Genomic DNA, 60,276 nt, shown 5'->3' on the forward strand with positions numbered 1-60,276 from the left:
CTTCAGTTATGTAAACTTGTTTTTCTAAAAATAAGTCGAATATATGATACACAAATGCTGATGCGTTGTTCTTATGTATTTTGTGATTTTCTGTATTATCGACTATCTCAGTGTATGTTAAGGGTAAACTCAAAGCTCATGCGATTTCGTAAAAAAACATCATACAGGGAGGGAAAAGTATAATTCGACATTATTTCTGATTTGGGAGTGTTGTGGAATGTAATTCTCCACAAGAATTTCGTTAAACAAATGAAAATCTAGATTTTTATTTCCTAAATTTTTGTTAGGAGCGCGCTCGCAACAAAGGAAATACTTAAATAAAAGATCAATAAAAGACCAATTTTGTGTAGAATCATTTACTAACCACAACAACATTTCGAATTTCACTTTTATGCCCAAGTTGAAAATTCACGAAGTCGCGACAAGCATATTTATATTACTTAATCTTTGTATGACTTCGACGGTGTTTTTGTCGATTGTTTTTGTGTAAAGGAAAAATTCAACTCCACGCTGGAGCCTGTTAACTTTTTTAAGAACACACACGGAATTTTTAGCCCCGTACGAAGTACTGGGGGCTTATAAGATTAATATGCCGTTTGTAACACGTCGAATTGGAAGCAGACAGTAAGGGCAAAGCATTTGGTTGTGTTCATAGATGACGAATCCGCAATAAAAACAAGGCATCAGAACAGTCGGAGCGTTTGCTGCGACTTAGCCCCGTACAACCCGTAATCCTATTTCGTCCGCAACCATAATACGTCCGTAGCCCTAATAAGCCCGGAACCCTAATACGTCTACAACCCTCTAATGCGTCTGTTACCAAAATGCAAGTCAAGTTGGGCATTGTCAAATTTACTGAAACTGTTCATTTTTAAAATTGCGCATAGCGCAATTACGAAAGCCCGTACGAAGTACCTTTCAAATAAAACCAACAATTTACGACACTATTTTAGAAACCCAAAATTTTTTGCCAACTTTCCATTGGGTATTCAATTACCTCTCAAATGAAACAAAAACTAGCAAAATCGGTTGAGATTTACTCGATTTATGTGCAAAGAGCACTTAGGGCCGAGTCGCGGCCTTAGTGCAAGGGCTAAAATTTGAAACTTTTTTTTGCCATCATTCTATTCGGCATTCAATTATCTCTCAAATGAAACAAAAAATAGCAAAATCGGATGAGATTTACTCGATTTATGTGCAAAAAACACTTAGGGCCGAGTAGCGGCCTTAGTCCAAGGGCCCAAATTTGAAACTTTTTTCGCCATCATTCTATTCGGCATTCAATTATCTCTCAAATGAAACAAAAACTAGCAAAATCGGATGAGATTTACTCGGTTTATGTGCAAAAAACACTTAGGGCCGAGTAGCGGCCTTAGTCTAAGGGCCCTAATTTGAAACTTTTTTCGTCACGTTCTTTTCGGTATTCAATTCCCTTCCATAAAAAACTAAATCTAGCAAAATCGAATGAGATTTACTCGATTTATGTGCAAAAAACACTTAGGGCCGAGTAACGACCTTTGAGCCCTCGCAACAAGCCCACGTTGCATCTTACCCAAAAACAATGTTCAGCAACTTTGTTCTACTCGTCAATACCTTTCATTTGATATATCACAAGCAGCTATTGATTGCGTATTTCGGTAGATATCGTCGAAAGACTGAAAAACACCTATATGGCCCTAGCTCTGGAGGGGCCGACCCTACCATGCCCATTTTCGAACTTGACCTTACTTTTGTCCATACCAATCGGGGAAAAAAAGAATTTTGGAAAAAGGTTGTGATTTACTCAAGCTAGAGGGGTCACGGACGGACGGACGGACGGACGGACGGACATTTTTTTTATTGCGGATTCGTCATCTATGAACATAACCAAATGCTTTGCCCTTACTGTCTGCTTCCAATTCGACGTGTTACAAACGGCATATTAATCTTATTAATTAATATTATTATACGGGGCTAAAAATGTCCGTCCGTCCGTCCGTCCGTCTGTGACCCCTCTAGCTTGAGCAAATCACAACCTTTTTTCAAAATTCTTTTTTTCCCCGATTGGTATCGACAAAAGTAAGGTCAAGTTCGAAAATGGGCATGGTAGGGTCGGCCCTTCCAGAGCTAGGGCCCTATAGGTGTTTTTCAGTCTTTCGACGATATCTACCGAAATACGCACGCAATAGCTGCTTGTGATATATCAAATGAAAGGTATTGACGAGTAGAACAAAGTTGCTGAACATTGTTTTTGGGTAAGATGTAACGTGGGCTTGTTGGGAGGGCTCAAAGGTCGTTACTCGGCCCTAAGTGTTTTTTGCACATAAATCGAGTAAATCTCATCCGATTTTGCTAGATTTTGTTTTATTTGAGAGATAATTGAATACCGAATAGAATGATGGCAAAAAAAGTTTCAAATTTGGGCCCTTGGACTAAGGCCGCTACTCGGCCCTAAGTGTTTTTTGTACATAAATCGAGTAAATCTCATCCGATTTTGCTAGATTTTGTTTTATTTGAGAGATAATTGAATACCGAATAGAATGATGGCAAAAAATGTTTCAAATTTGGGCCCTTGGACTAAGGCCGCTACTCGGCCCTAAGTGTTTTTTGTACATAAATCGAGTAAATCTCATCCGATTTTGCTAGATTTTGTTTCATTTGAGAGATAATTGAATACCGAAAAGAACTTGGCAAAAAAAGTTTCAAATTTGGGACCTTGGACTAGGGCCGCTACTCGGCCCTAAGTGTTTTTTGCACATAAATCGAGTAAATCTCATCCGATTTTGCTAAATTTAGTTTTTTATGGAAGGTAATTGAATACCGAAAATAACGTGGCGAAAAAAGTTTCAAATTTGGGCCCTTGGACTAAGGCCGCTACTCGGCCCTAAGTGTTTTTTGCACATAAATCGAGTAAATCTCATCCGATTTTGCTAGTTTTTGTTTCATTTGAGAGGTAATTGAATACCCAATGGAAAGTTGGTAAAAAATTTTGGGTTTATAAATTAATGTCGTAAATTGTTGGTTTTATTTGAGAGGTACTTCGTACGGGCTTTCGTAATTGCGCTATGCGCAATTTTAAAAATGAACAGTTTCAGTAAATTTGGCAATGCCCAACTTGACTTACATTTTGGTAACAGACACATTAGAGGGTTGTAGACGTATTAGGGTTACGGGCGTATTACGGCTACGGACGTATTATGGTTACGGACGAAATAGGATTACGGGTTGTACGGGGCTAAGTCGCAGCAAACGCTCCGACTGTTCTGATGCCTTGTTTTTGAGGGTGTTAACTGTGCAGAACCAGAACTATTTTACAGGACAGCTGTATATTACGTTCCGCAACCTAATTGCAGCTAAGATGTATTTTGTACTGCTATTTTAACAAATGTACTTGTTTCGAATTTGTACAGTGTAGCAAGCAATACATTTTTCGTGGAAGTTGAACAATACTATTGTCTATTGAGCTACACTAAGTACAAGATAGATGAGAATGATGGCTTGCTCAACTGAATAGTAATGCATTTTAGTTGTAAGTCTATACTGCTACGTTACATATTTGTACTTGTCCCGCTTTAAAAAAAAGTGTTCAGCTGTGCTGAATATAATTTTTTTGGGAGCGCACTGTAAAATAAACTTTTTCCCAAAATTAACTTTTTGATTATTCGAAAGGCTTGAAATCATTACATATTGGTCGCATGTAACAATACCACAATTTCAGTACAAATTACACAGCACCTGCAATACCACTACCGCATTTAATTAATACCGCGGATGGGTGGGCAGGCCACCGTGGGCTTTTGAATTCTGTTTATATTTTCGAATTTGGTTTTCTTGGAAATTTCAATTAGCTCAAAGAGCTCAAACACTGATACAAAAATCTAATTTTGTGCTCTTAAATTTTCCACCGCAATAAACGAGCTATTCACTGACCCGATTTTTTCACGTCTTTTAACACTTATGTATCGTTTAAAATGCTGAAAATTGAACGAAATGCTGTCTATGTGACGCTATTTAAAAAAAAGCCGAACAGACGAATAAAACTTTCTTTTCTTTGCCAGATTGAAAGTGCTCCAAACGACAAAATTTCATCTTTTCAACATGTATACCTATATATTGAATTGTAGGTGTGCGATACTCCTTGTCATTTTTATGCAAAGAGGAATTGCTTTGTCGGGAAAAACAAGATATTTGAAACGATTTCAGACACGAACTCAAACAGAAGTGGGATATTTATTTGAAAATTCGAATCAAATCAATTTACTTTCGATGCAATAAAGGGTCAGATTTCAATTCGAGTTTTGTTTTATCGTCGTTTACAAAGGATAGCTGATATAGACAGATTTTTCGCGAACATTTATCATTTCTATTGTTGATTATAACATCATTACTTGTCAAGATATGCTAAGAGTGTTGTTTGCATCGTCGTTTCTTAAATTGTACAACTGTAGGTTCTGTGTAATTTGATTCCTAGAATTGTGTTTAATGACACTCTCAGATCGATGTTTTAGGATTTTTTTTTAATTAATGTGAAAGATCAGATAAATGTCGGTTACGTGAAGACTTTTACCAGTTTAATACGAGAGAACAAATGACCAACATTGTCAGGGAAAATTGTCATCATACCTCTATGAATGGTGGTAAATTTACCCCTTTGTAATTACTCCAGAGCTGACACTTTATTCACTAGAAAACTTTCTGCTAGTTGAGTCAGTCAGCAATTAAATATTACAGATGACCACATCATCAAAATTGGTGTGATAAATATTTATATATAAGAATTGTCTAGGGTATTCCTATCTTGGATATGATTTTAAGAGATATTGTCTACTATGTGTAACATGCAAATATGGTCATGATCGTAGTTAATTTATTTAACACAGATACCAAATGTCATGTGGAATGCGTGGAACGCGAGTGCTTAAAAAAACAGCGACTGCTACGCAATTGACATCTGATTGTTTTTTTTGTTGATTTGTTGGTTTTGTCGAGTGCTTTTCAATTTTAACATTTTCTTTCGCTTTGGTGTAACAAGGACTGAAACTGCTTTGTGTTTGAGTGATTTGTTTCCGTACAGAACTCATTCTGTTCTTTTCTTTTTTTAAAGAAAAATTTAATTAATTTGATAATACAGTAGGCAAAGTATCTAAATTGATAATTTTCCATTAATTCGTCACAACTTTTAATTCATAATTCAATCCTGAAAATTCGTCAATCTAAAAGTACACTGCTCGTCCGCATTCACATCCGCAATCAACAAACGTCAAACGGTTTTCATTGTCTCATTAGATTTTTTTGTGAAAATGTTTTTTGCCTACCTATTAAACCAGAGCTCTCAATATTTCCGAAATTGTTTCATTTCGAATAAGGAAAGTGCTCTTAAAATCAACAAATCGAAAACAAAAAACAATGTTTTTTATTCTTGGAGTTATTTTCAGAAAAGTTATGCTCCGCAAGTGTCGGATATCGATTTTTTTTTAAATAAAACTTAGATTTATTGATCAAAAACAGTTAAAGAACTTATATAAATTGTTCTTCGCTTGTTCGATACTGTTTTTAATTCATTCTCATTTAAAATGTGTTTTGACTACTTATCTACTCGAAAATAAAGAAATATCAGGAATTCCTAATAAGTTGCAGATGTTTTCGATTCAAAAGTTTTTTTCCTCTATTTCAATGGATCTTTATTTTAATATTGAATAATAGGAGGGTTCTGTTAGCCGGGCTCACTGAATATCTTTGAATTTTGACCTAATCTCTCTTTAAGTATCTACAGAAATTCTTATCAAGTCACTTTGGAGGAATTATTTCAGCAACCCCTTCTTAATAAGATTTAAAAAATCCATTAGTCGAAAAGATAAATCTGATAAATTTATTGCACTGTTAGCGCTGGTTTTTGTATTGAACTTCCTGAAATAAGTACGTTACTTCAGTTAATTCATTCTTTATTTGGTTTTTCGTTGCTTTTTTTAGAAAAATACCTTGCAGTGCTGCTTGATAATTTATTAATACAGTGGGGAATAATATCCCTCACCTATGGCATTATGTAATAAATCTCATATTTCTATCTCCGAAATGCTGCGTAAATGTCGAACATTAACAAATTTGGACAATTGAAAAATATCAGAAAATATGAGTGTAGAAAATGGCTGGACTACTACACCTCGTAGGCTTATCTCAAATCTTAATAAAGTTCTAAGCTCTAACCGTAGCTCAACTTTTTTTCGTTAAATATATTCTTTGGTTTTTCTGTCAGAAGGATGTGCTATGTGACAATAAACTAAAGTTGGTTGATTTCTTGGACTATAGCGGTGGTTTGTAAATAAAAGACGTTAGTTTACGCAATATTTCGAGCTTTGGCTTTGCTCTTCATCAGGCTCTTTTGACTACTAATTACATTACTGAAAATCAACAAAAATATGAAGCTAAGACTACTAACTCCTCTCCACATGCATATTACAAATGTTTTGTAGCTTTGACTTTAATTTAGCCAACGGCGAAGAAACAAAATCCAACATGTGTCAATAAACATCAGACGCATCTTCATTGTATTTTCGTTAGTAATTTGAAGGACACCACGAGTACAATCGAAAATCATTGAAATAGGAATAGCCTGAAACCTGATATGATCTGGATCAGATCTGATAGATTTTGACTTGACCTGATTTGAGTTGAACCTGAAAATACAGACACTGACCTGAAGTGAATTGTATCAGACCTATTTCGCAAATTATTTTAACAATATCTTGAGAAATTTGTTACTTCTATTATGCAAATATCCTCCGTGAAACTACTAAACGAAAATTACGATATTAGAACTCCGCGGCAAAGGAAACTAACAAGAAATATGCAAATGAATCAGGTCAATCCTGGTTATTTCAGGTTAAATTTAAAACATGTCAGGTCAGATCAGGTTTTTGATTTTCATGTCAAAAACCTACCTATTCCGAGGCATAAGTGGTTTGTAGTGTGGCTAAGCTAATTCACTGACCGAAAACAGCATGGTTGCCTCACCTTTTTAAGTACAATCTTCAAAACAACCTTCAAAAGAAATCTTTTCCTATTTGATTTTCCACATAAACTACAGTGTGTTCATCTTTAGAAAGAACAATTTCAGATTTATCAGAGTTTTAAAAGTCGTCGAGGTTCCCAGTCAATTAAGTTCTTCCCGGTCTATGATATTTTGGCGCGAAATTTGAATTCGCTATGGGATTTTCAAATTTTGTGCCAAAATATCATAACCTGGAAACGCTTTATTGACTGGGAACATCGATGACTTTTAGAACTCTCAAAAATTTCAAATATGTTCCGAACTAAAATGAACCCACTGTACATAGTTTTCTGAAACTTTGCCTAAATCTTTTGCCGATCCCAAAATGCATTCCAATTTGCTGTAAAGATCTTCGCATCATCAATTAAATACAACAGTCGATTGAATTGACGATTCAAAGGCTTGCGTAGCATAAATTTCCTGAAAATAACTCCAAGAATAAAAACATTGTTTTTTGTTTTCGATTTGTTGATTTTAAGAGCACTTTCCTTATTCGAAATTTATAAAAATTATCAATTGAATCATCTTGTAAACAATTTATTGACTCGAATAAATGAAACAATTTCGGAAATATTGAGAGCTCTGGTTTAGTAGGTAGGCAAAAAACATTTTCACAAAAAAATGTAATGAGACAATGAAAACCGTTTGACGTTTGTTGATTGCGGATGTGAATGCGGACGAGCAGTGTATTTTTAGATTGACGAATTTTCAGGATTGAATTATGAATTAAAAGTTGTGACGAATTAATGGAAAATTATCAATTTAGATACTTTGCCTACTGTATTATCAAATTAATTAAATTTATCTTTTAAAAAAGAAAAGAACAGAATGAGTTCTGTACGGAAACAAATCACTCAAACACAAAGCAAAATTCACGATTTAACGGCCTAATTAGGGCTTATTATATACGAACACATCTGAAACCTATAAAATTTAGAAGACTTTGAAACAATTTTAACACAAAACTAGAAGCTGTTTCAGTCCTTGTTACACCAAAGCGAAAGAAAATGTTAAAATTGAAAAGCACTCGACAAAACCAACAAATCAACAAAAAAACAATCAGATGTCAATTGCGTAGCAGTCGCTGTTTCTCCAAGCACTCGCGTTCCACGCATTCCACATGACATTTGGTATCTGTGTTAAATAAATTAACTACGATCATGACCATATTTGCATGTTACACATAGTACTACATCCACGAAATATATTACTTCTGTTTGTTAATTTACTTACTAGTGTTCCGCGTACTATCTTTTACTTCATTATGTGTAGCATCAACGCACTGTCTAGCACCGAAGCTGACTTTGCTGTCACTCAAATAGAGGACTGAACCGATCAAAGTTGGCTATTCTTTTTCATACAATGACTATCAAAATTTGTTCACAAAATAGTCAACAGGTGTGCTTTTGGCCTTCTAATTGAGTTATGTCAAAGGCAGCTTCGGTGCTTGACAGTGCTTTGGTAGCATTCGTTTTATTGAAAGCGCTATCACTTGCCAGAGCTCATTGATTTTATGATATGTGGCTCCGAACAATTAAACTACTCTCCGTTTATAGAAGCTTTTGACTGATAAAGCTTCCTAACTAACTTGAAAAAAATTTCTTTTCTTTTTCAAAAAGTTGATTGATTTAGACGGTACTTCCATCCAAATCGCCAACATATGTAAGCTAATTAGGGATTTACACCGAAACAATCTATTCGTCTGCGCTTTAGACGAAAGCGTCAGTCATTTACTCATTAAAATTTAAGAAGACGATCTACCCTAATCATAAAAAATGAAGCTGTTTCGCTTTAATGGAAGGTTTTTCTGTATAAAGTCCGTGAATTATTAATGATTTTTTAAGAAAACGAATTTGGAAGTGCTAAAAAAGCAATTTGCAGAAACGAACGAAAAAAAAACTTCGCCTCGCAACTTTCGTTCACAACCATCGTTTTTCACACAATATGAAATGAAGATGAACGTAAAACCCCATCGAAATTAAACTTCGGTTAATTTGAGTTTTTACTTCAATGAACATTCACAAAGTTTAACACAACAATAACAAATGAGAAAATCATCCAATAAAGTCCTTAAAAGAACATAAAAACGCGCCGAATAAAAAAAAACCCTCGTTCCCATCGATGCAATCCCTAAGCTAATTTAGTTTTCCGTTTTATTGTTTTTATTTTGCGAATAGCATTGAAACATCACTCTGTTTCAATGTTCTTGGCAGATTATATTACCAACACAATATAATCAGCAAGAGCATTCGACTATGAGACTATAATACCACCCCGATTATTCTATTCAACCCAATCCAAACGAAAAAAAAACGACAGAACTTTCCACCCGCAGCTCAGTTCGCTTGTTACATACATCAAACGAAATTCAATATTTTGGCGGTGTCAATAAAAGCTTCCTCGTTGGTATTCAATAAACATTCAGATGTAATGGCTGCCTTGGGGCTGATTTATATAAGAAAAAGAAACCGACAGAAATGTACTTTTTCGAATAAATTAATGGATTGGTACAGCTATCGATGTGGTTTGGCTATACATACATAATATAGCGTACTACGTATATAGTGTACGTTCCACTTTGCTTAGACAATAACACTCTTGTGGCGAATTCCGTTAAAATGGATTTAGAAGATATGTGTCAATTTTAAAGTAATTGCTCTACATTTACGTTCACAATGAGGAAAAATATTAGTTTTAGCGAATATAAATCGTTTTAAGTGATATACAATGGCATGCATGGTGTTCGAACGCGTTCGAAGCAATTAGAATAAATTACCAATACGCGCACCAGTCATTGTATTTATAACAAAAATGTCGAGATTTTAATTAACTTGCCATAAATAGCCATTCATATGCTGTGGCTAAAGATTGCCGTTATGTCGAGTAAATGCATTACAAATTGCCAATTTCCAGTTAATATCGAAAACACAAAATGGGACAGCCGGGTGCACGTTGTTAATTAGGCCACACTTTAGCACTGAAAATCGGTATAGATACGGAGAATACATATTATACAAATAAAAGTATCGTTGGTTTTAGGATGTGAATGACATTTTTCCGTTATATGCTCAGATCGTTATAATTATTAGCTGGCGTTTGATCGAAAATCTTTTACTTCATTACTTTTAACACACGCTTATAACGCGATAACAGCGGTGCAGAAGTGGGTAACATTTCACAGATCCAAAAAATACCATGGCTAAGACTCGAAACCGGTCAGGCGTACCTAAACCTGACTTGGACCTTACCTGAAACTTGTTATAACCTGAATCCAAAAATTATGACCTGAATTGAATTGACCTGAAATCTGAAATAGTGATCAGGTCACACCTGTATATCAGTATATCTGAAAATGTGTATGAAAATTGCAGGTCAACCTGAAGTGATAGATTTCAGAATTTTAGGTTCAGATAAAGTCAGATTTCTTCAAAAATAAAAACCTGACCTGACCTGAAGTTTCAGGTGGAGACATTTTTTGACCTCGGTCGACCGATTCTTAGCCTTAATCATGACGCTCTTAAAAATCTAATTTAGAAAACATTTTACCTCTTTCTCCCTTCTTCAAAACCTTGATTTTCCCTCAAGAAATCGCAGGCTGGGTATTATTAACATAAATGCAATGCGCACGCAAGGCTGTATACTTTGGGGAGGTCACGCAGATCGTCATTTTATTAGATACGCGGGAACTCACCTTTTCCATACAAACAAATTCACCAAAATTGAATTGACTTCGTACGGAACGGTTCATTATTTTTTGTACACATTTAGTCCGTTTTGTACACAACAAAAACTGAATTTGTACATAAAAATTCAGCTTTTGTACACAAAAATTCAGCTTTTGTACACAAAAAATCAGATTTTGTACACAAAAATTCAGCTGTTGTACACAAAAAATCAGATTTTGTACACAGAGTAATGAAAGTGCGTACAGAGCTTTGAGATAAAAAAAGGCCATTTCCATCGTCTGACAACGGTCCAAGGAGTATTTGAAGGATAAATCAGATTATTCACTGATTTAGGAGTCATTCATAAATTATGCACTTCTTACATTTTGATTATTGCGGTGAAAGGAGGCTTGAGACGCCATAGCAATAATCACGGCCTGCGGCGCAGCTTTCATTAGTATAATATCATACATTTTACTACACCATTGCGTCAATATTTCCCTTTCTCATTACTAAACTTAAATTTTATCACTACAACATTCATCTTATTCCTGTGTACAAATTCAAATTTTTTGTGTAATAATTCTGAATTTTTGTGTACAAAAGCTAAATATGTGTGTACAAAAGCTGAATTTTTGTGTACAAATTCAGTTTTTGTTGTGTACAAAACGGACTTAATGTGTACAAAACAGCCTCTTTGTGTACAAAACGGACTTATTGTGTACAAAAAAAATTAAACCGTACGGAACTACAAATTTTATTACCGCAGAGACTATTCTACAAGATGTACCCGAAGAAGACTTCAAAAACATCATTTTTCTGCTGAAATTCTACTTATTGACAATTAAAATTAATATTGAAGCTTTTTAACCTTAATTTCAACAGTTCATTAGTTGCTACCCTTTCTTACAAATTGAAACTGTGATAGAGCGCAATATATCACATGACTAACCAAGAATTACTCACTAACATATTGTTGTAAAGTGATGTATCGAAAATACATAAATTTAATTGGCAATTCGCCAGCACACATCAAAAGTTATAAACGTAGTGTAGATGGTACATGTCCCTCCAAACAATATCTAATATATTTGAACCCAGTCACTTAGCGTTCCAATAATATAAACATTTTGATACAACAATTTCCTTTACATGAACAACAAACTTGTCGTCGATTTTCAAATTTCATTATTGACTGGGCTGTTTGTATTGTGCTCGTCTCTCGACTCACCGAAACTTTTCCGGAAGGTATACTTATTCAGATTATTATGGCTTTTGAAATTGTGGAAATTGGTATCATTAACGGTATATAACGTACAAGTTGGCATGTACTCGAAATAGTTATCGTACATATAATGTACCTCATGTCGGCTACTATCTACTACTCAAACTACTTCAATGTATCGAGAATGTGGTTTTGTACAAAGTCGGGATACACACAACTGTAATGAAGGAATCTACTGCTTGCACACACACATTACACTTTATTAAGGTTTTGCTATTACAACATATAAATAGAGATACGGCTTGAATGGTACGTTATATATACAAATTTGAATGTTTGAATTGCCTTAGTTCCATTTTAAATGCCCTACGATGTGAAGATACAATGGAAAATTATTATAATGCTCAAGTTTTCATAAACCATAGGAAAAAGTTAAATTATATTGTTCAGTGAGTGTGTGCGGCTGTGGAATGTAAACTATGCACATTTCACCATATCAATTTTCCCAGACTGAACTTTTGAGAACCTGTATGACCGAGAGTAGCAAAGAGCAGAAGTAATTCACGAAATGAATTAATAATCTCGTTTTAGTAAAACAGAAAGCTTTTCGGTATATAAAATACTTCACAACGTTGGAATAAGATATTTTGGTTATATGTTCTCGGGTTGTTTAATGGATTTCTAAGATCATTTTGTGGATATTAAATTTTCAATGAACTTTGTGTACTTTAGGATATGGGGGGCAAAAAAGAAGGTATGTGCTGTGTATAGCCCTTTTTCAGTATTGTTCACATTTGACTGTAGACGAAATTACATTCGGAAATTGAGATAATTGAAATTTAGAAGATAATGTTCGTGACGACTGACTGTTTTGATTCAAAATAATGTATCAAAAAAGGAATTTGTAATTCATGTGAAGATTGGGTATAGAGATCTACTTACGAGTAATTAACGACAACGTCGTCGGCCCCAGGCAAAACAAAATTGAAGCTATATGCAAGGTCGTACCATTTAAACATTAGAATATTGGAAACACCATTCGCCTTATTACTCAAAACTCATTAGTTCGGCAGACAGCAACTAGAGTCATGGTATCGTCTTGAAGATGTTTTTGTTAATTTTCCCTCGATATATGTACACGACTAGCAAAAATTGTAACAAAGAATTGAACGAAAATTGGGTTCAAATGCAATTTAAGCAGATTTAAGTGACTTTTCGGTGGGTGGTATGACCAATGTTGGATAGCTAGTAGTCTTCTTTTAACGTAACTGAAGATCTTTCACCGACCCCCCAAAATAGTCAGTAACAACATTCCATATACGTGCACGAGTAGCAAAAATTGTAACAAAGAATTGAACGAAAATTGGGTTCAAATGCAATTTAAGCAGATTTAAGTCACGCTTCGATGGGTGGTATGACCAATGTTGGATAGCTAGTAGAGTCTTCTTTTAACGTGTAACTGAAGATATTTCACCGACCACCCCAAAATAGTCAGTTACAACCAGTTGGTGGTATGAGCAATGTTGCAAAGCTACTAGAGTCTACTTTTAACGTAACTGAAGATATTTCACCGAACCCCCCAAAATAGTCAGTTACAACATTCGATATATGGGTCAAATGCAATTTAAGCATATTTAAGTGACTTTTCGGTGGGTGGTATGATCAATGTTAGATAGCTAGTAGAGTCTTCTTTTAACGTAACTGAAGATATTTCTCCGACCCTCCCAAAATAGTCAGTTACAACACACGATATACGTACACGACTAGCAAAAATTGTAACAAAGAATTGAACGAAAATTGGGTTCAAATGCAATTTAAGCAGATTTAAGTGACTTTTCGGTGGGTGGTATGAGCAATGTTATATAGCTAGTAGAATCTTCTTTTAACGTAACTGAAGATATTTCACCGACCCCCCCAAAATAGTCAGTTACAACACTAGATATACGTACACGACTAGCAAAAATTGTAACAAACAATTGAACGAAAATTGTGTTCAAATGCAATTTAAGCAGATTTAAATGACTTTTCGGTGGGTGGTATGAGCAATGTTGGAGAGCTAGTAGAGTCTTCTTTAAACGTAACTGAAGATATTTCACCGACCCTCCCAAAATAGTCAGTTACAACACCCGATATACGTGCACGAGTAGCAAAAATTGTAACAAAAAATTGAACGAAAATTGGGTTCAAATGCAATTTAAGCAGATTTAAGTGACTTTTCGGGTGGTGGTATGAGCAATGTTAGATAGCTAGTAGAGTCTTCTTTTAACGTAACTGAAGATATTTCACCGACCTCCCAAAATAGTCAGTTACGACACTCGATATACGTGCATCAGTAGCAAAAATTATAACAAAGAATTGAACGAAAATTGGGTTCAAATGCAATTTAAGCAGTCTTAAGTGACTTTCCAGTGAATGGTATGAGCAATGTTGCAAAGCTACTAGAGTCTTCTTTTAACGTAACTGAAGATATTTCACCGAACCCCCCAAAATAGTCAGTTACAACACTCGATATACGTGCACGAGTAGCAAAAATTGTAACAAACAATTGAACGAAAATTGGGTTCAAATGCAATTTAAGCAGATTTAAATAACTTTTCGGTGGGTGGTATGGGCAATGTTAGAGAGCTAGTAGAGTCTTCTTTAAACGTAACTGAAGATATTTCTCCGACCCTCCCAAAATAGTCAGTTACAACACCCGATATACGTAAACAGCCTCGATGAAGCGGGTAACAGTGGCAGAGAAAGAAATATGCGACATGAGAAAATGCGACAAAGTGGTTCTGTCGTAAAGTTTGCATTTTCTTAGCGCGACATTTTTGAATTTGAATATTTAAGAATTCGATTTTAATTGACTGAACACAATAAATAATCAAAATTTTCCTAATTAATGCTCGCTACAGCTCAAACCTGGCCTGAAACGAGAAAATCTAATTTAAATCAGGTTGGGTTTATGCTTTGAATTGATTGATCACAGGAACTGAATCAGCGAAAATATCATCATCACATAAACTGATTCAGAAAAAATCTCACTTCGTTCGGCCTACAATCCGCGAAATTGCCTTAAATCAATCGTCCAAAACAGGTACACAAACGACTCTGCCACTGTTACCCGCTTCATCGAGGCTGTTTAGATATACGTGCACGAGCAGCAAAAATTGTAACAAAGAATTGAACGAAAATTGGGTTCAAATGCAATTTAAGCACAATTTAAGCAGATTTAAGTGATTTTTCGGTGGGTGCTATGATCAATGTTGTTGGATAGCTAGTAGAGTCTACTTTTAACGTAACTGAAGATATTTCACCAAAATTAGTGGAGAAATACTATTGGAACCGCTGTATGATGTGTTACGGAGGTCCTTGGCACTTGTAACTGACTATTTTGGGGCGGGGTTCGGTGAAATATCTCAGGTACGTTAAAAGAAAAGACTCTACTGGCTATCCAACATTGCTCATACCATCCACGGAAAAGTCACTTAAATCTGCTAAAATTGCATTTGAACCCAATTTTCGTTCAATTCTTTGTTACAATTTTTGCTACCGCCCTCGGACACTTTTACTCACCTGGATACGAGATAACTCGTTACTTCCCAGTTATAGTTATCTACTATTATTTAAAAAATGTTATATTTTATGAACAATCCTAACGTCAGACTGAAAACTAGTTGAGAAATACTCGATTCTAAAAACTTTCAGAGTGCCCCTCGTAGTCTGACGATGTTAATAGAAGTTCTTCGATACTCTAAAAGAAAACACGTATTAGAAATGAAATTTCGCTTTTCTTATAATTCCCTAATTAGAAATATCCCTTTTTTGCATTTAATTATTCAGTTAGTCCAATGTTTATCCCCGAATTTTAAATAAAAAATTGTCATAAAACATTCAATTGGTCTTACAATATAAAAGTATGTAAACGCGAGTGCAATTTGTAACCATGTAAAGTCTAATGAATGATGAAAAAACGGTGCCGTTTATTTATCAAATGGAAAAACACGCTTTTTTATCTACAATTCAAATACGATGCCAGTTCGACGGAATAGATGCATATACGTGATGCTGTGTGGATTTGACCGTTTAAAATATGCATTTAGATTTTCATGTAATTAAAATCTTTTAATCTTATTCGACCAAAATAAAAAGCACATTGAAGCAATTAGTTTCGCCAAAAACCAATTCAAATCAATCCCTTTGATTTATCATTCAATAAAATGGGAATGTGATAAATCACAGGTATTTTTTTCGGAATTTCATTCAGAATTTAAAACAGATCCGAATTAGCCTATGGGTTAAGTGTACGTGCAAAAAGAGCAGTTTTCCATGGCATTGAATGAGAAGTGTGCTGAATGGAGTGTATAAGGATTTTCTCGTGTCAAACGTTTAAGGAAATTGTCTCCTCAGAAATGACAACAATTTGGTTTTAACCTGTTAGGGAGGGCTATCATCTGTTATCGAAAAAAACTTCAGGAATGAACGACAAGCTGTGGCCAATGCGATGTTATACGGAAAAACAAATTTTTCAAAAAACGAAGTGAAATAATTGAAACTTAGGTCAAATGAAGTAATAGATTCGAGATTAAAAATGCTGACATATCAGTGAAAGATTAAACTTTAATCGTCTTTTATTATATTATTATCTTATTTACTCTGTCTGTGACCACATGAAATCTAATTTGCAAACTACAAAGTAGACAATCAAGGCTACTTTTCAGCTCAATCTACTGTTCCTACTTCAGAGACTAAACGTAAAATTATTCTTCGCCTCATAAATAAGTTACTTAATCCGCCACTGCACTGAGGTAAATCGAACGGCGTTAAAATAATTTGGCAAGCTCACTTGCATTTTTTAGTATGTTGAATGGTGTGATAAAAGTAAACATTTGAAGCGTGAAATGTTTTGCACATGATTTGTCATTCAAAAGGCTGTTTTATAGAATTAAAGCGCAGCCAGGCAGTTTTCAAGTATCGCATTTAGGACTGGATGCTATTAATTCCTTTCATCAATTCGACAAGCTACTTGAACAAATAATTTATCTTAGCCATCAAGGATATCACCGTGAAATTAAAGTTTTTGAAATGCTGTAAAATGTCGATTTTAACGTAGAATGTCTGAGGTCTGAATAACATGAAAGTTTTTATGCGATTTAGATCAAAGCAAATGAAAAGGGACACTCATCGAATGTCTGAATGTTATACTTACAACAATACAACGTGATCAAATATACAAATGTATAATCACATTTATACTGGCACGATATCTATGCATACCCCCATGAACAGAAGACACTGTAGACTGTTATTAATCCGAGGTTTAAAAAAACCAGCAACCGTTCCCATTCACTTTTTTCAGTTCGTATATTTTGCAAGAAAAAAAGGCAAAGCAAGAAAAATAAATAAGAAAATACAAAAAAAAACTTAAAAAAAATAACTTTTCATGGTGTGATGAAGTGGGGAGAAGGGTTGAAGATGTGTGCTTTTTGGTTTGAAGTTTCTTTTCGAAACAATACGTTCGGGTTAAATTGAATTTAGAGGTTTGTATAGGAACAGAGATCCTTGTCACGGGTAAATAAGTTTGTTGTTGAGCGAAAGTAAACTTTTCTGCATTATGGTTGCTATATGGTTGGTATTATAAATTTCGAAAAAAAAGCAAGAAAGAATCCTTCTCACTGCCATATCGATGAAAGTTTACACAGGAATGTTTCGATTCTCTTATATCCACATCTTGTTTTTCATTAAATTAAGTTTCTTTTTTGTTTCAAAGTCAAACTTTACTTTTTGCACATTGAAGGGTAGAATTTTTTTTCTTAGAAATATTAAACAAAGTACAATGCCTTTCTACTGCTTGCTTGTGGGAACTTTAATAAAAAGATATTAAAATCTTACATTATTTCCGAAATTTGAATATACGCTAAATATGCCGATTATTTCAACTTTAAAAATTTTAATTCTCAAAGAGATCATTATTAAATATAGCATCTATATCGGTAAAGGAAGAAAGTCATTTTGTCCCGAGCGACGCTTTGGGTATTTCGTCTGATTAATTTAGAAAAACTGTTCCGTACAGAGAAATGATAACAGATGGCGTTAATTCCGCGTCACAGGGCACATGTGTGGGTCGGAAGCAACTACGTCTTGATTTTGTAAATCCAATCTTCTATTGCTACAAATGAAATTTTAAAATTGTTTGCTTTTGATTAAGAACCTTTCACAGAGGGCGAGCATACACAAAGCGGAATTGTCTAATCTATTACTTTCCTTTGGTCTAAGAGAATCAGAAAGACGTCTGAATGTATTAAGTAGTTCCAACAGGATGGATAGCAAAAGTAGCGAACAGCTTCTATATCAAAGATTTTTCCGATCTGTGAGATGATATTACGATCTTCCGATGCTTTGCATTTTATAATGCTTTTCAAAAATACAATCCCCTTTTTAATTACCAAGCTTACCGCCGTGATTACATCTAAACTTAAATGCATTCATGGAGAGGAATTAGAATATTACTTTGAATGTTTGTTCTCCAAATCCTCAATGTTTCCGTCACTACAATCATCAAGGATTCGACTTCTAATGAAATCCGAATTCAACGTTTCCAGGCTGAACTTTTCAACAGCAGTGAATCTTGTCACAAGAGTCGTGAGATTTAAGTAATATTAGCAATAGTTGTCAAATGGTGTCCAATTATCAAATTCAAGTAGATGAGCTTTCATGTCAACGATTCCATCGTATACCATCAAATCTACTACTTCTTTTTGTCTAAATGATTTCCACAGATTGATAGAAAATCTTCTAACATTCGTGATATAAAATGAACACCGTCACCGATATCATTGCTCATTTATGTTATCATTTATGTTATCATTTATGACAAATAGGTCGAAGTTAATACTGTCTTATTCAACATGGAAGTCAGAAGGGTAGAAAAGAGCAAATCTCCGTCCGTGAAGAAAGTAAATTCCGATAATATTGTTGAGTAACGATACACTTTGTGGTAGATTATCGAATAAGCATTATCGGATGCGCTGTATATGAAACTATAAACTTTCATAAACATAGTAAAATGACATATCAGATCTCCGTAATGATAAACTGAATCATCATCACACAAATCCAAGTTATCATTTTGCAATTTCGTGTATCACCATCTAAGTTATTATCTGTACAATGACTCTATGAACTGGAACAATCTTCAATCGTTTTTGATATCATTAGCATCAAGATTGTAGTCAAGGTCTTAGGTATCTCTGTAGATTTACGACATCCACAGAATCTAAACCGCATCCTCTAGAAAAATGCTTCTACATAAATTTTAATTAAAGCTAGAAGGTTAACGAACGTACACTTGATTGGAGTTTCAGCTTCACTCGCAAAAAAACCACCTTTTATTCAGAATATATGCATCAGGTTATGTATGTCGATAGATCTCAATAGATAGGAATGTAGGTAGATGTAGGTATGCATCATTCCATCAGTGATGAGTTCATTGTGTTTCGTTTTCAGAGTATGAAAAATGGAATTGTTTGAAAAAAGGTAATGCTTCATTGGTGAGTGAGTCGTACGTCTTATTGAGAGAATTCATGGTAGCATAAAGTTTCATAATTTTTAGCCCCGTACGAAGTACAATAAGGGGCTAATAGTTTTCCGAAGATATCTGCGGCCATTCAAAGGCTAAACATGTAAGTGATACGTCAAATAAAAGGAATTTACAATACCGATCGACAAAAAAAAAAGTTTATGGAAATCAGATGATCGACTCGTTAGTTAGACCCCTTGGAGTGAACTAGGTACAGGGTGGCAAGCCGTTTTTGCTTGTAGGTTGGCCAAATTTGAACGGATTTCGATGGATTTTGCTTTATTAGATAGGTATTGACCGTACCAATCAGGGAAAAAAAAAGTTCGGCCGTACAGTGAACGTGGTGTTTTTTGTTAATATATCGAGTAAACTTTGACCGAATTTCATGAATTTTTTTTTGTTTGAAAGGTATTATTGAATGTAAAGTAGCTGTACTAATTTTTACCTCCTAACAAAATGGCCGTCGGCCGCCATTTTGGATTTTTGTAAAAACAATAGAAATCGGTGAAAATGATACTTACAAAGTTACTGATCAGTGGGAAGTGATTGGTTATGTGTGTGGGGTGTTTCAAGCATCCCAAATATGGATATCTATTTATAAATATATACAGCTATATTGAGCTATATAACGGTGTAGATAGTTCTTTTGAGCTATATACTAGCATATTTATTAGTAAAATGTTTATTTATAGGTAAATATAGGTTAATATAAATTGTTGCAAAAAATTTTTAAGTTTGGGTTACAGTTGAAAGGAACGTCGTACGGGGCTTCGTAATTGCGCTATGCGCAATTTTTAAGACGTGCACATTTCATAAGAATTTTAGGTTAGTAGGTTTAGGGTAAGAGTAGGGCGACCGACGAACTAGGGTCGCGTACGCAATAGATGTACGGGTTTGTACGGGGCTCAGTCGCAGCGAACGCTCCGACTGTTCTGACGGCTCGTTTTCTATGTGGTACGAGCATGTGACATGACACACCGTAAAAGTGATTTGTAAAATACTATTACTTGATGAAGAGAACATTATTGAAAAATATATCGATTCAGAGTAGGTTTCAAAATGATATTTCACAGAGGAGTTAAAAATACCGATTATTTTTGAAACACTTCCTGTGATATCATCTCCCAATCTATGCCTTCGCATGTACAGTTCTATTTTACAAAAGTCTCTTACTTTATTCCAGATGATGAACGATTGACGGTGCTTGTATCGTTTTTGTCGCTTGTATCGAAAACAGGCTAAATAGTGAGGACACTCATATTAAGTCTTCATACTTTTCATATTTTATTTGGCTTTAATAGAAGGGAACGTAAATAAAACGTTTTTTAAGAACAAACTTTACTCTATTTTTGAGTTGCTCGTCTTCACGACAATTTTCAAGTCAACAAAGTAATTTTTCTCACATGAAATGCATTGAGTGGGGTATCGTTAGAAAGGTATGATCTCTGACTATAAGATACAAATTAACTTCGATCAAAGTATGACCACTCACCGAACTTTTGTGACAAAACGATTTCGAAGGGGTGCATGAAATTTCATGAAATGAAAAATTTTGTATGGGGAAGGAACCAACGGTGTTGAATCGCAAAAGTTTTCTACAAAGGTCCAATCAAATATGATCCAACGAACACCGTTAAAGGCAACCGAAGGTTTTATGGATATTACTTATCTGCCACTGTACTATCAGAATGTCCGAAGTATTCCAGCGAGAACAGACCTGAGGAACAGAATCAAATATTCGAACTACAAAGGCTTGTGCTTTACAGAAACCCGTTTGTGCAAGGAACATGACAGTGAATGCTACTTTCCGAGAAACTTCAACGTATATAGGCGTGACAGAAATGCACTAGGTGGTGGTGTAGCAATGTTAGTGCATGAAGACTATAAATGTTTTCAAATCGAATATGTCAATGATCCTGACTGTGAGAGTGTTTGCGTTAAAATTGAACTTCAACCATGCCCGCTAGTGATATATTTAGCATATGTGAATGATCCAGCGAAGCCGAACCTCTTGCTTAAACATTATGACTTGATCCGCCAGGTTATAGTAAAGGAAACCGATAGCAGAGTGGTTGTGATAGGGGATTTCAATCTACACGACATTGAATGGAATTTCGATGATACCGACACGTTTTTACTACCGCAAAACATAGCATCTCACACCGAATCAGTATATTTTCAAGCAGCATCAGAATTCCTACAGAAAGTTCACGACTTGCCGATGTTTCAGTTGTCGAATCTGAAGAATATTTCAATGAACGTTCTCGATCTAGTGTTTGTAAACGGGACCGGTGATATGCATGTGTCCAAGGCTCCTGTTTCAGTCACATTAAACACGGAAATAGACCATTTTCATGTACCAATAGAGTTGGCATTCGAATATATAACGGTAGAAGAGGTTCGATCGACAGACGATTTCATCGAAGTATTTTCATATAAATCGGCAAACTATGAACGTATATTGCAACAATTGGAGTCAATAAATTTTGCAGCAATCTTCGATCGAATGGACGTGGAAGAAGCCTTTGACTATTTCTTCGAGCTGCTGAATCGTATGATAATCGAAAATGTTCCAAAAGTGCGTATAAAAAGAAACAGCCACAGACCGAAGTGGTGGACTCGAGAGTGGCAGCAGAAAAAGAACAAAAGAGACAAAACATTTAAGAGAAAACCAAAGAATGCAATGACGTCCGAGTATGCAGAAGCACTGATTGAGTTTAATGAATTGAATGAAAGGTTGAACAAAGACTACATTAACCAGGTGCAACAAAATATCATAGAGGATCCTTCAGAATTCTGGTCGTATGCAAAGTTTAAAAAGAAAAGTTCATCGTATCCAAGAGAAATGTTGTTTAATGCAAGAAAGTCGGATCAACCAGAAGAAATTGTGGAAATGTTTGCTGATTTCTTCGAAGGACTGTATGACAAAGACGAACTTCCAGTCGTATTCGACGAAGTGTATGGAGAAGAATCTGATGACGTATGGGATGTTGATTTAACGATGTCCGATATTGACAAAGCTATCCGTGAATTAGATGCCAAAAGTGGTGCTGGTCCTGACGATATTTCGCCAATCTTCATAAAGAGCTGTGTGGATGGCTTAGTGTGGCCATTGTGGATATTGCATAGAAAACAAATGGAACTGGGAAATATCTCATCAAAACTGAAAATTTCAAAAGTGGTTCCTGTGTATAAGAAGAAAGGAAAGAAAAATGACGTGAAAAACTATCGCATTACCGCAATCAGCTCGATTGTATTGAAAATCTACGAGAGAGCAATTCAACCAAAGCTTTTAGGAGGCATTAGTCCCTATATCACGAACGCTCAACATGGCTTCAGACCGAGACGTTCGGTTGAGACGAATTTACTCAACCTGTCAGTAGCAGCACATGGCGCATTTTCCAAGAAACAACAGCTCGACGTTTATTATGGTGATTTCGAAAATGCATTCGACAAAGTCTGGCATCGGAAGTTGATAAGAAAGATGAAATTGTTTCGTATTGGAAAGAAAACAGCGAGATGGCTATTCGAATTTGTTCACAATCGGAAGTTTTTCGTTAAAATTGGTAACACCACTTCCAGAACATATACAGCAACGTCAGGGGTCCCTGCAGGAAGTGTTATCGGTCCAACGTTGTTTCTGATTTTCATAAACGACATTGTGGAATGTGTCCAGTACTCACTTCCGCTGTTGTTTGCGGACGATATAAAATTGGCATTGGAAATAGGTTCGACAGCTGATTCAAGACTTTTTCAAACCGAAATCAATAATGTCCTGAGCTGGAGCAAAAGGAACAGGCTTCCATTTAATTTGGGTAAATGCGAAGTTATCACCATTGCACGAATAAACGATCCATTCTACGTCACGTATTTCATGGGCGATCACGTCATCGAACGAAAGCAAGAAGTTCGAGATCTTGGAATTCCAGTCGACCCACAGTTTTCACTCATTGCGCATATGGAACGGTGTATAACCAGGGCTAGACAATCAATGGGATACATTAAAACAATTTCGAAAGGACAATTTGGTACGAGTGCGTTGGTGGTTCTGTACAAATCATACGTTCGGTCAAAGTTAGAGTTTGCATCGGTGATCTGGGATCCTTATCAACAAAACTACAGTGATGATATCGAATCAGTGCAAAAACAGTTTGTTATGCATGCGCTTGGAGACACGAATCGTATTCCACCTTTTCGACTGGCACCTTACACAGAGCGATGCGAGAAACTTGGGTTGCAAAAGTTATCAATTCGAAGGAAAATTACAACAGCAGTGATGGCGTACGATTTGTTTCACAAAAGAATAAATGATTCGAATATTGAAGCGAGACTAATCAGAAGGACACAGCATCGCTTGTTGCGAAATGAAAGGCCTCTAGCTGAAGCGATTTATGGAAACAACTATGGACACAATCAACCTTTGGCGAAAATCATCAGATCGGTAAACGAATTCAGTGATATATTATGGATGGACAGGAGTGATTTTAAGGCGGAATTAAAACAAAGACTGAAAGAAGATAGAATTGTTGATCAGTGAAAGTTTTGATATTTTGATTCTTATGATTAACGTAACTGAATGTGATATTTTGTGACTGATAGTTGGTTTAAGATTTATGTATTTTACTTTTATGTTATCTTGTATGCAGCCAATTTTTTGGCGGTGAATAAATAAATTAAATTGACCGTACCAATCAGGGAAAAAAAAAGTTCGGCCGTACAGTGAACGTGGTGTTTTTTGTTAATATATCGAGTAAACTTTGACCGAATTTCATGAATTTTTTTTTTGTTTGAAAGGTATTATTGAATGTAAAGTAGCTGTACTAATTTTTACCTCCTAACAAAATGGCCGTCGGCCGCCATTTTGGATTTTTGTAAAAACAATAGAAATCGGTGAAAATGATACTTACAAAGTTACTGATCAGTGGGAAGTGATTGGTTATGTGTGTGGGGTGTTTCAAGCATCCCAAATATGGATATCTATTTATAAATATATACAGCTATATTGAGCTATATAACGGTGTAGATAGTTCTTTTGAGCTATATACTAGCATATTTATTAGTAAAATGTTTATTTATAGGTAAATATAGGTTAATATAAATTGTTGCAAAAAATTTTTAAGTTTGGGTTACAGTTGAAAGGAACGTCGTACGGGGCTTCGTAATTGCGCTATGCGCAATTTTTAAGACGTGCACATTTCATAAGAATTTTAGGTTAGTAGGTTTAGGGTAAGAGTAGGGCGACCGACGAACTAGGGTCGCGTACGCAATAGATGTACGGGTTTGTACGGGGCTCAGTCGCAGCGAACGCTCCGACTGTTCTGACGGCTCGTTTTCTATGTGGTACGAGCATGTGACATGACACACCGTAAAAGTGATTTGTAAAATACTATTACTTGATGAAGAGAACATTATTGAAAAATATATCGATTCAGAGTAGGTTTCAAAATGATATTTCACAGAGGAGTTAAAAATACCGATTATTTTTGAAACACTTCCTGTGATATCATCTCCCAATCTATGCCTTCGCATGTACAGTTCTATTTTACAAAAGTCTCTTACTTTATTCCAGATGATGAACGATTGACGGTGCTTGTATCGTTTTTGTCGCTTGTATCGAAAACAGGCTAAATAGTGAGGACACTCATATTAAGTCTTCATACTTTTCATATTTTATTTGGCTTTAATAGAAGGGAACGTAAATAAAACGTTTTTTAAGAACAAACTTTACTCTATTTTTGAGTTGCTCGTCTTCACGACAATTTTCAAGTCAACAAAGTAATTTTTCTCACATGAAATGCATTGAGTGGGGTATCGTTAGAAAGGTATGATCTCTGACTATAAGATACAAATTAACTTCGATCAAAGTATGACCACTCACCGAACTTTTGTGACAAAACGATTTCGAAGGGGTGCATGAAATTTCATGAAATGAAAAATTTTGTATGGGGAAGGAACTGGTCTGCTTTTACTGAATGCTGTTCTGAGCTCCAAAAAGCTCCCTGAATCGATGTGCGTTCTTAGTTTTTTGGGTGAATTGCGGAAAAACTTCTGTTTTGTTGAGGAGGGGCGTGCGGAATTCACATTGAGACACGTATTGGACTGCAAAATATTACAGTTTGGACCTTTTATCACCAAATTGCATAAAAAAATGTTTAAAATATTTTATGAATCGAATGTGAATTCCGTTCAATAATGATTACACAAATTGTGGTTTATTTTATACAAAAGACGCTGTTTACATGAAGCTCTCAATACGTGATGACGTATGATGTAGCAAGACCCACTAGACCAAAAGATGTAATAGATTCGATGCGGATGATATCTGTGATAGGGTAAGCAAAATTCCATAGAATTCCATCTCATTCAAATGAATGAATTAACGAAACATTTAACGAAACTTGAGGTTATGTCTGAAAGTACCGTATCTTGAAGATGATCTATACTCCCTCTTGAAGAGAGAGGCAGGATCCGACAAAAACAGTCGTACATTTCCGATAATTTGTCTAAAAAAAAAGTCGGTCTAGGTTCGCTAAAAACCTAAACAAAACATTAGCACAATTTTCCGTTACATGCTTCAAATCTCCCTTTTCTTCTATGTTTCTATTTATTACACCGGAAAATATTGCTTCAGCTTTTTTATCTCAACAATCTTCTCATGGAAATCCATTATTATTTTTTGGTTATTTAATTAAAATTAATCATCTAGCCAATGTTAGCACAAGACTACTCTAAATATCGACTTGCAATAAAATCCGCTTCTACCATAGCATTTTAGTGGACCGCACAAAATGATTCGATATGATTTTTCGGAAAACCTTTCACATTTAATCTGATAATCTCAACGGCAAAGAAATAAAAGTCCGCAAATATTTCAAAGTCACGATCCACCCTTCAATTAAAATCCATCATAATCCCATTCACTATGTGAATTTTAACAAAGTTTTCGCAATGATGCCCTCTCAAATAACCATTTCGATGACATTTTACTGTTGTAGATATTATACCCGTACACTAGCCAGATTAGAGATTTTTGTACTTTAGTGTGGCTGTATATTTACTGTGTATATAAGTAACGTATATCGAATAAAATATATAGTCGGGACATTCATGTCTTCAATAAAGCCAACTATAACATCCAGGATAATATCAATAAAATGTCGTTGCGGAGCTTTTAAGCTTCTAGAGTGGCGTATATATGCATGTAAGTTCTATACGTCATATGTGTATAATCAAACACAATGAGTGAGGCATAGGGAAAAAAAATCTCTACTTACAACTGACGTGATGTTTCTATTGACACAAGATTAATTGAAGGGATATAGCCTTAAGTGGATCGGAAATAAACAGAGTTTGCTATCGCTATTTATTTAGGTCCAAGCATATGTCAATAATAAATCCATAGAGAGATATTTACCTTCTGTCAAATATAGGGAAAAGCAATAAATCTGTGGAAGGAGGAGACTGTATTATTGTGCGTTTGAATACACACACTACACACAGATCCACATATAGATCTAGGGATATTATACATATCCAAACAAATTAAATAAGTTATTTTGCTTTGGTGTTAATTTATTATTTTTGTTAAAGCGGAGAGAAGGCTGCTGTGGTCAAAGTAGTTTTTCCTTCCTCGAAAGAGAAAAACAAATGAGCAAATGAATGTAATGCTTACTTTCATTAATAACAATCTTCTGGGGGGAGGTTAAATCAGTTGATTATAGCCTGTGCGGCTTTGTATGTGGTGGCGATGTTGGAAACATATCCCTTCGCGAGTGTGTGGATGGAAGGTTTTGTGGTCTTGGAATCAAATTTCATATACGATTGCTCTTAAATGTTAGAAATGAAAATTCTGCAAATGTTTCGTGGTTGCGGGAAAGTAGACTTAATAGAGCGAACAAGCTTAAAACGAGGAATTTGAAAATTCCGCTGGTAGACAAGCTTTTGGCTTTCACTAACGCCACCATTTTGCACAATGCTGTACTCGCAGTGCCGCCACCGCCACCACTTACATTTTTGGTGCCATCAGCAATTTCATATTTTACATCCTCTTGACAGCAAAAACATTTTTAAGTCTCTGAGGATTGTTGTGCAAGCAATCCTAAACAGAGATAATGTCTTTAGCAGGAAATGCTGTACTAGAGTTGCTGACTATGATGTTTACTATAATGTTAGTAGATATTCATCGTTGATTATGTGATTATGCAATGCATAATTTGCTTACCACGTATCGTAAGAAGGTATTTTATTGAACACGATATCTTGTCACTCTTTAACTTAGCCTCGGGTTGGTAATCTGAGGAATAGTGCGATGAAATTCTGTTACACGACACTTGGTAGAAAACTAACTATGCGTTACGGTGAGGTCTTTGATATCTCTCCGTTTCGTTTTCCCAGTGGATCCAAAATCTTTTACTTTATTAGCTTCAAAGTATCATTTCGCTATGTAAGAAAACACCAGCTATAGCTCACGGCTTATGGTTATTGTCTTGTCGTTCTCAATAACAGATGACAAATTGTTTCACGTTTCACGACTATCGATTGTAATCTGATTTGTAATAAACGTTACACAATTGACAATGCATCATAATTGTGTGTTCTCGGCTGAAGACATCAATGAGAACTTACTTATTGAAACAACTTATAAATGGGTTGGGTATATGCAAATTCGTTTTACTTCATACAAAGAAATTGTCCCATAATACCAATGAACTGACAGGTTTTTTGCAGATTTACAGTGGATTTTCTTTAGTTCTGAATATTTTTCAGATTTTTTTTAGAATTTTTAAAGTCATCGATGCTTCCAGTCAATAAAGTTTTTCCAGGATAGTTCACTTTTTGGCCTACACATTCCTAAAATCGATGAAAATGTAGAAGACAGAGTGATCTAACGGCTTCACCGTTAAAAATCGATTTAAAGAATGTATAGGCCAAAAAGTGACATTTAAGTCGTAACGTTCTTTGAAAATCCCTTAATTGACTGAGAACATCGATGGATTTTAAAACTGTGATAAATCTAAAATTGTGTTTTCTAAAGGTGAGCAGACTGTAGCTTAATATATTTGCAATTCTATTTCACAATCATTGACATCGGATTTCACGTATTCAAAATCCCAACAAAATCTCTACGAGAAAAGTGTGACGCAGTCTTTGTAGTACAATTTCTGAAATGAATGATATCGCTAGAGTTGACGCTTTCAGCTTCGTTACGCAAAAATTAAATTGTAAACCCAATTAATAGAATTCAATTTTATCGGAATTGCTCAACTTTATTAATGATTCACCAAATATTTCGTTCACCTTTCGTGAACATTATCAATGGTGGTAGCTGGAATCAACATAAAAATCACAGTTACAATCGTTAATCTAAACTTATTCGACTAACATCACCTACCCTATTTGCTTGTCAATTACATAATTATCAACTCCGTTCGTCTAATTCTCAATTTCATGTACATCATTTCCATACTCTAGAAATACAAATTCATTCAAAAAACGATTCAATTTAACGTTCACATCAAAATCTCGCCATTGAACTAACTTGTCTTTGGTGTTAGATTACACTACGTCAATAAGTTAATTAGCCGGACGATTGAAAATATCGAAAAAATATAAAACTTCAACCGATCAAAAACAAAACACAACTTTTTTTACACGTCTTGTCCTCTACATCCATCAATGATTACGTAACACTACTACCTAAACGCATCTCTTTCTCTTTCAAAATATGATTGTACGTGTTCGACAGAAACTTGCATTCGGTTTGTTTATTCATTGCATTAGGTGTAGTCTTAATGTGAATCATTTCCATGATGTCTCTTTTTTGTTGGTGATTTTCTGTGTGGAGAATCGTCACATTGTCCCAATCAACAATATGTTGCGTACCAGGTTCTTGATTAACGACATGATCACATAGAGCACTATGTTTGCTATCCTTAATCCTTATGTGGTATTGATGATCTGACATCCGTTTTTGCAAAAATTGTAAAGTTTGACCAACGTAAACAAGTCCACAAGAACACGTCACTCGATATATTACGTTTGATCGGTGTATAATCGGTACAGCATCTTTGATTTTCGAGAACAAATGTTTTTTCAAATTGTTGTCTCCTTTGCCAACAACTTTGATGTCATATTTGCCAAACAATGATTGAATTTTTTCAAAAGCTCCATTAACATATGGCACAGATACAAATTTGGTCTTTGTCTCATTGTTCGTGGCGTACTTGACTTTTCTCTTCGTACTATTTATCGTCGTATGAATTAGCCTTTCCGGGTAGCCGTTCTTTTTCAATGTGTCAGTTAATAACTGAAAATTCGCTGAATGGAACTCTGGATCTGCTAATTTCAGTATTTTGTCAGTTAGTAAAGATATTGTGTTCTTTTTATAACTGAACGGTAGACTCGAGAAAAAATTCAAATACCGACCAGACCAAGTCTTCTTGTGATACCAATCCGTTTTTACCAAACCGTTTTCTTGTCTTATGAGTAGTGTATCCAGAAATGGTAGTTTTCGGTCATTCTCTACTTCGATAGTGAATTGGATGTCACTGCTGTATGAGTTGAATACATCTTTTAATTCATCAATTTTGTTGTCTGGACATGAAGTGGTAACATCATCGACAAATCTCGAAAAGAACGGTAGTTTAAACTTGACGAATATTGAAGTTCCGAGAGACGTTCAGAATGTCATTGGTCTAGGACAGAAGTTCAACATGCCAACCGAAAATAAAAAGACACCGAACAATGAAATAATTGCAAGCTTAGAGCCAACTATTCAAAAACTGGAAAACACGATACAAAGGAGTGAATTGAGGAACAAATTGTGCAACATCCTGACCAACCATGCTAGGATGAGAGTGAAAAAATCAACGAGTGAAGTGATTTTCAAAAAACAATTTCAACAAACGAAGACGTTCCTGAAAGAAAATCCAGACGTATTGGTAATCAATGCTGATAAGGGTAATACAACCGTCCTAATTAAGAAAGAAGATTACATGGCAAAAATGCAATCTTTACTTAACGACAGTAAAACGTACAAAATATTACCCCAAGACCCAACGAAGAAAATTGAAGCTAAGTGCAACAGGCTTATTGGAAATTGGGTGAAAGATAATTATATCAATAAGTGGACAGCACGTAAACTTAGAAGGTATAATTCGGTGATTGCCAAAATGTATGGAACAATTAAAATTCATAAAGAAGGTGATCGATAAATTCACCGACTTATAACCTTTCAAAAATGTTCTCCGACATTCTGAAGAATGTCACAGGCAACACCAGAAGGTCGATAAAAAATGCGTTGGATTTTAAAGAAAAACTGAACAACGTAAGAATACCAGATGGATATGTGTTGGTTTCGTTAGACGTGATTTCGTTATTTACAAACATCCCAAATGAAATGGTCTACACAGCAATTAACGACAAATGGTTCCAAATCAAAAAATTCACCACTCTACCGAAAAGTGAATTTCTAAAAGGCATCAAAATGGTAATGGAAAATTGCACTTTTAGTTTTAATGGTACCATATACGAACAAATTTTTGGCTCACCGATGGGCTCTCCAATGAGTCCAGTTATCGCCGACTTAGTAATGGAGAAACTAGAAGAAATATCAATCAGTAAGCTGAAGTTTAAACTACCGTTCTTTTCGAGATTTGTCGATGATGTTACCACTTCATGTCCAGACAACAAAATTGATGAATTAAAAGATGTATTCAACTCATACAGCAGTGACATCCAATTCACTATCGAAGTAGAGAATGACCGAAAACTACCATTTCTGGATACACTACTCATAAGACAAGAAAACGGTTTGGTAAAAACGGATTGGTATCACAAGAAGACTTGGTCTGGTCGGTATTTGAATTTTTTCTCGAGTCTACCGTTCAGTTATAAAAAGAACACAATATCTTTACTAACTGACAAAATACTGAAATTAGCAGATCCAGAGTTCCATTCAGCGAATTTTCAGTTATTAACTGACACATTGAAAAAGAACGGCTACCCGGAAAGGCTAATTCATACGACGATAAATAGTACGAAGAGAAAAGTCAAGTACGCCACGAACAATGAGACAAAGACCAAATTTGTATCTGTGCCATATGTTAATGGAGCTTTTGAAAAAATTCAATCATTGTTTGGCAAATATGACATCAAAGTTGTTGGCAAAGGAGACAACAATTTGAAAAAACATTTGTTCTCGAAAATCAAAGATGCTGTACCGATTATACACCGATCAAACGTAATATATCGAGTGACGTGTTCTTGTGGACTTGTTTACGTTGGTCAAACTTTACAATTTTTGCAAAAACGGATGTCAGATCATCAATACCACATAAGGATTAAGGATAGCAAACATAGTGCTCTATGTGATCATGTCGTTAATCAAGAACCTGGTACGCAACATATTGTTGATTGGGACAATGTGACGATTCTCCACACAGAAAATCACCAACAAAAAAGAGACATCATGGAAATGATTCACATTAAGACTACACCTAATGCAATGAATAAACAAACCGAATGCAAGTTTCTGTCGAACACGTACAATCATATTTTGAAAGAGAAAGAGATGCGTTTAGGTAGTAGTGTTACGTAATCATTGATGGATGTAGAGGACAAGACGTGTAAAAAAAGTTGTGTTTTGTTTTTGATCGGTTGAAGTTTTATATTTTTTCGATATTTTCAATCGTCCGGCTAATTAATTTATTGACGTAGTGTAATCTAACACCAAAGACAAGTTAGTTCAATGGTGAGATTTTGATGTGATCGTTTTTTGAATGAATTTGTATTTCTAGAGTATGGAAATGATGTACATGAAATTGAGAATTAGACGAACGGAATTGATAATTATGTAATTGACAAGCAAATAGGGTAGGTGATGTTAGTCGAATAAGTTTAGATTAACGATTGTAACTGTGATTTTTATGTTGATTCCAGCTACCACCATTGATAATGTTCACGAAAGGTGAACGAAATATTTGGTGAATCATTAATAAAGTTGAGCAATTCCGATAAAATTGAATTCTATTTATATTTTATGCTCATTAAAATAAGCTTAATTCTTCGACATGACTGACTCGGATAAACCCAATTAGTTCCAACAAGCTGGCTTTGGTTTTCCCATCATCTGCCAAATAATTTGTACCAAAAAAAAATTTGACTGAAAACCACGAAAAAAAAAATCTGCGTCGCATGTGGCAGATACTTGTAAGTCTGTTCCTGAACATCTGCCACTTTGCGACACAGATTTTTTTGATAAAATTTTCGTGGTGAGGGGCCGTTCATAAAATACGTAACGCAAAAAATGACATTTTCAAGACCCCTCCCCCTCCTGTAACGCCAGTGTAACGCAAGCACATTTTAATTTATTTTAAATGAAAATGTTTTAATTCCCCCCTGTAACGCTGTGTAACACTAGACTGATACCCCCTCCCCCCTATTTTGCGTTACGTAATTTATGAACGGCCCCTGATGGAATGGTGGAATAGGTTTTGTAGTGATAAATACCAAAGGGTAGATACTGAAATGTTCGGCTATACATACTTCGTTCTTTTTTTGGGGATTAGACTGCGTCAAGTCCTCCGCTATCGCTCTGGAAATGATTTTAATATTTCATCAAAATATACCAATATTACCAGCACATGAACCAATAAAGAGTGCCCTTCCAATCACCAATTTCATCATCGTCTCATTCAAATTTATATATTTAAAGTCTTCACAATGTTAATAGGAGAAAGATATAGCAAAATACGAGGTAAACATTTCAACCGAAAAATAATCCAGACTTCTTAAGTGCAGTACATAATGCCTAATAACCACTCTGTCAGTGCTGACCATTTCTCGAGAGCATTAAACACACACTTTCGAAAGATAAATCACCATAAATTTTGTATCAAGTTTCTAATTGAAATGTCATTTTTTGTTCTTCCACTCCAACCGCATATAAGCACAGAACTTGAGCAGCATCTATCCTACACCATACCCAGCCTTTTCTTAACACAAAGAATTTAATATGAATAGAGTGTGTAAAATGTTTGCTTATAGCCGTAGATTGTGTCTACTCCTAGAATTGTATGAATGCGGTTCGGGTTTAAAGTCAAGAGATTTCTCTTTTGTGTTGCGAAATGACACAGTGCCGCATATCAAAAGGTTTTCCACATCCACACTTCTACCGCAATAATACACATACCCAAAGCCTTGAAAACTTTCCTTTTAAGCCAACGGGTGTTACACCCAGCACAAGAAATGAAAAAAAAGAAGAAAATTCTTCGTTTTGAAAATATCTTTTGGCATTGTTGGGACGAAAGGGTTAAATCTTGTATTATTATGCAATTTGAAATAATATCTTTTGAAGGGAAATACTATTTCGTATTGAAACGAAAGAGAAAACTTTCAAATGGCTGATGTCTTGTTTGTAAATATCGGCATTTCGGCAAATAATATTAACCAACAACGGGGGCTTTCACTGAACTTCACATACTCACTCACATACGACAGTTGTAAGCTTGGCTTTCTTCAAGTAGCATTTCATTTAGATAACTTGAACATTCTTTAAACTAAATGAAATCAAATCGATGTATTGTGACTATGCGGTCATTTCACACATGAATGTTTGGAACTCATCGGAGAATTTGTTAAGTGAAACGGCAGCTCATTTATCTTTCATGCAGCCCTTTTTCCACCCATTCACAAAATAACAAAGAAACAAAGCTCAACATATAAACGAAAATTCCTCGGAACGAGCTGATACGCTACAATTCTTTATCCCAAAATTATTATTCAATGACAATGTGATAAATGTTCGCATCCCAAAAGGACCTAAAGAACCGATATACAATCACCATATATACACATTTCGGTGTTGATGATATGGTTGTTTTTATCCCCTCCGAGTGGAAGATCAAAAAGTCAAAAATCACTTCCTAATTGAAATGTCGGATGTATATACCCTTTCATCAATGCGCGATTGTATCAGTTTTCGATTTTTCCAGCATTAGTCTTCTTGAGTGTAAAGAGATCGTATTGGACTATGATGCATGTGGCACCCATTTCCACTAAATGGATGAGATCTAACTTTTGTAACAATAGAATATTTCAGGCACGAAATGTTTCCGAATTGATTGTGAGAAAGGATGAGGTTGCATGTTATGCAAATGTGTACGTATTCAACGCATTTTATTCCTTCTTCACAACATATTATTGCAGGTACACGGGGAATCTGTTTATATTTTCACTTTTTTACTCGATTTTTGATTGTGGAGTAAGAGTTCTTGCAACACTAGTTCAGGAAGAAGAGGAATATGGGTTCTTGGAGGTGGACTCCCTTATTGCAACTAAACACTTTCATATGAAACTTGTTGTGAGTAGCCGAGACAAAAAAGGAACACTAGTGTCACAGTCGCATGGCAACAGATTGATGATGTACAGACTATGAAAAATTATTCGATTACAAGCGTCGAACGTATCTCAACAAAGTAACGAAATCTTTTACTTCATTTGAGTAACGTATCTTCTAATGTTAATTCAAAATCTACTACTTCAATGTTTTTGTCAAACGTTTCTCTAATTAGGAAAATACTAGCCAGAGTTCATGGCTTACTCTTGTAGACCTTGTCGATTGCAGATTTCGTGAAAACACGGTTCCAGTATGTCAGTGGGAGCTCAAATATCAGGTACTTACTGAATTTATAAGGCTTCGTGTGACGGGCTTCTATAGCATCTACTTCCCTTATATCACATTCGGTACGTTTATGGTACAACATACCAAATCAAATTACGGCATATCACAACCATATACGATGCAGATACACCATACCTCTATGAATATTTATAAAACAATCCTATTCTGAAATGAGCTAAAATATAAATAAACACTAAAATGGAATAGGCTAAACGACAAATGGAACTTTAAGCTAAAATCGATACCACTCTAGAATTCATTTACCCTCTCACACTCCATGGGCCCATTAAATAAATTAGTGGTAAAGAATTATGTTTATCATTCATTCTGTTCCTTTAGAAAAAAAAGAAGTTTTTGCTGTCTTCGATGATAGACAATTTGAGATTCAGAAATTGTACATAAACAATATCGTTAAACCAAAACTCTATGATTAACATTCGAAAAGACGGAAATTCTAAAACTTTAAAAGGTACAGAAATCATCAATCATTGGGATACATCACAATAAGCACTTGTTTTCATCTTATTTCGAGTATAACACACAATTTATTCCTTTCTCTCTCCATCTCTCTCTACTCCACTTTTCGAAATTATATACGTCCGTAAGGCTACACGGTTCGCCTGGTGGACCGGTTTCTCTGTGTTCGTACTGTATGCTGTAAAATAATATGCTTGACATAATTGGAAACGATTAATGAAGGGTACTAATTTACCATATTAAGGTCCCTTGAGGCTGGACTATTGTTATTCGTGTCATCGTCATGGTGGGATAAACTCAATGGTTTTCAACACAAACAACGATGTATAACCATAGATTTCCATTTGCCCAGTATTTTTGAACTTATATATAGTGCATTGAATTTTGGAGACAATAAATTGTGTGAGCAATTGTTGTGTTGAATGTCGGACGTCCACTGAATGGGGGTAGCGTATTGTTTGTAAGTAGAGTAGGCATTTATTTGCATTTCAGGGAAATGTGCCTATGGAGTAATTTGGAAGATATGAAAACGATTTCATTTCGAATATGAGTTCACCGAAAGTGGATCACCAAAAGTGGATCCTATGCCCAAAGGTGCAAGAATTCGATAGCAAATCCAAATTAGGTGCTGGACAAGGAAACTACAGGAGGTTACAAATAGAGTACAATAAATCAAAGAACAAAGGAGATTACATCATCACAACAGTAGCAAATATAATAGAACGAAAACGAGCTTTTTGTAGTGAAACGAGGTGTGAACAGAAAGACGAGCTTTTTGCGTATAAACGAAAGCTTTTTGTGCAAAAATTCAAATTTTTTGTTCAAAAGTTCCTGATGTGCGGAGAAAAAGTTTTTTTTTATATTAGACTCAAAATTTTACACAATTGCCCTTCATTATTCACAAAACTTAAATGTCACGATATGTCTTATCTCTCCCCCAGTAAAAACCAAAATTTCTCCAGTAAAAACGTCAAAGTTTTATGCCTATTAGCGACACACAAGCAATATAACCAAAAACATGTTACGTAACGATACGTTCCAATAATCATATCCAGCCGCAACAAATCCTTTTTCCACATTCACAATGAAATCCTCAAATCTTATACGAATTATATATTTTCATAAACTTTGTCGTCTCCATCCTTCGTACAACAAAATAATTTGCACATCATTAATTATATTATTCAATAGGATTTTACTATCTCATTTGCTTAGGCCCATTGCATTTGTATACGTACCAATATATATAAAATACCAGAGACGATGAGATGGGGTGTTACACAGGGTTTTGGTTTATCGTAATTTATAAGCAATTTATTTTAGGCAGTTAAGCTCTGCTCCATTCTATAATATCGACTGATTAAATCGATTAGTTTCTTTATTATTAAAGGTTTGTTGGGGTTGAAAATCTTTTCATTTTGAGAATTTCCCATTTAATTAGGTTTTTGGATTTCCCTTTTTTTCGCCTCTTTAAGAGTTGATGAGAAAACATGGGACGAAGATTATTGATTGTGTTTAAACAGGGTTGTTAAGTGTTTGGCATTTTTTTTGTTTCTCTTTAAGAACTGCGACATAAAAAATATTCCGGGTGCCAAATTAATTGTTTCGCCTTTATGCCTTTCAAATTATTTAGCCTGCCACAGTGTGATGCCTATACATACACTCTCAAGATTTCTTTTTAACAATCGCCGTTGCGTCGTTTCTTCTTTTTTATATTACTGTGGAAAAATTGTTGATTTAGTGTTCGAGAAATGTAGCATAATGAATTGATGTAACTTGCGTATTTATTAAGTAATCGTCAAACTTAGTCGACGAATTTACAATATACTTTAACGCAGGAGTTGGATCATAAAAACAGTATTAATTGGAAAAGTTTTCTATTGAATCAACAACATTATATGAGTTCGTAATGTTAAGGATACTTATGTTTCCATTAATAACTAAAAGCTTTTCGTTCTGACGTTGCATGAGTAGATATCAAATAAATCTTTCGCTTTCGAAAATTCATTATAAATCATCCACACATAGGATGAAAGTTTCTGCGGAATGCTCTTAACCAACATAGCCAATAAGGCGAAAGTGTATTATATTTAAACATCATAGAAAATGTCTAACACGTGTGTGTGTAAGAGCATAGTCATTTTAAATGCAGCTGTTGAACAGAGTTCGCTCTGATAAAGATATGAAATTACTTTGGGATAAGTGCAGGTCAAGCAGATAATTTACATGGTGGTATGAAAGAGCAAACAGACAAGTGAAAACGTTATTGGCTGAACCAATTTACTGGCTTACAATGCCACAATATCTGAATTTAATTGAACTAGCTTCGATTTCATAATAATTCGTTTTTCTCGATCGGGATTACTTACTGCCACGCTCAACCAGCTGATATTAACTCATATGATAATGTTAATTGCATTGGATTCTTCAACGAGGAATATTCTTATATCGATGGAGAATAACAAAATGCCACCACAATGATGGTAAGTGTATTTTCATCATGTTTTTTTACCCCTTTGTGTTTTCCCTGCCACCTGTTCTCTCATCGGTTGTATTGTTGGTTTTGTGGAGGAGAAAAATTGAATTGACGTGAAGTTTCCTTGGTGCAGTTTGTAGAAAGAGCAAATTTCAATTTCAAACCTGGTCGTGTGGTGTGTCGAATGTGACGATGTGTGGTCAATCTCGTTTCGCATCGGGTTCACAATTTTCATATCTTTTCCCTTTAGGAAAATAGTTATTGGCTCGCTGCCCGCTGCAGTACATACGTAAGGTAGTAGCTATGAGATTCATACAACGTTTTTCTCAATAAAGGCAGCAAATGTTTTATTTTTCGCCACTGAGTTGTGAAATAGCTATTTTCCTAAATTTTGCACAAAAGTTTCGTCTCATGTTGAAAACACATCAGTTAAGGAACATGGGACAAGTAAATTCTCTATTCTACGAACGAAACTTTTACTCACTAGTGCGTAAATGGGTTTTTATGACATCGAGATAATATATATTTTGCCGTAGTCGGTTGACTGTAGGTGGGGCAAAGTATCACTGACTATTCGCTTCCAAGAACACTTCGATAACGAAGTCTTCGATAAACAATAAAATGTGTCTGTTTGTCGATCAAATTCTTCATTTAAAAAAATCTTTTAACTTTCTTCATCTGCTTCTATTCTCTGATTGTGTGCCATTAGCTGTTTTTCGTTCGAATTAATTAAATTTTGAAATTAAATTATTTCCCGTTATCTAAATAATTCATTTAATTGATAATTTAAAGTAAACAGAATCAAATTCTGTACATCTGGTCTCATCATTATCAATGATTACAGGCAATCCCTTACGTAGCGCACTCGATAAATTTAGATAACATTTTCTACAGAAAAATAAGACGGAGAAAAGAAGAATCCAGGAAAAAGTTTAAGTGAAACCAATTATTCCTTTTATCTAAACTGAAAATCACACAACTGATTTAATTTAACGACAAATTCCAATGTAATAAAATTCAATTTCAGCTTTGTTTCTCTGCAAAACTTTTATTATAAATTTGAGAAGCGTAAAGGAAAATACGATATCCTTTCTTGTTTAGAAGAAAACGGTTCTCTATTATTTCAGCAAATGGGGAAAACGTAAAGTTATGTGTTTTTCTCTGTACATTCGTTACTCGGGTAAATTCATGTGAAGATATTTATATGTGACTGTGTTTATTTATGCAAAGTCTTTTGTTTCGTCATGAAGTTTCATTAAAATATCTTCCTTACAGTTCTAGGATACAGTCAATCTACAAGAGACTAGTGAACGTACCGCTGGCTGTTGATTGTTTTATGTTATTTTTATAGCAAACGACCTTAGTAGTTTCATCATTATTTTCTTGTAAATTACATTTCAAGTATTTTAGGAATTTGATACAACTGATGTGATAACATGATTTTTATTGCGCTTCACATCTTATACTCAAATGCAGCCTTATAAAAACTGGCATTGGTAATAACGAAGAAAGCAACGCACTCCGATTAGTGCTCACATATATATCGAAAGGAATGTTCAAAGTTCAAACTAATGAAGTAAAAGATTTTGCATCGAGTCTGAGACGGCAACAAACGAAATAACATATTCATTTTTTTATATGGCTTGTCGTATTTTAAAGGTCAGCCGCTGCAGTTTCCATTCCTTAAGTCGAAACCTTTTACGTCATTTGTTTTAACATCTGACAAATATGTAAGGACTATCAGAGTCTGAAATTCAGACCCCATTTTTGTCACTATCAAAACTCAAGTTATCGAGTATAACTCCCGAGACATCTACAGTGTCATCTATTTATTACCTATTGCAATAATTTTTCATGCAACCGAGTTAAGACCGACAGTCGTTGTTGTACTCTAGATGAGTAGATTCAGATTAAAAGTTCACAGACAATAAGCCGAATTCAATGAATCGATACCATAGAAAAATACAACGAGGCCAATAATTGTATTTACTATAATTTCAATACCTGACCACGATAACTGTAAGATCTACCCTTCGAATCATTCCAAATTAAATAAGGATCTTATAAAAACGGTAACTACGCAAACATTTGATTCCTTCCAATAAATCCATTCCTCTCATAAAATATAACTAAACGACAGAATTATGTCGCATATAACCATTATTTATACTTTGATGCATACAAGAAGTACACCATCGTCTCGGTATACATACACAATCTATACGCGACTGAAACGTGTACATCTAAATACAGAGCACATAGAACACACAAAGCACACAAAGAGTAAGGAGGAAAAGCCTTTAAGATATTCATGTAGCGCACTCCAAATATCAGTCATTTTCCGTAAAATACATTAAATTTTGTATTCTATCAATATGCAAATATTGTTTGCTTGCAGCAACATAATTCAAGTTTTTCGAAAGATTTTCTGATGTTGAATATAAATGTAGTATGATTGGAATATATATATATATTCGAACATTCGCGAATGGTGTACAACACACAGCTAAATGTCTCTTCGATATGTTGGTTATTGGCTGTAATGGGTGGTTCGGTTTGGTTTATATGATATAATTGGGGTCGTCAGCATTTTCGCCAATAACAGTAAATTCCACCGATAACAGTAACACTAACAGTAATGACCGTCACCAAAAAATCGTCAATTGTGAATGCATCTGAATGGTTGAATGAATTTTCTATTTATTTTGTGATAATTATTTAAAGAATGGGGTTGGACCACTATTTTATTATTGCAACATGTAGAACCGATCATTGGGAAACTAGCGACATTGAGCTGGAAAAAATCAATTCAGTATATAACGAAAGATTGAGCGACCAACATCCATCATTGCACAACAAACACATGGTTAACCTGCAAATTGAACATTACAAATTTATTTTGTGATTAATGCTCTGAAAACTGGATCGGATCAATATTTTAATCATGAAATTCGTCAATCTCGTTTTTAGGAAGCTAGCGACATTGAGCTGGACAAGCTCTCAACACTTTAGAATGCGATATTTTTTGATTAAAAAAAACATTTTCCAACTGCGGTTCAAAAACATCGACGTATTTTTGGGGTGATATTTGTTGTTAAATATCGCATTTTAAAGTGTTGAGAACTTGTCCAGCTCAATGTCGCTAGCTTCCTAAAAACGAGATTGACGAATTTCATGATTAAAATATTGATCCGATCCAGTTTTCAGAGCATTATTCACAAAATAAATTTGTAATGTTCAATTTGCAGGTTAACCATGTGTTTGTTGTGCAATGATGGATGTTGGTCGCTCAATCTTTCGTTATATACTGAATTGATTTTTTCCAGCTCAATGTCGCTAGTTTCCCAATGATCAGTTCTACATGTTGCAATAATAAAATAGTGGTCCAACCCCATTCTTTAAATAATTATCACAAAATAAATAGAAAATTCATTCAACCATTCAGATGCATTCACAATTGACGATTTTTTGGTGACGGTCATTACTGTTAGTGTTACTGTTATCGGTGGAATTTACTGTTATTGGCGAAAATGCTGACGACCCCAAATATCACAAGGATATAGTGTACTTTCATATAGAAATGACACACATTGGTTGGTTTTGGTATTTTATGCTTTTATATACGTAACATTTATGCGATTTTATCATGTTTTTCCTTCTTTTTGACTGAATTTTTCATTTTTTTTAAATGTTTTTTTTTTGGCTCTAGTCAAATCCATGACGATAATTGGATATGCTTTTTTATGACGATATATAACGCTAATGTTAACGATTTATAGAATCTTTCATCGATATAAATGCTAACGGAAGTTTATGACCTACACTCAAAAAATGGACCGAGATCGTTTCCGAACAAAATGATACACCAACCCGCAGTCCCAGTATAAATTATTTCGTCCACGACATTTTGTTTAACAGCGGCACCTCATAGTTAATATGTCATGAATACATGCATCTTGTTGACATCGCATTTATTGTTTGCTATTTTATCCCTAAATAATGTTGAAATTATCTAGTTAGAAATTGAACGGAAATCAGTACCGGTATGACGGTCAACGAATTGCGAAAATGCAGCTATTGAATAGTGAGCAGATCTGTCTATGGGAAACTTTGATAAAAAACTGGTAGAAAGGTGTGGCCGACACACCGACGAACAAAAATTCTCACGGCAGTCAAACAAGTACCAGTTATCAGTTCACAATCGAAGCCAAAAACAGCGCCCACAAATATAACCATCCGATTCGTAAAAACCAGGAAAGAGCAAAAGAATGATTAAGGCAACTTTTCTCGCATCCAGCACAAAGATCTGTATCGCGCGACAAAAATGTCGGGAAAATTTGGCCACTGCGATTAGATGGGCTCGATGGGCCTGGTTCAGATTAGATTGGCCAGTCCGGTGGAATTCGCACGCGTTTATTGCTTCATAAAAATATATTATTTTTGCGCATCAATTCAGTCTACAATTTAGCGCAGTGATCTTAACTGAGTTTAAAGTTAACGATAAAGATTTCAAAACCAATTCAAATAATTTTTTCGGTGGTCGATTATTTTTATTACAATATAATGTTTGTTTTGTTTGAGGCCTTGGAGGCTGCACCGTAAACATGATGTTGAATCTTGAATAGAGTCATATTTGCTTGGAAATGCAACCAACGATAAATGCATACCAAAAATTGCACCTGATTCTACAAGTTTCGCTTAAAGTGTCGCGTTTCGAGCCTTATTGTTAATCATAATTCAATGCAAATGAAAACGCAGATTAGAACATGAAACTCTTAATACCAATGAAAGTAAATAGATAGGTATGGCCAAACGTTCAAATTTGTTCTAGCCGGAGCACATACGGATTTGCATGGTGCCACCTCAAACGAACTCATTTCTAGTGCAAATTTCCACTAGAAATGAGTTCGTTTGAGGTGGCGCCATGCAAATTCGTATGTGCTCCGACTTGTATGGACTGGCCATACCTACTTATCTACTTTCATTGCTTAATACAAATACGAATAATGCGAATACGAAAATAATCAAATTATATTCGAATTGATTTTTAGCACAGGAAAACAATTCAAACATATTCACCTTCCGCTTTGAACTGAATTTGTTGAAGAAGCAAAGAGCTTGGTCGCCTTTCGTACATTTTTCATTGAAAGAGAATATTATTTAAGAGTCTACCAGTTTAGCATAAAGTGCCGCATTCCGAGCCTTATTATTAATAATAATTTAATGCAAATGATATCTAAAATTAGAACATGAAACTCTCAATTGCGCGAATATGAAAATAATCAAATTATATTCGAATTGATTTTTAGCACAGGAAATCAATTCAAACATATTCACCTCCGCATAGAACTAAATTGGTGAAAAAGCAACTTTTCGTTCAGATTTCATTGAAAGAGAATTTTACTTAAATATTTTCCGTGAAAGGTTGCGTCGTGATTGTCTCAAATATATTTAATAAAAATTGTCGCGCTAACTGAACTAAAAACTACAATAAAACTACAAAGTTGTTGTGCCTGAAAAACAAGAAGAATAACATTCTGTTACGGAAAATGGAGGGCGTAAGTTTCTAGAATTGTACGATCTGAATAAAATCGAATCGGTTTTGTAGAGGGCTCGAATATAATTTGTCGTAAAACTTATCTATTTATTTGGGAAAGAATATTTTGAATCGATAGTCGATCTGTAGTGTTGGCATAAGGTTTACGTTGTTCATGGAATTGTATGGTTCGGTTGGAACGCGACGATTTTACTGATTTTAAGAGTCCCGGGCCTAAACTGGGGTGGGTCTCATTTAAACTTTTTTCTTCTTTCTTACCCAAGGTTGTTACGCAGATTTCAAGACCTGATCCGCACGTAAATTTGCAATTTTTGTTCGAATTATCATGGTCGGAAAAGTGAGCAAAGCTACCCTGCTCGAATGAAGTTTTCGATCTCTAAAACGTTAGTGCCATTAGGCTAAGACTTTCGTTATATTGGTTTCATCTATCTCACACGTGTCAGAGAACTCAACTACAACGAAAATCAAAATCCTGTCTGCGCCGTTGGAATTTTTTGAAGGTTTTTCTAATCAATTCTATGGACCATTCTGCGTACAACCTTGGGTAAGGAGTTTCGAAAGAAAAAAAGAAAAGTTTAAATGCGATTCTTGGTGGACGATTCGCTTCACATCGGTGCTGCTCTGTCGAAACCAGGTCCCAGTTATACTGGAAACGTTTCGTCATACCAAATTGATTAGTTCTCCAATTTCATAGCATTACACTGAAGAAAACCGATTGTTCTGCAACTGCGAAAATTTCGTACAAACGTTGACATTACCTATTGTTGCAATGGAATTACCTTTATAAAACTGTCTAGATTTTCTTCAGACTTTCAGTAAATTTTTGCACAATAGCTAACCGATCTTGAAGTTCACATTTCGGTCCTTGAACAGGAATATCTATGGCACCGTCGGACAATTCTTGTTTCACTGTTTGACGATCGGTCGCAGAAGAAAGAAACTCTTCTTCAGCGAACGCCTTAATTTTCGCTATGTGACATTCATCGCCGGATATCTCTGTCGTTTCCCATGCCCTACTGTTGATACACATAGCAACGCGAGTTTCACATAAAATTATTTTGTCTGGTTTTAGTTTTCTAATGACACCAAACATGAATGGGCAGTGTATCAATGAATGTAGCTTTGAAGTTTAAATTATAATATTAATTATAGCACTACAGACTGACTCAAATTCGTATTATATTGGAAAATCTCTGTGTCTGCCATTACTGTTATGAATGTCGGCGCCCTTGATAGGCGAAATTTGAGTGAAAAATAATATCTTGGCGGTGTGAAGCTGATATTTCGGTTGTTTGTTTATTTTGATACACTTACTGTGGATTTACATAGCAACGTAAAAGTGACAGATGCAAAAATTTTCTCATAAACGAATTTTTGTGTCTATTTTAATAGTATTTTTCTTGTTATGTGACTTTGTCTTGTACAAAACCGAATAAACAGAACAAAAAGTAACGAGCCGCAATTCACACGAGTTTAAGTTTTATTGAAGACTATTTCTTAGATTGGTCATTTTATAAACAATAACACTCTAATGTGAGAATAAAGCCAGACCCAGTGTGAAGAAGAAAATGTAATTATGATACCAAAACTAGGTACCGATTTATAACGTTTCGAAAATTTTCAGTGAAACTAAACAGAATTAATTATTAAAGCCAGGTTATGCCCGCTTATATCTTTGCGATATATGCGACCATAACCTGACCTTAATGAGATATTAAGACTGTTTCATTTGTTCGTCTTTTCGTTTCAATCAAAATAACATTTTATTGAAATAAATACAAAAACATTTGAGAAGTTCAGTCAGCCAAGGGATCTGATCCATCCAACAGGTAGGACCTAGTTAATAAGAAGAGAAAAAAATACATTGGGGACAGGTAGCCGAATTTCCTATGTTATATGCATGTTATACGTATGTATAGTATGTATACCTAAGTAGTCCTTTGCATTTGAGTCTTATAAATCAAGAAACACTTTTCATTGAAGTGCAAGCCGAAGTTACAATGCGTAAGTTTCGTCCTGTGAGGTTTCTGGTTGACCTTAAAGCCGCAAGTGTCCCAGTAATCTGGATAATAAAAACGGAAAATGGGTACAAGTGCTATTGGCCCCTTTACGGACTTAACAAGAAAATTCGAAATTGCGCTCCTCCACCATTAGAGGTGGATACGGTCCAATTAAGGGAATGGAAACTTTTGGACTGTGTCCTACTCAGTAGAAAAGGTATATTTTGAGAGGTGTGAAGAAGCCTGTAAATCCCAATTCTAAACATAAGTAACTTCTAGAATACTACACTTACGAAGACGCCGATAAAGCGATAAGTCTTGCAAGTGAGTTCGATAATGGACTTATGACAGTGGGAGAATCCACTAGATTAAATGCACTCTCATTAGAATCGGTTGAAAGCGCCACAGGTGAATCGATTTAAAATTTTATTCTAGTTTCGAGTCTTATGTAATGTATTAGCGACAGGTATCACAGACAAACGGAGCCACAGTACGGCTGATAATGATGAAATAGAAGCACTTGAAAATTACGCGGCAGAAATGAATCTCGGGGCATGTGGTACCGAAGTAGAAGTGATCACAGACAAACGGACCCACAGTACGGCTGATAAGGAAGAAATAGAAGCACTTAAAAATGACGCGGCAGAAATGAATCTCGGGGCATGTGGTACCGAAGTAGAAGTGATTGAAGTTAGAGGTATAGGTATAGGTTGCCTTTCGATACGTAGGACTGTGCCTTTCAAACGTTTTCATCGTAGACATAGCGATTCAAGTAAATTTGGAAGATATAGATGGGGAAGAAAAGATGATAGAATTACTCAAAATCGAAGAGGACGAACAAGTTGAGACATTGCAAGAATCTCTTAAAAACGGGAGAAATTATTGTGCTTTGGTAAACGAAATGTAAATTTGAAAGTGGTAAACTTCAGTTTACGATTTTAGATTGCTGTTTATACAAAGATGTACGCAGAAAATCCAGAAGATTGGATGAAACAAGTGTTTTGCCGGACCTTCGAATATAATATACGAATCAAAATCGTGTTTCGGCCCTATGAAAATCGAATTGATGTAAAAGGAACACCATTGCTGAACTGTTGGATAGGTCAGTTTACAATTCTTTTAAGAGGGATTTTTTTGAAAGTGGATCAGACTCCGTTGGAGCTATTTTTAGTGACGCTTTGTTTACATGCCCAGATAGCCCTTGGCCCTAATAGTCAAAAACCGCAGTCGTTTAATTTTAACATTATTTTATTGGCTAGTAAACTTCCACCAAAAGTCGAAAATGAGTGTTCTTTGTACGTGATTTACTGCCTATACATGCTATGGACATACATGCGTGGGGTTCATTGGATAGGTATTGTCCAGGAGATACGGGAGTACAGATATCTTATATGTCCTGCACCATTGTTCAAAAATGATAAAAGTAATGTTTCAGTCTAGGGCTGCAAATTTTGATCTGGACATGTAAACAAAGCGTCGCTAAAAATGGCTCCGACGCCAGACTCCGTCACTTTCAAAAAATCCCTCTAAATATAAATGAAAAAAGAAATAATAGAGTTTTTCAGATTCACTCCGCCAAAAATACGGGATGGATGACAACGAGGCAATGTCGATCGTAACGAGTATGTCCCTCAAGATAAGAAAAGCTAAGGCGCAGAGTAAGTTTCGATCGAACAAGAAACAACGTTCTACATAATTATTGTATAGAGTCTGCGTACAGTGTCTAAATTCGAAGTTAAATAAATTTTAGTAATGTTGGAGGTCTTGAGGTCTATAATTTCATCTTTTTGGAGAATTTCTTCTGAATTTTGACCCTTGTATTTCTATTAAGCTAAATAGCCTTAACACAAAATGTGTGTGAAATATTTGTGAAAAAAAACTGCGAATTTCAAATATCCAAAATTTGTTTCCTTGTACAGAGGCTTTTCCGCAACTTTTTGTAAGAGGCTTTTTGAAAACATACGGAGATGTGAACCATTTTTCTTTTTACAAAAAGTTGCAGGAGCCTCTGTACAAGGAAACTTTTGGACGTTTAAAATTCGCATGTCTTTTTCGCAGATACTTCACACATACCCAACATCAACAAACAACATACATTATACAGCTAAAAACGGTCGAGTCGCATTCGCGAAAATCTAAAATTAAATCCGGAATTGTATCAAAAAGAGCTTATAAAGCCTGAATTATATAAAAAAAAAATCTCTGCGTTCCAAGCCAACAAATGCCATTAAAAGGGACGTGTTTCTTTGTTGAAGAATTGCCTTCGACGATACGAGGTTGTGGATGAATAAGAAAATAAATATTTTTTAAACGACGTAAAATACATGTGTTGCGTATGTGTATGGATTTTTTTAAGCAGCCTTGACCAAGGTCATGTTTTAAACGGTTAAAAAAACTTTCGAAGAGGGTCGGTTCATGATTTGTCTTATTGTTAAGTGATGTATTTTACTCGTACTGCTCGTACTGCTGAACCAACTGCTCGTTCATTCATACACTTTTTTATGAATGAGAAAACAATAGCTGACATCTCATTCTTGTACGCTCTTTTGTACATAGGGTGAAGTATTTTAGTAGAAACTTAAAAAATCTGAGATTCAATTTGTTGTTATGCGTTTGTGTACTTCTTGTGTAGCTATAATAACTTGAATGGATATAAATAGTAAAAATACGTTTCAGGGAAAATTGAAAGTTCTGTATACTTTTTTCGCTGCTCGTAATTTATTTTTAATTTTTGTTAACGGGCCGCTCATACAGGCACAATAAATGCTAATAAATTTTTACACAGGTGAGTGGTCACATTTACACATGACAGCCAAATCAAAATATAAAAGCGGCGTGTTTGAATGAAATAGCCAATCGTACTATTGAAGCAAACTTACGCACAAGTTCATTTGACTTTAACTACATTAGAGGCGGTGATATTTCAGCTTCAGCTTCAGCTGTTTTTCATCTGGTCAACTCATACCAACTAAACATGTTTATGCGGTTGAAGTAGCTGGTGGTGGTAGTAGTGAAAGGTAAAACTCTTTAAAGTCGTATAAGCTGTTTTCCTTGAAAAACAGCTGAGGTAAATTCATGCTAAGATATCACTTCCCCTAACTGTACAACTTCGTATCAAATTCATCAAGTTATTCAGCAATTGCTGAAAAGTAAATCTGACGGGATAAATGTCGACATTTGAGGGGGAATTCAGCTCTATAATAATCATTTATGAAAACTAGTTAAGTCAACTTTTCATGTATGACGTGGTAGAGAGTGAGACAGATCTATTTCGACTATAAATGTTAGAAGATGAGTGAAGAGAATGTTGGACTTAACTGTTTTTGATAAAACACTCTAAGAAGTTCCTACTCATACACTAATCTGTCGTAAGACTATTAATGAAACTCAAACTTAGTAGTAATAAGGTGGAATGTACAATTCAGACAAATTAAATCGAATGTCGTAGCGTATGAGTCACAGTATTTTACTGAAATCCAGTAAATTTCTTCTACAATGGAACATATCGAAAATCAAGCGTATAAATACGACATTACTCAGATCAAAGTGTTTATTACCGGCTAAACAATACGACCAACCTAATATTTCAACGTATCTCGAAATAGATGGCAAAATGGGATTAAGAATAGATGGCAAAATCGATCAAATCGGCAATGTTATCCATTATATCGTTGATAAGCGCATCTATTTCGTTTGTGTGACGTTGTGTCCATACAAATCCATTTAAGGCCAGCACATTAAGAACTTTTCGAACATTTCGAATATCAGTCGATATGGCTCGATGCATTTCGTTAAATTCCACGAAAATTTCGTCTTCCAGTTCGTCAGCGTGGGTTTCAAACACTTCGAACAAACGACTGGTTGCGTCGTCGACACTGGCGTGCAATAGTGCCAGCTCCAAAATCGAATTCATTTTTGTATTTTTTGTTAAATATGATAAAATGCTTGCTTTGTTAATTATTTAAGATTCTCGTGAAACCGAATATTTTAAGAATTTTTTTGAAGACAGTTTTACTTACAGTTTTATCAAAACATGCCCAGTCAAAATTTTTAAACACGGAATTTTGAAAAGTGACACATTTTCTGTTCAGCGGTTTACTGGTTGCTTATTAATTCGTTGGATCCGGATGATTGGGGTGATTTGGTTTTCCCCTCTTAATGGTTTACACTCTACACATATTACCATTGGTATTACCATGTTAAATGAATCACTTCGATTTGAATGTATCATTTATTTTGTCATTTTTCCGAACCAATATCTTAAAAATAATCGAATTTTCATATGGTTTTTACATATTAACATACTAACAATGTCTTAGAGTCTCTGAAAGATAAGTTTTCACAAATTCAACGATATAATCGTTTCTATCTACATATTCTCTTATTTTCCATGTTATTACAAATGACAATTTCGAAAATTTAGCACATTACCTCCCTAGAGAAGTAATTAATCTATAAATATTGTATTGCTGATTTACCGATTACATTAACAATAGACGAATACATATAGCAAAGTAAAATCTTTTTTTTCGGAAGCACCCAATTCAAAATGAAGTTTTTTGGGTCTATGTGGACCAATATTGAAAATTAAGATTTTTCAACAACAATTACCAGACATATATTACCAGGCATATATTACTAGGCATATATTACTAGGCATATAATACTTGGCATATATTACTAGGCATATAATACTTGGCATATATTACCAGGCATATATTACTAGGCATATAATACTTGGCATATATTACCTGGCATATATTACTAGGCATTTATTACCAGGCATGTATTACTTGGCATATATTACTTGGCACATATTACTTGGCATATATTACCAGACATATATTACTTGGCATATATTACCTGGCATGTATTACTTGGCATGTATTATTTGACATATATTACCAGGCATAATTACTTGGCATATATTACAAGGCATATATTACTTGGCATGTATTATTTGACATATATTACCAGGCATATATTACTTGGCATATATTACTTGGCATATATTACTTGGTATGTATTACTTGGCATGTATTACACCAGGCATATATTACTTGGCATATATTACTAGGCATATATTACCAGGCATATATTACTAGGCATATATTACTTGGCATATATTACTTGGCATATATTACCAGGCATATATTACTTGGCATGTATTACACCAGGCATATATTACTTGGCATATATTACCTGGCAAATATTACTTGGCATGTATTATTTGACATATATTACCAGGCATATATTACTAGGCATATATTACCTGGCATGTATTACTTGGCCTATATTATTTGACATATATTACCAGGCATATATTACTAGGCATATATTACTTGGCATGTATTATTTGACATATATTACCAGGCATATATTACTTGGCATATATTACCTGGCATGTATTACTTGGCATGTAGTATTTGACATATATTACCAGGCATATATTACTTGGCATATATTACTTGGCGTATATTACTTGGCATATATTACTTGGCATATATTACTTGGCATATATTACTTGGCATATATTACTTGGCATATATTACTTGGCATATATTACTTGGCATATATTACTTGGCATATATTACTTGGCATATATTACCAGGCATATTTTACTAGGAATATATTACTTGGCATATATTACTTGGCATATATTACCAGGCATATATTACTTGGCATATATTACCTGGCATGTATTACTTGGCATATATTACCAGGCATATTTTACTAGGAATATATTACCTGACATGTATTACTTGGCATGTGTTACTGTGTATGTGTGACATGTATTACTTGGCATGTATTACTTGGCATATATTACCTGACATGTATTACTTGGCATATTTTACTTGGCATGTATTACTAGGCATATATTACTTGGCATATATTACTTGACATATATTACGTGGCATATAATACTAGTCATGTATAACTTCGCATATATTACCTGACATGTATTACTTAGCATATATTACCAGGCATATATTACTTGGCATATATTACTTCCGAGGTAATTGATGTCATGTCAGGTGTTGGTCAAGGTCAAGGTGTTGGTCCATTGCTTTTCCTTATATTTTTTGATGACTCGGATGAAACACTAACTGTTCCAAAGGGGCTGAATTTTGCTGACGACAAAAAAATCACGCACAATAAAATCTCGTCTATTGATGACACAGAGTTGCTCCAAACGTCCATAAACAACTTCTTCAATTGGTGTTGCAGAAACGGTTTCGAGTTAAATGAAGGTAAATGCAAGATTATGTCAATCACACGAAAACGCTCCCCGATTTTGGCTGATTATTATATGAATGGCAAACTGCTGGAACGAGTGCATGAGGTCAAGGACCTCGGTATAACGTACAGAAACGATTTCTCATTTACCAATCACGTAGAGCTAGTTGCCAAGAAAGGACAGTCGATGTTGTCATTCATTAAACGGCAATGTTATGGAAGGTTTAACGTCGAAACAGCGAAGATGCTTTACTCATCGGTCGTTCGCTCGCATCTCGAGTTTGCTTGCTCAGTTTGGTCGCCTCATCATGACATCCACATCCAGGCCCTAGAAAGCGTCCAACGTCAGTTCGTTTTATATGCAAACCAGGATCGCCTTGTCGACCCAAGCGTGGAAGATTTTCGTTTGCGACCGTACGTTGACAGATGTGATTTTCTATTCGAAAGGTTCCAGTTATCTATTTTGCTTTGACGAAGCCAACCGGCTAATAGTTGATTTTGCTGCACAATCTAGCCAGGGTTTCTGTGCTTATTTGCCTATGTTTGAGATATTTGAGTTTTGTTGATTTGTTTTCTTTTTCTAATGCTTTCGACTCATTGTGATATTTTGATGTTCACTTGCTTTCTGTAAATTTCTTATTTATTTATTTTGTATTATCTACCTGTGATTTTGGCTGTAAGGTTTATCTTATGATTTTAAGTTGGAAAGTTGATCACTTTTGTATTGTTAGAGTCGGCTAGGAAATAGTAGACTAATAAAACTATTATTCATTCATTCACTTGGCATATATTACTTGGCATATATTACTTGGCATGTATTACTAGACATATGTTACTTGGCATATATTACCTGATATGTATTACTTGACATGTATTACTTGGCATATATTACCTGACATGTATTACTTGGCATATATTACTTGGCATATATTACTTGGCATGTATTACTAGGCATATATTACTTGGCATGTATTACTAGGCATATATTACTTGGCATGTATTACTAGGCATATATTACTTGGCATATATTACTTTGCATATATTACTTGACATATATTACCTGACATGTATTACTATGTATGTATGACATGTATTACTTGGCATGTATTACTAGGCATATATTACTTGGCATGTATTACTAGGCATATATTAATTGGCATATATTACTTGGCATATATTACTTGGCAGATATTACTTGGCAGATATTACTTGGCATATATTACTTGGCATATATTACCTGACATGTATTACTTGGCATATATTACTTGGCATATATTACTTGGCATGTATTACTAGGCATATATTACTTTGCATGTATTACTAGGCATATATTACTTGGCATATATTACTTGGCATATATTACTTGACATATATTACCTGACATGTATTACTATGTATGTATGACATGTATTACTTGGCATATATTACTTGGCATGTATTACTAGGCATATATTACTTGGCATATATTACTTGGCATATATTACTTGGCATATATTACTTGGCATATATTACTTGGCATATATTACTTTGCATATATTACTTGACATATATTACCTGACATGTATTACTATGTATGTATGACATGTATTACTTGGCATGTATTACTAGGCATATATTACTTGGCATGTATTACTAGGCATATATTAATTGGCATATATTACTTGGCATATATTACTTGGCAGATATTACTTGGCAGATATTACTTGGCATATATTACTTGGCATATATTACCTGACATGTATTACTTGGCATATATTACTTGGCATATATTACTTGGCATGTATTACTAGGCATATATTACTTTGCATGTATTACTAGGCATATATTACTTGGCATATATTACTTGGCATATATTACTTGACATATATTACCTGACATGTATTACTATGTATGTATGACATGTATTACTTGGCATATATTACTTGGCATATATTACTTGGCATATATTACTTGGCATATATTACTTGGCATATATTACTTGGCATATATTACTTGGCATATATTACTTGGCATATATCACTTGGCATGTATTACTAGGCATATATTACTTGGCATATATTACTTGGTATATATTACTTGGCATATATTACTTGGCATATATTACCAGGCATATATTACTAGGCATATATTACTTGGCATATATTACTTGGCATATATTACCAGGCATATATTACTTGGCATATATTACTTGGCATGTATTACTAGGCATATATTACTTGGCATGTATTACTAGGCATATATTACTTGGCATATATTACTTGGCATATATTACTTGACATATATTACCTGACATGTATTACTATGTATGTATGACATGTATTACTTGGCATATATTACTTGGCATATATTACCAGGCATATATTACTTGGCATATATTACTTGGCATGTATTACTAGGCATATATTACTTGGCATGTATTACTAGGCATATATTACTTGGCATATATTACTTGGCATATATTACTTGACATATATTACCTGACATGTATTACTATGTATGTATGACATGTATTACTTGGCATATATTACTTGGCATGTATTACTAGGCATATATTACTTGGCATATATTACTTGGCATATATTACTTGGCATATATTACTTGGCATATATTACTTGGCATATATTACTTGGCATATATCACTTGGCATGTATTACTAGGCATATATTACTTGGCACATATTACTTGGCATGTATTACTAGGCATATATTACTTGGCATATATTACTATGTATTACTTGGCATGTATTGCTTGGCATATATTACCTGACATGTATTACTTGGCATATATTACTTGGCATATATTACTTGGCATATATTACTTGGTATATATTACTTGGCATATATTACCAGGCATATATTACTTGGCATATATTACTTGGCATATATTACTTGGCATGTATTACTAGGCATATATTACTTGGCATATATTACTATGTATTACTTGGCATGTATTGCTTGGCATATATTACCTGACATGTATTACTTGGCATATATTACTTGGCATATATTACTTGGCATATATTACTTGGCATGTATTACTAGGCATATATTACTTGGCATGTATTACTAGGCATGTATTACTAGGCATATATTACTTGGCATATATTACTTGGCATATATTACTTGGCATATATTACTTGGCATATATTACTTGGCATGTATTACTTGGCATATATTACTTGGCATATATTACTTGGCATATATTACTTGGCATATATTACTTGGCATATATTACCTGGCATATATTACTTGGCATATATTACCTGGCATATATTATTTGGCATACATTACTTGACATATATTACCAGGCATATATTACTTGGCATACTTGGCATGTATTACTTGGCATATATTACTTGGCATATATTACTTGGCATATATTACTTGGCATATATTACCAGGCATATATTACCAGGCATATATTACTTGGCACATATTACTTGGCATATATTACTTGGCATGTATTACTTGGCATGTATTACTTGGCATGTATTACTTGGCATGTATTACTTGGCATGTATTACTTGGCATGTATTACTTGGCATGTATTACTTGGCATATATTACTTGGCATGTATTACTTGGCATGTATTACTTGGCATATATTACCAGGCATATATTACTTGGCATATATTACTTGGCATGTATTACTTGGCATATATTACTTGGCATATATTACTTGGTATATATTACTTGGCATATATTACTTGGCATGTATTACTTGGCATGTGTTACTTGGCATGTATTACTTGGCATATATTACCTGGCATATATTACTTGGCATATATTACTTGGCATATATTACTTGGCATATATTACTTGGCATATATTACTTGGCATATATTACTTGGCATGTATTACTTGGCATATATTACTTGGCATATATTACTTGGCATGTATTACTTGGCATATATTACTTGGCATGTATTACTTGGCATATATTACTTGGCATATATTACTTGGCATATATTACTTGGCATGTCTTACTTGGCATGTATTACTTGGCATATATTACTTGGCATGTATTACTTGGCATGTATTGCTTGGCATATATTACTTGGCATATATTACTTGGCATATATTACTTGGCATATATTACTTGGCATGTATTACTTGGCATATATTACTTGGCATATGTTACTTGGCATATATTACCAGGCATATATTATTTGCCATATATTACTTGGCATATATTACTTGACATATATTACTTGGCATATATTACCAGGCATATATTACCAGGCATATATAACTTGGCATGTATTACTTGGCATATATTACTTGGCATGTATTACTTGGCATATATTACCAGGCATATATTACTTGGCATATATTACTTGGCATGTATTACTTGGCATATATTACTTGGCATATATTACTTGGTATATATTACTTGGCATGTATTACTTGGCATGTGTTACTTGGCATGTGTTACTTGGCATGTATTACTTGGCATATATTACTTGGCATATATTACTTGGCATATATTACTTGGCATATATTACTTGACATATATTACTTGGCATATATTACTTGGCATATATTACTTGGCATATATTACTTGGCATGTATTACTTGGCATATATTACTTGGCATATATTACTTGGCATGTATTAGTTGGCATATATTACTTGGCATATATTACTTGGCATATATTACTTGGCATATTATTAACTTGGCATATATTACTTGGCATATATTACTTGGCATATATTACTTGGCATATATTACTTGGCATATATTACTTGGCATATATTACTTGGCATATATTACTTGGCATATATTACTTGGCATATATTACTTGGCATATATTACTTGGCATATATTACCTATGGCATATATTACTTGGCATATATTACTTGGCATATATTACTTGGCATATATTACTTGGCATATATTACTTGGCATATATTACTTGGCATATATTACTTGGCATGTATTACTTGGCATGTATTACTTGCCATATATTACTTGGCATGTATTACTTGGCATGTATTACTTGGCATGTATTACTTGGCATGTATTACTTGGCATATATTACCAGGCATATATTACTTGGCATATATTACTTGGCATGTATTACTTGGCATGTATTACTTGACATATATTACTTGGCATGTATTACTTGGCATATATTACTTGGTATATATTACCAGGCATATATTACTAGGCATATATTACTTGCAATATATTACTTGGCATATATTACTTGGCATATATTACCAGGCATATATTACTTGGCATGTATTACTTGTCATGTATTACTTGGCATATATTACCAGGCATATATTACTTGGCATATATTGTTGCATTCACCAATACATTGACATCGATCGAACGGTCGCATCATATCGCTCAGGTTTTATGTATGTACTTGGCATCTACTACTGTAGAATGAATTGAAATAAAGTTTTCCAAATATTACCAGGCATATATTACTAGGCATATATTACTAGGCATATATTACTTGGCATATATTACTTGGCATATATTACTTGGCATGTATTACTTGGCACGTATTACTTGGCACGTATTACTTGGCATATATTACCAGGCATATATTACTTGGCATGTATTACTTGGCATGTATTACTTGGCATGTATTACATGGCATGTATTACTTGGCATATATTACTTGGCATGTATTACTTGGGATGTATTACTTGGCATGTATTACTTGGCATGTATTACTTGGCATATATTACTTGGCATGTATTACTTGGCATATATTACCAGGCATATATTACTTGGCATATATTACTTGGCATGTATTACTTGGCATATATTACTTGGCATATATTACTTGGCATATATTACTTGGCATATATTACCAGGCATTAATTACTAGGCATTAATTACTAGGCATATATTACTTGGCATATATTACCAGGCATATATTACTTGGCATATATTACTTGGCATATATTACTTGGCATATATTACTTGGCATGTATTACTTGGCATATATTACCAGGCATATATTACTTGGCATATATTACTTGGCATATATATATTTACCCAGGCATATATTACCAGGCATATATTACCAGGCATATATTACCAGGCATATATTACCAGGCATATATTACCAGGCATATATTACCAGGGGCATATTACTTGCATTATTACTTGGCATGTATTACCTATGGCATGTATTACTTGGCATTACCAGGCATTATTACCAGGCATATATTACCAGGCATATATTACCAGGCATATATTACCAGGCATATATTACTTGGCATGTATTACTTGGCATGTATTACCAGGCATGTATTACTTGGCATATTTTACTTGGCATATATTACTTGGCATATATTACTTGGCATATATTACCAGGCATATATTACCAGGCATATATTACCAGGCATATATTACCAGGAATATATTACTTGGCATGTATTACTTGGCATGTATTACTTGGCATATATTACCAGGCATATATTACTTGGCATATATTACTTGGCATATATTACCAGGCATATATTACCAGGCATATATTACCAGGCATATATTACCAGGCATATATTACCAGGCATATATTACTTGGCATGTATTACTTGGCATGTATTACTTGGCATGTATTACCAGGCATGTATTACTTGGCATATTTTACTTGGCATATATTACTTGGCATATATTACTTGGCATATATTACTTGGCATATATTACTTGGCATGTATTACTTGGCATATATTACCAGGCATATATTACTTGGCATGTATTACTTGGCATATATTACTTGGCATATATTACTTGGCATGTATTACTTGGCATATATTACCAGGCATGTATTACTTGGCATATTTTACTTGGCATATATTACTTGGCATGTATAACTTGGCATGTATTACCAGGCATATATTACTTGGCATATATTACTTGGCATATATTACTTGGCATGTATTACTTGGCATATATTACCAGGCATATATTACTTGGCATGTATTACTTGGCATGTATTACTTGGCATATATTAACAGGCATATATTACTTGGCATATATTACTTGGCATATATTACCAGGCATATATTACCAGGCATATATTACTTGGCATATATTACTTGGCATATATTACTTGGCATATATTACTTGGCATATATTACTTGGCATATATTACTTGGCATATATTACTTGGCATATATTACTTGGCATGTATTACTTGGCATATATTACCAGGCATATATTACCTGGCATATATTATTTGGCATACATTACTTGGCATATATTACCAGGCATATATTACTTGGCATACTTGGCATGTATTACTTGGCATATATTACTTGGCATATATTACTTGGCATATATTACCAGGCATATATTACCAGGCATATATAACTTGGCATGTATTACTTGGCATGTATTACTTGGCATATATTAACAGGCATATATTACTTGGCATATATTACTTGGCATATATTACTTGGCATATATTACTTGGCATATATTACCAGGCATATATTACTTGGCATGTATTACTTGGCACGTATTACTTGGCATATATTACCAGGCATATATTACTTGGCATGTATTACTTGGCATGTATTACTTGGCATGTAATTACTTGGCATGTATTAGCATGTATATTGGCATATATTACTTGGCATGTATTACTTGGCATGTATTACTTGGCATGTATTACTTGGGATGTATTACTTGGCATGTATTACTTGGCATGTATTACTTGGCATATATTACTTGGCATGTATTACTTGGCATATATTACCAGGCATATATTACTTGGCATATATTACTTGGCATGTATTACTTGGCATATATTACTTGGCATATATTACTTGGCATATATTACTTGGCATATATTACCAGGCATTAATTACTAGGCATTAATTACTAGGCATATATTAATTGGCATATATTACCAGGCATATATTATTTGGCATATATTACTTGGCATATATTACTTGGCATATATTACTTGGCATGTATTACTTGGCATATATTACCAGGCATATATTACTTGGCATGTATTACTTGGCATGTATTACTTGGCATATATTACCAGGCATATATTACTTGCATATATACTTGGCATATATTACCAGGCATATATTACCAGGCATATATTACCAGGCATATATTACCAGGCATATATTACCAGGCATATATTACCAGGCATATATTACCAGGCATATATTACTTGGCATGTATTACTTGGCATGTATTACTTGGCATATATTACCAGGCATGTATTACTTGGCATATTTTACTTGGCATATATTACTTGGCATATATTACTTGGCATATATTACTTGGCATATATTACTTGGCATATATTACTTGGCATGTATTACTTGGCATATATTACCAGGCATATATTACTTGGCATGTATTACTTGGCATATATTAC

The 60,276-nt window shown here is 34.5% G+C and overlaps 1 protein-coding gene across 1 annotated transcript; it reads left to right on the plus strand.

Moving 5' to 3' along the window:
• The first annotated feature begins 21,096 nt into the window (after positions 1 to 21,096).
• LOC119072026 lies at positions 21,097 to 36,301 on the plus strand. The gene is made up of 2 exons (XM_037177145.1): positions 21,097 to 22,938; positions 36,266 to 36,301. Exons 1-2 carry the CDS (start codon positions 21,097 to 21,099, stop codon positions 36,299 to 36,301), a joined length of 1,878 nt encoding a protein of 625 aa, XP_037033040.1.
• Positions 36,302 to 60,276: the final 23,975 nt, after the last annotated feature.

Source organism: Bradysia coprophila (assembly GCF_014529535.1).
Source record: "Bradysia coprophila strain Holo2 chromosome IV unlocalized genomic scaffold, BU_Bcop_v1 contig_5, whole genome shotgun sequence".
Lineage (NCBI taxonomy): Eukaryota > Metazoa > Arthropoda > Insecta > Diptera > Sciaridae > Bradysia > Bradysia coprophila.

Bases quoted from the DNA above. Each gene is read 5' to 3' on its own strand.
- LOC119072026 (XM_037177145.1), top strand. From the start codon at position 21,097: ATGATCCAACGAACACCGTTAAAGGCAACCGAAGGTTTTATGGATATT. The intron at 22,939-36,265 runs GTCTGGCATCGG...AATCCAAATTAG, and splicing joins TCGAAAATGCATTCGACAAA to GTGCTGGACAAGGAAACTAC.